The following is a 72,089-nucleotide window of genomic DNA, read 5'->3' as shown; positions in this document are numbered from 1 at the left end:
TTAAACCTAACTAACCTAAGGACATCACACACATCCATGCCCGAGGCAGGATTCGAACCTGCGACCGTAGCAGTCGCACGGTTCCGGACTGCGCGCCTAGAACCGCGAGACCACCGCGGCCGGCTCACCCTCTTTGGAGCACCGCTCCAGATGATTCGGTGAAGACATCATTTGCTAGCATTTCATCGTATCATCCAGTTGCTTAGGCACCCACCAACACGAAACCTTCTGGTACCCTAGAAGGAACCAGGAGTGATTTCGTAAGCAATGCTGTATGACATGCTAAGCTCCCACGAATCGGCCATGATCGGCACACGCCGATCTGCTTTCACCATTGCATCCACGCGGGATATGTTGTCGCCAGTGAGTGACGAACGGTGTTGTCAGTCAGCGACGAACGCGTTCTCCCCAATCGCTCATTTTCATGCAAGACTTCAAGGGATTTTCTAACTCACAACACCATCACCTACATAACGTTATGCAGACAGAAGTGACAACACCAGCAGTCGACCAAAGGTGTAAACGCCCAGAAGATGACCCCTAAGTCGGGTTGAAACCGGTTGGCGGTGTAACAATAATAATAAATGTGATTAAGACTGTTATTCAATTATTGATTAATAGTCCTAATCGCTGCTTCATCTCCACAACCATGTTGTCCAAAAATCTGATGAAATAATTATTTATTGATTACCGGCTCAATCATCCAATCCTCTCCAGAAATCGTAAAATTATTTACAGCGTGGCAACATTCTCACTCAGGCATCAAATAAAATAAAAGCCATCCCGAGTCACTACTGTCAAAAGTCAAACGCATTATAGACTAAACGGGAATACGACCTTAACACTGTTAATTCCTCTTTGACAGCCTCATAGCTGTGTTTCACAATTTTGTGTTAAGTACATTGTGCATCATTTACAACTTCACATGCACTGTTGGATAATATCTTATTAAATTTAGATCCTACTACTAATATCTTTAACTGTAGGCACTCATGTTGATCTACCATGTTTTTCAGTGTTTTCTATCCACTTTCAGTTACAAAAATGGTTCAAATGGCTCTGAGCACTATGGGACTTAACATCTGAGGTCATCAGTCCACTAGAAATTAGAACTACTTAAACCTACTTAACCTAAGAACATCACACACATCCATGCCCGAGAAACGATTCGAACCTGCGACCGTAGTGGTTGCGCGGTTCCATACTGAAGCGCCTAGAACCGCTCGGTCACTTGGGCCGGCTTTTCAATTACGAAGTCTACGTTGTCTTTTCTAAGCCCTTTGAACCCACTTTAAAGAGGCAATGTCGCTACTTAAGATCATGGATGTGTTAGGCTTAAACTGGCGGCTTCGTCCGTTTATTCGAATTTAGATGGTTGAAAAACTGAACGTTCGTCCTTATAAGCGCATACAATGTGACAACAACTTGCGGGAATGCACCCCGATCCCACCTCCTAAAACCGCGGATATTTTGCCACGTGAACACTCCGTAATTTTCAAGACACAAATGAAACGCGAGAGGTATGTGCAAGGAAATTAGAGCCCTCTGTTTGATCTATGTGTACATCACCTTAGCAACACGGCGGAGTTCTTACGAGGATTAGAGAAAATCTTGTAGACAAGCCAACCACAGCTCTGAGTAATCATCTAGCGGATTGGAAAGCCGCTTCAGCTATATTTCTTCTGTTTATTATCTGATCCCAACCGGTTTCCTGGCACTGAAAACCACATCCTCAAATGACACGTAACTGAGTCATAAGAGCTAAGTAGTTCGGAACTTGAAACCGAATGCTTGCTCTAACAGAAAAATTAAAAAACGCTAAATGATGGCATATCAATGAATCTAAATCAACCGGACATAGGGATACCAGTCCTAAGTAGTCGGTGGGACCTCAACTCAGCATACCCGCATTTGCAGAACACGGAACGCGACTGCGTACTGTAAAATTACGCACTATGCGATTGCGGTCCTTGTTTTGGGAAGACGCATGTTCGCTTCCGGGTAGCCTTTTGTTTGACGGCACTTCGGTGACTTGCGCATCGATTATGATGAAGACAATGCGCATATCCAGTCCCGAGTGATGAAAATTCCTGACCCGGCCGGGTCGGGAATCGAACCCGGCGTCCCTTAATCGAGACAGCAACGCTATACACAGGACCACGATTTGCTGACAACATGCACAAACATTACCACTGTCATGAGGTTCAATGAGCAGAGCACTGGATGATTTTGAAGTTCCTTCGGCTTAAACTGCAAGTGTCTCAACAGTTGGAAGACATTGATAAGAAAAACAGACTCGCTGGTTGCACTGACATTAGTGAAAATGATTAAACGAGAACCTTTATTTGTCCAGTAACTACCAATTTCTCATGTAGCAAACTTTTTTTGACAAGATGTGTTAATAAGCAAAAACATCCAGAAATGCACGACGCTTACACGAAAAGAATAAGGCGAATCCAAAATTTGTTGTATTATGTGCTTTTGACATGAGAGTGAGTTTTAGTCCCTATTTTTGTGAGCTTGACGGTGGACATAAAGCGACAGTGAATGCCGTCACAACTGCAAAATGGTAGAGAATTTCCTCGTTCCATAATTGCTGAATGGTATTTGGTTTCAGCAGCTCTGTAACACGTTTCACACGACACGCCAAAATGTAATTGACACCCAGACAATCGTTTTATCCCAAGTAGGCCACGTGAAGTGCCAATCGCGTTCACCAGATTCAACAGTTTCGTATTAAATCCTCCTGCATTATGTGAAGGACACGATCTTTGCAAATTATTTGCAGACAACTGACGAACTGAAGACTGCCATTGACTGTGGTGCACTTCGGCACTGTATGTCAAGGTGTGTTATGGAAGCCCTCCGCGACGCCTACAGCCAGTAATTTATTGAGGCTTACGGGGGGCATTTAGAGGAAGTTATGTTCCGGGCGTAGTGATGAATACTGACATTTGTTATACACCGCAGCATCTGTCAATTTATGTACTCGTGTTTTATGATAGTTTTAAATTACTACTTGGCACCATCGTTCTGGGCACAGAGGGGCCAGCACGGCCAGACTGACTGTCGTCTCATCCTCAGCCAATGACGTCATGAAGATGCCGCATGAAGGAGCGTCAGAACAGCGCAGCAGCTCTCCCAGTCGTTGTCACGTTAGCAGATCGGTGCTGCCACTACTCGGTCAAGAAGCGCCTTAACAGGCATCACGAGTCTGAGTGCATCGCGTTCCAGTTCCCCACCAAAGAAAAATTCGTGGCAGGGGTGGGAATCAAAGTTGGGTGCCTTGCATTATATTATTTCCTGCGTTCGTCATAATTGAAGCCAGTGGTTTAATAATCGTGTATGTGTACTTTTGCCCTAAAATGAGATTATCGTACCACTGCACGATTCAAAATCTGCAAGCATGAGAATTGACCTCAATAACATAGGGAAGGGGCCGGCCGCTGTGGCCGAGTGGTTGTAGGAGCTTCAGTCCGGAACCGCGGTGCTGCTACGGTCGCAGGTTCGAATCATGCCTCGGGCATGGATGTGTGTGATTTCCTTAGGTTAGTTAGGTTTAAATACTTCTAAGTCTAGGGGACTGATGACCTCAGATGTTAAGTCCCACAGTGCTTAGAGCCATTCGAACCATAGGTAAGGGACTTGTCGATGTCGGCTACCTGGTACAAGGATCAGAAATTTTCAGGTCTTGCCTTGTAATTGCACTACACCATAGTTACCTTCTGGCATTTGAAAGTAGTAGAACATAATGCAGGTATTTCTGCAGCGATATCTCTGTACACATAATGCAATGCTTAAACAAAAAAGCCTCTATTTCTTTTATTTAATTTATATAGTACAGCAACTTGGGGTGGAATACGCTTGTCGACAATTCATCGAAGATGTTCCCCGTGGCTGATGTTACAGAGATTTGTTTTTAGATTTCTCGTCCACATAAAAAAGCTGTTTCGGTGTAACATGAACAACGCTAATACTGAGACATTTACTAAATGGCTCTAAGCACTATGGGACTTAACATTTGAGGTCTTCAGTCCGCTGCACTTCGAACTACTTACACCTAACTAACCTAAGGACATCACACACATCCGTGCCCGAGGCAGGATTCGCACCTGCGACCGCAGCAGCAGCGCGGTTCCGGACTGAAGCGCCTGGAACCGCTCGGTCACAGCGGCCGGCGAGACATTTACTATTTCAGAGTAAAAGTTTCTCGAATGATTCACCGAAGACAAGCCTGTAATTCGCTGTAGAACATCATTTGACGCAAATTATCTATTACGAATTCGTCATTCGCGAAACCGAAACAACGTTGACTTTTCCTGAGTAAGAAACCTTATAAAATGCCTCTTCCATTGAAATCTGAGAAATATACAACAAACCAAAGAAAGACGTTCCACAAAGATGGAAATCGGAAGAGATGATGTAAATGTACACACAAAAATATGATTACAGTTTTTGAATATCTATTGACTTATTCAAGAGAAATTTCACAAATTGAGAAAATCAATAACTCAAGGTCCACCTGTGGCCTTTATGCAATCTGTTATTCGTTTTCACATGGATGTCCTCCTCAGGGATATCGTGCGGAATTCTATTCATCTGTGACACAGATTGTCAAAATCACAACTTCATTAGAAGGCCCTGCACATAATGCTCCACACGTTATCACTTGGGGAGAGATCTGCCAACATTGCTGGCCAGGGTAAAGTCAATGGTAGTCGTCACAAGAAGAGCCTTGAGCTTAGCCCCGTGTCTGTCAGCCGCCTTTTAATGGTCCTTGTGGTCAGTGAAGCTCCAGTTGCACGTCGGATCGATGCTGATGATGCATCCGGGGCTCTCAGTGATTCCCTGTCCGTTTTTCGGTCCTCATGTTCTGCTATCTATGTCGACCATATATCTCTTGACGTTGTGTTCAGCCATGGTTCATCCACTCCTGCCAACATCATCGAATAGTGACGTCACATCTATTGAAAAGTCGAGCCCTTCGCCGATTTCTTCAGACGTCTTCTTTGTACCCAACTACACGTCCTCTCCCAAATGCTGAGATCTGCGTATATTATTCACGGGCCTATCTGCGATGCATAGTTACTATCAAACTGAATTCACGGAATGATAATCGCTAAGAATTTATACCCTGGAATCGAGCTGTCCCCTTTACACTATCCATACAGTTGCACGGTGAAAATGCGTTCCTACGTCACATATTCATCAGTCTGCTGTCAAAGTTCACAATTCTACATTTTCCGTTGATACCTATATGAAAATCAGTTTTTTGACCAATTCGCGTAACTCCTTCGTGGTGTGTCGTTTTTCTTTTTGTCTTACAGTGAAGACTTCATGAAGCTTCCTAAGTAGTGTGTGCCAATCTGAGACGTGCCATTTCACAATTTATTGTCTGTGACGTCCAGCTCATTAGAAGCAGAAGGACAGTCAACTTATTACACGTCCACATCTGCGAGTGTTAACACTGCGTTAACGTTATGCTTTAAATTTTCAGACTCCTGTTAATAAGTGACAACCTGTAAAGTGCAAATCATTATTGTTGGTTTAGTTACATGTTAATTCACTTGACACCACATCCAGTTATTAAAAATGTTCAAATGTGTGTGAAATCTTATGGGACTTAAATGCTAAGGTCATCAGTCCCTAAGCTTACACTGAACCTAAATTATCCTAAGGACGAACACACACACACCCATGCCCGAGGGAGGACTCGAACCTCCGCCGGGACCTGCCGCACAGGCCATGACTGCAGCGCCTGAGACTGCTCGGCTAATCCCGCGCGGCCCAGTTTGTAATATTCAATAAATATCTTTTATTCTAAACTGTAATAATCTCTTACCGTGTGCTGGTGGCGTAAATAGAGGTTGGAAAAGTACCATCATAATTATTTTTCCTATTTGTAGACAGTTTTTTATGTGTTTCACTCGATATTGTACAGACATGAATTACCTGATTATTGCACCATTGCCTTCACCTTGTTGTTATTTGTAGTTTATGGATAAAATACACGCCACCCAGTATGAGAGACAATACTCTATCTTTTTTTTTTAGACTGGAAAGGTAGTAACTATGGTGTCACTGCCAGACACCACACTTGCTAGGTGGTCCGTTAGTATTCGTCGGACCCGCGTGTCGCCACTATCAGTGATTGCAGACTGAGCGCCGCCACACGGCAGGTCTAGTCTAGAGATACTCCCTAGCACTCGCCCCAGTTGTACAGCCGACTTTGCTAGCGATGGTTCACTGTCTACATACGCTCTCATTTGCAGAGACGACAGTTTAGCATAGCCTTCAGCTACGTCATTTGCTACGACCTAGCAGGGCGCCATATTCAGTTACTATAATATCTTCAAAAATGTATTCTGAACAGATAATATTGTGACTCATGTACCGTCAAGAGCGACGTTCATCATTAATGAATTAAAGTAAAGTATGAAAGTAATTACGTCCGCTTTCTGAATTCTTATTCCTTGTCACGTTCCAGACCTCACGTAGGTATAGTTCTTCCCTCTTCACGCCAGCCTGCGTGAGCTAAAACGCGTGCATTTCGGCCTCCACTCGTAACACGGTGTTGGCTCTTCTGCTAACACAAAAGTAACATTTAGTACTCTTCCTGGATTACGTTATTTTGACTGCTTTATGTTAGAAGATTATTGTATAAAAATTATTTTTCCATCCACCAGAAGAAAAACGCATTTAGCTAATCTCTTCCTATCTGTAAAACGTAGTCTGCAGACACGCTACTCTTGAGCCAGTTACTCACCGGCCCCTCAGATTGCGAACCCCTCCTTTGTAGGCGCAGCTTCTTCCTCCAAGTGCGGATCAGTCGTCTCCGCGAGGCAGGCAAAACAAAGAGCTCGAGGACGTCTCGCGACGTTAGTTGCGTCGTCTCTTTTTGTGCCTCTGCTGCCTCCCCCTGGACGGGATGTCGCGAGCGAATGGAGTTGCGCGGAAGAGGACGCGTTCCATCTTCCGCGTCGAGGCGCAACCATCCCCCCCCCCCCCCGTCCAACCCACCATTATAGGGGAGCGCAGAGTGGCTGCCGCCGTCTCTTTAACTACGCAATTGTCGGCCTTTGGCAACGCGCGGCGGCGTTGGCTAAATTATATTGTCATCCGCAGACGGCAGACGGAGCTCAAAGGATACGTCACTCCGCTCCGGGATGCGCTCACGGGACGGACTGTCAAAGAGTTCTCCCGCGTAGATGGGTGTTACTATTTCTGCATGCGCTTATCCTGGCCGATAGAGGGGTGCGGGTAGTGGGGACACCATTGTGCAGATAACTATTTGCTGCTGCGTAGGTGGTTACGTCAGTCGAGTACAAAGGCACAGTGATTAGTGCGAAATGGTTTTTCGTTTTTTATGCTGGTACAGGAAGTTGGTGTACGGAGATGGTACAACGCTAGAAAAAATTAGCAAAATACAGGGAAAACCTACAACATATCGACGTTTGGTGCTGCAGTGGCTGTTATTTACTCTCAACGTAAACAAATTTAACCGAAAAGTCTATTTTATTAATTACAAGCCTACCGAATAGTCAGAGGAAAGTCAGACCCATTAAATTATGGGAGTTAGCACAAAAAGAGTGGAGAGCATAGTAATACTAATTCGTAGACTCCTGTGGAAGTGTAGTCCACCCACAGTGGGGTTAGCCTATGACATTTTCACTCAACTACTACTTGAGGATTGCCCCTCAGTTTATAATGCTTAGTGGGCTGGACTGATGTGGAATCCGATAAGATACAAGGAACAGCAGCGCGTTTCGTAACGAGTTATCTTAGTAACCTCTAGAGGATCATGAACATCAAGGAGGAGGGGGGGGGGGGCATGACACTTGACTTGCCATTTCTGATATAAATAAGCTGCTTCGGTTCGAGCCGTTATAACACCCCTCTGCTTCCCGGGATTTGCGAAATTAAAAGTTGACAATGACCGTGAATTATGAATTTTGACCCGCGTCGGGATAAGGCATCCGAATCGGAAGTAAAAAATGATTATTCCGCGGGAAACAGGAGACGTTATAACTTTATCGTTATTGAATGAGTAATTTCATCAACAACGATCGGTAAATGAAATAATGGAAATAATTGGGAAATAAATTTTGCCAGTGGAAATTTTGCCGAAAGAAATGATTAAGTTGTAAAAGCAATTAAAAAATCGGTTGCCAGCTCAACTGATGAGCGACAGTACTGTTAAGTACGTGAATAATTTTGTCAAAAATATACATTAATGGTTAACTTTCAATAAGTATTTTGATAATTATTTTATTCATAATTTGTCAGCTAAGTGCAATGCTGACAACACAGATAATCATCTATCGAGATTTTGAATAATGGACTGTCATTCTGTCTTTAAAATTAGGTACTTTGCTCAGTTTAATCTACTGATAATGAAGTATGTTGCCAATAATTGATTAAATATGTTTTAAATGATAATAATTCATTAATTGGGGGATTGTCAGGTGGAATAAGCTTTATAGTTTCACGAAATATCCTTGAACTAACTTCAGCTGAATATGCATTGAAATAAATCTTAATAATCTAATTTATTACTTCAGTCTATTATTAAGTTACTACGGTTCGCGTAAGCTTACTAAGTGCAACAATTAACTTCGATAACCATTCTCAAATTTACTCTTCACCGGCTATGCAAATAATTTGATAATTAACATATTTCTCTTGATAATGGCGTCACACACTCTGGCCAATAAGGTAAGGATCGGAAGGAACCTACTTGGTTTTATTGTCGGATGGTATGTAACTGCAACACTTCGACTATAAAGTGCTTGTTATTAATTGTTGAACTTCAGAGAAAAGCACAGTCACTGGCAAGCCTTCTACAGTTTTATCCTACGAAAATTACGTAGATCTTACTTCCCTCGTTGTCGGTGGATCGACGGGAGTCCACGGCAGCGACACAATGTGGCAGCGGGCTTTTACTGTAGCGACTTGGGCCCATAGTGCGCTTCACATTTCAGTCCTCGTTTCTTCAGCACTATGCCCATTAATCCATAACAGCTTGCCCGGCCATGCTTCCAGATATGCCGACCATTACTTTACCGCTGTACTTAGATCCACACACTAGCCGTTATATGTAACACAGCTAGGAATAGCAGCACTCGACTGTGCGTCTTACTCCGAGCACGACGCAATGCTACTACTGCCCGCTGGCGCGCTCCCGCGCACAGCGGCACGACAAAACAATCTCTCTGACTTCAACGTTAACTAAATATGCCCTGACTTGCCAGTGTTAAATATTCCATAATTTAAACATAGTATTTACAATACATATTTACACTAGACAATACATAGTATACAAACAGTTTCATGTGTTAAGTAAGCGAAAAATTTCATAGCAAGGACTGCGTTGTAGCGTCACAACGTGTCATGTATCAACTATTGAATTTTGTAGGCGACACATAAGCCTAATATAATACAGTGCGCAGAACTTATCCATTCAGTTTCGGAAGTGTATGAGACTTCAGTAATGCATACAAAGTCTGCACTATAGATTCCAGGAGCGGTGGCGGGAGCCCACTGCCTCACCGAGTGCAGCTACATGACGGAAACTAACAAAAAGTATTTATTGTTATTGTATACTCCTAGTTCCGAGAATCCTACTAACTACTACAAACTAAAACCATCAAACAACCATACAAACCTAGTACCACTACAAATTTCCGTCATTCACAGACGCGTAAGAAAGTGTTCTGGAACTTGTTTCGTGCGTTTAGTGTCACGCCGTAGCTATATGTTTACTGAGAATAACCGTGTTTGTCTTTGTTAAGCAAAGCAGGAGATGGAGAAAGTAAGTTGTGTTACTATTTCACAAGAAGAGGTCATCAGAGACAAGCCTCAGGTCCGGATTGGGGAAGCATCTGCAGCAAATACAGTGGATTCTGACATCAACCAGATGGAGCACTTCTGGGGAAACATCTGGTGTCAGCTACGTGCCCACGACCCACCGGTGCGTAATTTAAGGGGTATTGCGTGACCTGCTCGTAGATGTCTGGTGCAATTTAACCCCGGGAAACTACGAAGGACTGGAAACCATACGAGGCATAAACACAACTGCTTTGCGTTCCATGGATGGACAAAAAGGCTGCTAAATTTTGGGTCGTAGTGTTCAGGCACATCAGTGCAAGTACGATCAGACTTTGTATGACGCCTGTGTAAAAAAGCATCTATAATCTTTCTATTTAGAGTTTAAGATAACATTAACTATCATTTTTCAGATTATTTAGCACTGTATTTTCAGCCGAGTTGCGACATTTCTGTCTCCGTGCAATCTTCCAAATGATTGAATTACAGTCGATCTATCCTTTTCTTCGCATTCTTCTCTCATGCAGCGAGAAGCGATAGCATCAAACCTCCTGTACAAAGCGATACCTCTGTTGTGCTTGAACCAAATATACACAATTCTTTTGATATTTAGTGTCCTGCTTACACTGTTCTTAATTTGTTAACTGACTTTCTGACACAAGCTCCTTCACTTTGAAATCTCTTCACTCTTTCCGGCAACCTCAATGTATGTATGCGGTCAAATCGTTTAATTTATCCTTGCTTCGATTATATCTGTTAGATCCGTGAGACGTTTTGAAACTTTTGAGTATTCTGAAGTTTTACCTACGTCAGGAATATACTATGCGAAAAGATTAAAAAAACGTGGATACTGTAAACATCCTATATCAGGAATAAAGGACCATTATTGGAACATACATTTTTGCAAAAAGAAAGACAGCAGCAAACATAAATATAAATCAAGGAGTAAGACATAGATGTAGTCTTTCTCCGACAATATGTATATATATCACAAATAGCACTGTATAAATTGCAGCTTTACTCAACTCAGTATAGTGTAAATATTTCCACAGACAAAACAATGTTGGTGACCCTCTTAGGAAAAAAGGCTGTAAGAGCCAAAATAATCATCAATAACCAACTAAATGAACAAGTATCTAACTTTAGCTACCATGGATATAATATACGTTCTGACGACAGCGGAGTCACAGAAATTAAATTTTATTAGTTTCCATTTATGTGTCGCACGATAAGAAGGACATTAGAAAACTAGACCCGGGAGGACACCCGGCATGGGTTTCGTAGTATCATGACTGCCCCATTATGCTTTATGGAAGTTAGTCATGGATAAGGAGATCGATAAAAGCCACGTACCGAGAGCGGAAATGAAATTTCTAGGATCTATAAAATGTTGTTCTTAACGGGATCGATTTAGATATGAAGAGATTAAAGAAAAGTTGGAAGTAAATAACGTAAACGAGGAAATAAAAATACATAAAAATCGAAAGACCGTCTAAAAGAGTCCCAAAATTAGCAAGTAGGTACAAGCCAGTCGGAAGAAGTAGTTTCGAAAGGACAAAGAAAAGTAGGCAATAGATTCTATGAAGCCGGATCGGTTCACTAAAACCTAATCGTTGATGGGAAGAAGTAGAAGAACATGATTTCCGTAGTGAATCTAGAAACATACTGAAAAGTTGCTGCACTACATCACAATCTTAATCAGGAGCTATTGTGATTGTGAAGTACTGAGTCTTAGTTAATAACACCTATAACGTCAGCAACATTCCTCGAAACGACATTTAACACTTACAATTGAAACTTTATTTAACACTTATATTTACATTACGTTCGTCTAAGAAGCCTCTTAAAAGAGTTACATACAGTTGCGTCAGAAACATTTTAATCCTGAAGATTTTCTGTCTCTACCACCTGCGACAAACGTGAATTCCTCCAGATAATAATATACAGTTTAAGGTCTTAATCGCGCAGCTCGGCCTTGATACCTTTGTGACGGTCGTGAACTGCTTGAGAACGATGTACGTAAGTGATGCAGTACTGAAAGGCACGTATAGAACTATTATTGATATCACTTTACACCACTAGTTACTCTCTGTTCAGTTAGGCCCCTGTAAGCTTCTTTTAGCGGTATCTGAAATGAGAACTTTATAGTCCTCGGGGTCTAATCTGCCATTTTGAGACGTAATAGAGGTTTTATTTGTCGGTGCTAAGTCACATACCGGAATCTAGTATTACATGAGTACCACTGCATTCCCGGCCTTCAGTATTTGTAGCCAAACACTTCGGTGGTTAACGACTAGCGACGTAATTTGGTACATTTACGATGCCATTTAGCAATGCCTTTATGGACGGAAGAGCACTGATCCACAGATCACGGTATTTCCCATTATCATACATATTCCTAAGTGCAAATAACTTGCAGTCTAGTTAGCGAGTACCCATTCCTCTATCCAGTACAACACTGACTGCGAACGATTCTTTGGTATTCGTTATACATAATGTATCGATGAACCTCCACTTGAGTACTTGACTGAATTGATGATATTTGGTATTTAGTCCCTTGTTTATTGCGAAATTTGTTGTACAAATAGCAGCTGCTGCTGAGACCGAATGGATGGTGCAGCCCAATAACTATCTCGAAACTCAAGCCAAAAATTATTGTAATGCTAACATTCGAGAAGCAGAAATAGGTTCTCGAAACTAAATATCATTAGATATGTACTTTAAAATGAAGACTAAAATCTCCAGTTGTGAGCAGTTTGTTTGCTTTAGACGAACTACAGCAACACATGACGTATAGCTTTCGAAGATTTGTACCTCTTTAATGGTCGTGCGGAGCTGTTACTGTATGAATAAAGCGTATAGGTCTTCATTATTATTTTTCACTTTGGAAGGCTGAGTGCTGCTAAGTCATAAATTAAGAAATAATACTCACAAGGACACCTAACGTTCTTGAGGTGATGTTATCTTGAATATGTTGCAATTTACTTTTCTAAAGTGAAGAGATTATTGTGTGTGTGTTTGTTGGTATTTATGTATGTGTGTGTGTGTGTGTGTGTGTGTGTGTGTGTGTGTGTGTGTGTGTGCGTGTGCCTGTATGTGTGCTTATGTCTATGTGAGCGCACCTGTTTCTGAGAGGCGGTGGCCCAGAAATATAGGCACAGTGAAAAGCGTACACAATGAAACGGCACTGCTAGAAAGTCTACGCGAAGCATTGTATATGTGGGATGGATTTTCGCTGGGTTTGGGTGTAAGTCATAAAAACAGAACATTACAGAGGACACACTCAGACCCAAAGTAAGAGATTTATCATATTTTGATTAAAATTCAGTCTTGATCACGTTATGACTGTTTTAATGAGTAACCGGTTTCGGTTTTTTCTATAAAACCATCATCAGACCCATTGGCTCCCTTGGGTTGGTAGGTGGAGCTCTCCTTGCTGCTGTGCAGTTGACTACACAGCAGCAAGGAGAGCTCCACCTACCAACCCAAGGGAGCCAATGGGTCTGATGATGGTTTTATAGAAAAAAACCGAAACCGGTTACTCATTAAAACAGTCATAACGTGATCAAGACTGAATTTTAATCAAAATATAACAATTAATTGATCACTGTATTCCAAAAATGTTTACCAAAATTGTGAAGAGATTTATCACTGAGAAGGATCATGGGCTTCTAAATTCCATGATACATACAGCCTTATTATCATTTTGCAACGCTTTCACAACCAGCATTTTTAAGACAGATATATATTTCCCTTCCGGAGGGCATGTAGCTGTACTGTATGGTTGAATGATGATGGCTTCCTCATGGGTAAAATATTCCGGAGGTAATATAGTCCGTCATTCGGATTTCTGGGCGGGGACTAGTCAGGAGGACGTTGTTATCAGGAGAAAGAAAACTGGCGTTCTACGATCGGAGCGTGGAATGTCAGATCCCTTAATCGGGCAGGTAGGTTTGAAAATTTAAAAAGGAAATTTGATAGGTTAAAGTTAGATATAGTGGGAATTAGTGACGTTCGGTGGCAGGAGGAACAAGACTTCTGGTCAGGTGAATACAGGGTTATAAATACAAAATCTAATAGGGGTAATGCAGGAGTGGGTTATTACTGAATAGGAAAATAGGAATGCGAATAAGCTACTACAAACAGCATAGTGAACGCATTATTGTGGCCAAGATAGATACGAAGCCCATGCATACCACAGTAATACAAGTTCATATGCCAAATAGTTCTGCAGATGAAGAGTTTGATGAAATGTATGATGAGATAAAACAAATTATTCAGATAGTGAAGGGAGATGGAAATTTAATACTCATGGATGACTGGAACTCGATAGTAGGAAAAGAAAGAGAAGGAAACATAGTAGGTGAATATGGGAAGGGGGGGGAAGAAATGAAAGACGAAGCTGCCTGCTAGAATTTTGCACAGAACATAACTTAATATAGCTAACACTTTGTTCAAGAATCATGAAAGAAGGTTGTATACACAGAAGAAACCTGGAGGTACTAGAAGGTATCAGATAGACTGTATAATGATAAGACAGAGATTCAGGAACCAGGTTTTAAACTGTAAGACATTTCCAGGGACAGATGTGGACTCTGACCACAATCTATTGCTTATGAACTGTAGATTAAAACTGAAGAAATTGCAAAAAGGTGGGAATTCCAGGAGATGGGGCCTAGATAAACTGAAAGAACGAGAGGTTGTAGAAATCTTCAGGGAAAGTATTAGGGAACGATTGACAAGAATGGGGGAAAGAAATACAGTAGTAGAAGAATGAGTAGCTTTGAGAGATGAAATAGTGAAGGCAGCAGAAGATCAAGTAGATAAAAAGACGAGGGCTAATAGAAATCGTTGGGTAACAGAAGAGATATTGAATATAATTGGTGAAAGGAGAAAATACAAAAATTTAGTAACTGCAGCAGCAAAAAGGAATACAAACGTCGCAAAAATGAGATGGACAGAAAGTGCAAAATAGCTTAGCAGGCATGGCCAAATGTAAGGATGTAGAGTCGCATATCACTAGGGATGAGATAGATACTGCCTATAGGAAAATTAAAGAGACCTTTGGAGAAAAGAGACCCACTTGTATGAATATCAAGAGCTCAGATGGAAACCCAGTTCTAAGCAAAGAAGGGAAAGCAGAAAGGTGGAAGGAGTATATAGAGAATCTGTACAACGGCGATGTTCTTGAGGACAATATTATAGAAATGGAAGAGAATGTAGATGAAGACGAAATGGGAGGTATGATACTGCGTGAAGAGTTTGACAATGCACTGAAAGACCTAAGTCGAAACAAGGCCCAAGGAGTAGACAACATTCCATTTGAACTACTGACAGCCTTGGGAGAGCAAGGCCTAACAAAACTCTACTATCTAGTGAGCAAGATGTATGAGACAGGCGAAATACCCTCAGACTTCAAGAAGAATATAATAATTCCAATTCCAAAGAAATCAGGTGTTGACAGATGTGAAAATTACCGACCTATCAGTTTAATAAGCCACTGCTGCAAAATACTAATGCGAATTCTTTACAGAGGAATCGAAAAACTGGTAGAAGTCGACCTCTGGGAAGATCAGTTTGGATTCCGTAGAAATGTTGGAAAACGTGAGGCAATACTGACCCTAGGACTTATCTTAGAAAATAGATTAAGAAAAGGCAAACCTTCGTTTCTAGCATACTCTCTTTCAAATCCTGAAGATGTCAGGTGTAAAATACAGGGACCGAAAGGCTATTTCCAATTTGTACAGAAAGCACATGGCAGATATAAGAGTCGAGGGACATGAAAGGGAAGCAGTGGTTAGGAAGGGAGTGAGACAGGGTTGTAGCCTATCCCCGATGTTATTCAATCTGTATGTTGAGCAAGCAGTAAAGGAAACAAAAGAAAAATTTGGAGAAGGTATTAAAATCCATGGAGAAGAAATAAAAACTTTGAGGTTGGCCGATGACATTGTAATTGTGTCAGAGACAGAGGAAGAGCAGTTGAACGGAATGTACAGTGTCTTGAAAGGAAGATATAAGATGAACATCAACAAAAGCAAAACGAGGATAATGGAATGTAGTCGAATTACATCGTGTGATGCTGAGGGAATTAGATTAGGAAATGAGACGTTTAAAGTAGTAAATGAGTTTTGCTATTTGGGGAGCAAAGTAACTGATGATGGTCGAAGTAGATAAGATATAAAATGTAGACTGGCAATGGCAAGGAAATCGTTTCTGAAGAAGAGAAATTTGTTAACATCGAGTATAGATTTAAGTGTCAGGAAGTCGTTTCTGAAAGTATTTGTATGGAGTGTAGCCATGTATGGAACTGAAACGTGGACTATAAATAGTTTAGACTTGAAGAGAATAGATGCTTTCGAAATGTGGTGCTACAGAAGATTGCTGAAGATTAAATGGGTAGATTACATAACTAATGAGGAGATATTGAACAGAATTGGAGAGAAGAGAAATTTGTGGCAGAACCTGACTAGAAGAAGGGATCGGTTTGTAGTGCATATTCTGAGGCATCAAGGGATCACCAATTTAGTATTGGAGGCAGCGTGGAGGGTAAAAACCGTAGAGGGAGACCAAGAGATGAATACACTAAGCAGATTCAGAAGGATGTAGGTTGCAATAGGTACTGGGAGATGAAGAAGCTTGTACAGGATAGAGTGTCATGGAGACCTGCATCAAACCAATCTCAGGGCTGAAGACCACAAGAACAACATGTATTCGTTTAACCTACGAAAACGGAGCATCACCCTAACGCAATAAGAAAAGTCAAACAATCTAAGTATAGTGGCGAAACAAATAACCAGAGTAGTCTAGTTAAATATACTGCTATGCCAAATATGCATATCACGAACGTCAGTGTTGAGAGGAGACAGAGAGATAAACTTCTGCTGTCATACATTTACCGGACGGCCTGTACGTTTTTGTGCTGTGTGTGTCCATTCACGTTTCCACTTCACTATCACATCGAAAACAGTGGAACTAGCGATGTTTAGGAATGTACAAATCTAGCGTGCAGACGTATGACACAAGTGACCCCATTCGAATTCCGTGAGCTCCGCGGAGCGCCCCATTCCGCTCTCTCACGATGTCAAAATACTACTGAGGTCGCTGATATGGAGCACCCGGCAGTAGTGGCGGCACAATGCACCTAATATGAAAAGCGTATGTTTTGGGTTGTGTCGGGATACTTTTGATGATACAGACATGGGCATTTACTCGAGGCACATTATTTTGTTAAATATTTTTGTTGTGATAAGCCTTCTTTTTTAAGCCCACGGTTTTTATAGACATGATTAATTGACGGTAGGTCCAACGTAAAATAAATACGTTTTGCAACACAAAAGGTTTTCAAGACCTGAAGATACAGCGAAATCTGTCGAAAGCAGTTGCCTGAAATAAAAAAAAAATATTTATGCGATATGGGCTGCTGAATGTTCTAGCACTTCTGGTTGTACCACACTCTTCCCTTTCCGCACAGGTACATGACAAAACTGTTTGATTTGCTCTCTCACTTGATGTATTATTTACAGTTGTAAGTTGAATGCACTAAATGCTGCAAACCGTTAAACCCCATGTATTCATTTTGAAGCATCCTGTATGTAAAATACAATAATGGAACTCGCAGGGTAACTTTGCTGGACGTAAGTTATTGCTTTTTCATTTTGGCAATGGACTTGTCAGGAGATTTTAAATGTGTGTCATTTCCAGACACGGACTGGTTCTGTGAACACCGAAGGATATTGGCCGGTATTCGACCTTTGTCCAGAAGAACAGTGGCAACAGCTAGAAGTGGTTAAATTGTGTGAATGTCGCGACATTCAGGATGGACTCGGCTTAGATCAGGTGTCAACTGGCAATGACTAATAACCATTCCTTACTCTCTTGATAAAAGTATAGAGCGACTTGCCAGCAGAAGACAAAGATCTAGACCCGTAAAATTAATAGAAACTGAAATTAAAATTGTAAATTAATTATAACAGACAACTTTCAGAGGATATTCCTTAAAACTGCAACCAACACCGGGTGGTTAGAATTAAATTGCAGCTACTGACAGACGTCCCATCTAACTCCTTCCGCTACTGCAGACGGTATGTTACTCTCCAATTACTCTTGAAACAAACCTCCCGCGTATCCAGTGTGGGCTAATATTACCATATGGCAGCGAAAGTTGGTAGATATTCTAATGCATTAATGCGCAACTGATTTACGCTTGAAAGAAAAAGTTCTAATTAGGACCACCATGCGCAAATCTGGCGCTGTATAGCACCTCATCGACTTTAGCAGTACTCATATTGAACGAACTGTGTAAGTGGAGATAGTAATAAAATAGGAATTCCGCCTGTCTCACTTGTTTTAAATTTTCTGCCCACGTTCCGTTCCTAAACCAACACATACAGAAACATTTCTGTACGTCTTTCATGCATTAACAGCGCCAGTGCACCTGGTGGTCAACACTGACGCTATTTTTTTCCAGGGTGCTTTGGTTGCGCATTAGCACATTAGAAACTCTATCAAGTTTCGCTGTCGGTGGATATCGGTGAGTAGCTACACTGAAATTGTAACAATTCCGTATTATTCCATCACGTAAGTACCTATGACATTTTGCAGATGTCATTAAAACGTTTTATGGATTAACATTTTTTTAGTTATTTAATACCTGATGCCAGGACAAGGGAAACTCAATTTTGTTATTTAATTGAAAACACCTTTAACAAGAAAAATGGTACCAAATGTATGAAACACATTAAATAAATGTTGTGTGACCTCTTCAATCAGTTACAGATAAATGCACATACAGGCTTGTAGAAGTAATGACTGAAATTATTATGAATTATTAGAGGTTCATAGTCTGACGAGACAAAGCTTCATGGGCAATACCCACTGCGAGATTCAATGTCCTCTGATGGCATTATGGTTATGTGACACAGTAAGGAGAGTGTACTACCTAAGCAGACCAGAGACGTGTGGGGATCACTCTAACGATGGTAAAAGGGATATCCACTGACTTAAGCGAATTTGACAAAGGGGCAATTAATATTGTCCGGCGACTAGGAACGAGCATTTCGGAGAGCTCAGCCGGGCGGTTGTTCGTGAGCTACTGTCGTGAGCATCTCTGGAAAGTGGTTGAGGGATAGCCAAACGAATATGTGACTAGGTGTTGGAAGACCGCGCCTCATCATGGAACTGGGAGGTCGGACGCTTGTCCGTTCTTTAAAAGGGGATAGTTGGTTTCTACACATGATCTGAAAGTCGAGTACAGTGCTTGTGCAAGCACATGGCTTTCGGAGCACACTGTCCAACCTCCATTGGTGAACACGGAGCTCTCCAGCAGAAGAGCCTACATGTTTTCGTGTTGACCCGACGACATCGTCAATCACGCTTTCAGTGTGGCAGAAATCGTCGAGACTGGACATCGGATCAATGAAGAAGTCAGATCGACATCGAGGCGAACAGCTGTACGGCACGTGCACCGCAACACGTACACAGGCCGGTGGGAGCAGTGTTATGCCGTGGAGCAAATTCACGTGGAGTTACTTAGGACCTGCGATAGCAATCGTAGGCCCTATGACAGCTGTAGACCATGTGAACATTATTGTGGACCACCTGCATCTCACCATGTTTTGTGTTTCCTCCGATAATGATGACACCTTCCTGCAGGGTAACTCTCCGTGACACATAGCCACAATGACTTTAGTGGTTTGAAGAGCATGATACTGAACTCAATTTGATGCCTTGGCCACCAGCTTTTCCTGATGTGAAAGCGATGGCGCACATCAGGTATGCTATCATGCGCCATGTCCGCCGCCGCAAATAGTTGATTGTAATATACGGCATTTGCGTGGCCTGTGGTTCGACAGGTGGCGGTGCCACATATCACCGTATACTTACCAAGAATTTGTCGAAGCAATCTCATACAGAAGCAGTGTTTCACTGCTTTCCAACAAGCAATTAATCAGGCGATGATTACATTTAGGCATATCTGTATATAATGTACCTAGAGAGGTGTACTGTGTGGGCTACTTCTGAGGGTTATAAAATTTACACTTAATAGTCGACATTTCTCCCAACTAACAGAGACATTGCTTTCAGATGAATACTACCATTGTTGCTGAAAATTAATGGGAACATAGGTGATGGATTTTTGTTTCCTCTGCGATATTTTACATACAAATTTAGTAATGCTGAAAAGAATTTGGAAATATATTTTTCATATTTCAGCCCTTAACTTTGTTTTGTGCAACACTCCATGCGTCTCACTCTCTCCGCTACTGCACGAATGTCTAAAATGTCACTCTCCAATAACTCTTTATGCAACCCCCCCGCGTATCCGGCTATCCACAGACACTCTAATATTGTATACATGGAACAGGAAGAGAATATTCCGTAGCCTATTATCTGTTATAACGTCATGTGCAGCCAAGGTCTGTGAACAAAAGAAGAAAAGCAAAACTTTAATAAAAGTGTGAAACATTAATGTCAACATAAAGCAATCAGCATACAGTGAGCGAAAAAGCGAGAGGAAATGATTTATTGAAAAGGTGGCCAGTATATTTTCGCTGGGTGAGTGACGTGTTGGTAGCTGCTCTTCGACGGCACACAGAGCTCGTTTCCAAATCTCAGTATCCTTACATCGTTGCTAATGTCATTGAATATGGTTTTGAAATATTCTTTCCGTTCTGCTTCGCTGAACAGTTCCGTGATTAACAGTGAAACGTAAGTTGTTGATGTTCTAAAATAATTTACAACTTTAACAGCTTTGACTAATGTAATCCATCTGCTGAGTTTAAGAACGTATTGTTCATATAGTTTCAGCTTTGCTGCAAGAATAACACAGTTGGCCGTGGTGAACTGCTTAGTTGTTTTAACGGCATTAGGAAGTAAGCCGCAAGAAGAAACGTTTAACAAATACGAACTGTAAGCATTCCCAACTTTTGAATGCTGCTATATTTCTTTTATATTCATCCTTAAACTCTTTCAGTTATTTCAGGTGGCTAATAAATTTAATTGTTCAGTTTCAGGAAAACACAGAATTTAGTGAGAAATCACTTACGTTAGTAATCCTTTCTCGCAGAGAGGTTACAAGGATATAGAAGAATGTTGCATACTGAGATTTATAAATTACAAAATTATAGTCGATTATATTTTCAACCACGATGAGGTGGTGATGTGTCAAAACGAACTAGATAGTTACTTGATGCTCTCCGAACAGTAACAGCTGTAATGAATTGTGTAGCTACATTTAACTCTACAATTTTTTTAAACAATACCAAGTACATATTGCATCATTTCGCTAAAAATTATTGTTCAGTAAGGTGGATAGGGACTACCATCAACATTTTTGTAGGACTGTGGAAATGAATCTAGCCACATAATGTGTCGTGGTGGTGCAAAACTGAAATTAGTGAGGTCCGATTTCTATGCCACACTGTCATATTAATGCTCTTCTGCGGATACGTAATTTACTTACAGAATCTCGTGGCCTATTGTGTGACGTTTGGTTATTGCTTTAATATGTGGAAGAATGTTCTCCAGTTGCTAACAACCATGTAAATTCTATTCTAAGCAGTATTCATACAATCACTGTGGCTTTATCTATCTACAGTGAATGCTGCATCGTTTGCAGTGAAGACGTGTCCCTCGAATCATTCTGCTCGCTGTATACCCAGTTCATGCGATGCCAACTGACAATTACGAATTACCACAGACAGATAATGAAATTACTGAAACTATAATCTGAAACTTAGATCAAATGCGTTGTTATTAAAGTTTAGAAGATTCAAGAAATACACTGAAGGAGACTGCTTCCATATTTGAGTTCTCAGTGATTTCATCGCTTAACGGAAATGTCGCGATGGAACCTCCGAAAAAAGTCACTGTTGATTTTGTTCCCGATTACTCCGTATATCGAGCTTGTGCTACGTTTAAAATGACTCTTTGTCGAGAGGATGCTACACCCAAATCTTATTTCTTCCTTCCTGCGAAAAATATGCTTCCCTCATTCTTACAGGGTCGCCAGAACCAGCTTTTGTACTACGTCATCATCATCGGTGTTCTGCCAAAAGGCAGGTTTTCACATGGTTGTTCTCCAGGCTGTCCGATCTTCTGCCATCCTCTTTAGCTCTATACAATTTCCCCTTCCCTTTATGTCGTCTATCATCATGTATCTCCTTCTCCCACAAACCAATCCTTCCAAAGCATCTGTTTGCAAGCACTCCCTTCTCAATGAATGTCCCAACCAGTTCTTTTTCCTCTCTTTTACAACCTTCAGCAGACATCTTCTCTCACCAACCTTTTCCAGTACTCTTTCGTTACTCCCTCTTCCTATCCAGCTTATTCTCTCCATTCTCCTCCATATCCACATCTCAGATGCTTCTAACCTTTTTTCATCCTCTCGTCTCAGAGTCCATGTTTTTGCCTCATATAGAGCCACACGCCACACAAAACATTTGCCAAGCCATTTCCTTGGATCTTAATCTAATTTGCCACATAAGAGTCTCATCTTTCTGTTGAATGCCTCCTCCGCTATGCCAATTCGATTTTTCGCCTCCTGGTGACATTTCAAGTCTTAAGTTATTGTGCTTCCAAGATATTTAAATGTTCTTACTTGGCTAATGGTAGATTGTCGTACTTTAATATTGGACAGTCTGCGTCTTGTACTGATGACCATAATCTTTGTTTTTGCTGTGTTTATTTTGTTGTACTACAGTCAATGACTTCCAGCTAACTCATAGCGTTCGGTTCTGGTAGACACAAATAGTTCAGAAAGTGACGTAATGATATGATTAAAACACAGAGAAATGCGACATTTGGGTAAGGGTATTGTAAGGCACTTTACATCATATCTGTTATATCTGCACTCCGACCGCGGGACTGCTACGGTCGCAGGTTCGAATCCTGCCTCGGGCATGGGTGTGTGTGATGTCCTTAGGTTAGTTAGGTTTAAGTAGTTCTAAGTTCTAGGGGACTTATGACCTAAGATGTTGAGTCCCATAGTGCTCAGAGCCATTTGCCCCATTTTTTTTGCACTCCGATAACACAGTACCGCTATGCGGATATAACAGAAATCATGTAAACTACCTTACAAGAAAGTGAAACTCTGAACACATGGTCGGATGTCAATGTAACTTCGTGCACGTCCATACCATCGGCGGTTATGTAAATAATTAGAGTCTCAATTTTCTGTGACAGGTAGGTCGGCTACCAGGGTGAATTACTGCTGCTCGTATTTAGTGTCATTACCACGCCTGGTAGGGTACGCAGGGTGATCCGTGCTGATGTTACAAACTTTCAGGGATAAAGGAGAGCGGTATATGTGTCAATTTAATACGGAAACGACATAGTGGAATCCTTCTGATTCCTCTGACAGTGGAAAAATGTACCCATAAGATTGTTGATAAGATTTTAGGGTAGGCAACCTTCAGAGGTTGTGGCATCGACCAAAGCAAGAAAAAAATTTACAGTAAACAAGGGCAAGAAAACGCGTGTCTTAAGAGCTATGAGCACTTGCTCATCTTCACGATAACTAAACACATCTTTTTACTGAAGAAGTGCCCATTGCTCTTAAGGCATGCATTTTAGAGCCCATATTTACTGGACAATACTTTTCTCGTTTTTGTCTACACTATTACGGTTTTATGTTATAGTGTGTAACCGTTAATAATTTGACAATGCAGATTTACTTACACTGATCACGCGAGCCCAATCGTAATAAGAAATTGTTCTAGATAATCGTTTCCGAAGTTGATAACTAATTAGAGGACAGAAGTGTATAACATGTTGTTCTTCCGAACAATATCCCACGCTCTCAACTCCGTTAAATTCTGAATAATATATGTTAAAAACTGTGCAGTCACATACGAGAAAGCACGAAACGAGGAGTGCCACGGAACCTCGGATGGCCAACGGTGACATCAGATGAAATATTAGAAAATAAACGGGCACCAGTGCAGTTGGGCTAAATCTGTCCACTAAATTATCGATAATAAGCATAGCAATATATACATGTTTGTTTAATTAAAGGTGAGGCAGCAGAAGGTCCGCACATACACAAAACAAAAACAAGCTACAAAATTGCAGTAAGAGAATATTAACGCTTGTTTGAACTCGTTAAGAAGAAATAAAAGCATTAATTAGGGGTAATAAATAAATGGCTGTTAACGGAAAAGTTGACTGACGAAAGCTTCCTATTATAGCAAGAATTACATAACCTCACAGTAACGTTTACGTACATGCACAAAACTCATCGAATCTGCAAATGAAGTTCATCGAAATATCCTGTTTTAAGTAATTTTGACGTCAGTAGAATAAATGAAGAATAATTAACCTCCATTATAGTGCACCGGACAAACATTTGCAGAAATAACACTTTAATAAACAGCAAGAAGTGCAATGTGCAAATTTACAAAGTTGTAGCTACAATGTAAATTTTCCAGTAATACTTTAATTAAAACTGCATTACTTTAACTTCAGTTAGGCTCTAACAATGAACATAGCCTCAGATTATTACGGAACTAATAGATACCGTACCGAGGCGTCATTAATGTTACTTTAAACCGTTTTCTAACAAGAAACCAAAACAAGTAGCATTAATCATTTTAGTGCAACATTTTGTAAATCGCTGACACTGTGGTTTTCTATAGCAGGAAGGCTTCAGGACCCTAGTCATGTTGACAATGACATAGGTCAATGATGAGGTAAATGTGCTAACGTTTTAAGGTAAACTAATTATTTTTAAGCAAACATTCACTCAAAAAATGAATACGACTCACAATATTTATATTCTGAACGAAGATGAGCAGACTTAACAGTTTGTCGTGAGACGTAGCGTCTTATATCGCTCCTGTCTATAGCCTGTGTATCGGGAGAATGACTCATGCGTGCACAGTGAGCCGTACGCTGTGAATGAGCAAGGTTCTAGGTGCTTCTGTCCGGAACCGCAGTGCTGCAACGGTCATAGGTTCGAATCCTGCCTCGGTAATGGATGCGTGTGATCTCCTTAGGTTAAGTTAGGTTTAAGTAGTTCTAAGTCTAGGTGACCGATGACCTCATATGTTAAGTCCCATGGTGCATAGAGCTGTTTGAACCATTTTGTGCACAGTGACAGATGGTCTGAAGAGGGTTCATTCGAGTACATGGCTCTAGTTTTCATCTGCTAGGGGACAGTAGCGGACAGGACTAAACAGAAAGAACTATAATGTACGAGTAGTTAAGGGTTTTGACCACCAGGCTCCAGGAGGGTACAGAGACAGTCAAGAAACAGGTCAATAGATTATTTTTCTGAATTGGCTGGCTGGCTCTGAGCACTATGGGACTCAACATCTTAGGTCATAAGTCCCCTAGAACTTAGAACTACTTAAACCTAACTAACCTAAGGACATCACACACACCCATGCCCGAGGCAGGATTCGAACCTGCGACCGTAGCAGTCCAGCGGTTCCAGACTGCAGCGCCAGAATTTCTGAATTGTTCTGTTTATTTCTTGTAGGCTTTTTGTTTATTTATGTTTGTAGAGTTTTGTACAAGGGTGAGTCAAGTGAAAACCTTAAATATTTTTTAAATATTATTTATTGTGCAGAACTGGTACAAATCTGTATCACTTTTCAACATAATCTCCCCCACGCTCAATGCAAGTCCTCCAGCGGTTACAAAGTGCAGAAATTCCTTTAGAAAAAAATTCTTTTGGTAGTCCGCGCAACCACTCATGCACCGCGTGGCGTACCTCTTCATCGGAACGGAGCTTCTTTCCTCCCATTGCATCTTTGAGTGGTCCAAACATATGGAAATCACTTGCGGCAAGGTCTGGTGTGTATGGTGGACGAGGAAGACACTCAAAATGTAGGTCTGTGATTGTTACAGCTGTTGTACGGGCATTGTGGGCCCTTGCATTGTCTTGTTGCAAAAGTACACCTGCTGACAGCAATCCACGTCGCTTTGATTTGATTGGAGGCCGCAGATGATTTTTTAGGACATCTGTTATGGTGCACTCGTGACAGTGGTCCCTCTAGGCATGTAATGCTCCAAAATGTCGCCTTTTTTGTCCCAAAAGAGAGTCAGCATAACCTTCCCTGCTGATGGTCCTGTTCGAAGCTTCTTTGGTTTTGGTGATGAGGAATGGCGCCATTCCTTGCTCGCTCTCTTCGTTTCCGGTTGGTAGAAGTGAAAGCAGGTTTCGTCCGCAGTAAAGATTTTTGCAAGGTAGCCATCACCTTCTCATTCAAGCGCCGAAGAAGTTCCTCAAAAACATCAACACGTCGTTCTCTCATTTCAGGAGTCAGTTGCCGTTGCACCCATCTTGCACACACTTTGTGAAACTGGAGCACATCATGCACAGTATGGTGTGCTGACCCATGACTACTCTGTAAACATGCTGCAATGTCATTGAGTGTGACTCTGTGGTTTTCCTTCACTAAGGCTTCAACTGCTGCAACGTTCTGTGGAGTCACAGCTCGTTGTGCCTGACCTGGATGAGGACCATCTTCCACTGAAGTCACACCATTTGCGAACTTCCTACTCCATTCGTAGTCTTGCTGCTGTGACAAACATGCATCACCGTACTGAACCTTCATTCGTCGATGAATTTAAATAGGTTTCACACCTTCACTACGCAAAAACCGAATAATAGAACACTTTTCTTCCTGGTGCAAGTCGCAAGTGAGGCGGACATCTTTATACTGGAACTGGGACGGTATGTGTGCATCTGCACTATGCTGCTACCTAAGGCCATTCTGCACGCTGTTCGTAGCACGCTTACCAATTTACAGGATAACGGCGCGAAATTTCGATTTGTTATTAAAAATTTAAGGTTTTCATTTGACTAACCCTCGTGTATGCTTTTAGTAGTGTGAATGATGCGTGAATGTGGTCTAAAGTAAATATGTATATCATTGTTCTACTGATAAACGCTGTACGAACTAACGTGAGAAATTTTAAGACAGTGTGAATGCAGGCGACGACAAGTTTTATGTCATAATAAATTAAGTAAGTTTATGGTAAAAGGAAAGCCAATTCGAGTGCAAATAAAAATAGTTAATAACATAAAGTATAAATAAAATATCAGAATGTTAAATATTTATTTCGGGAAAAAGTACAGTTCGTAATTGGATTAATTTGTTGATTGGTTAGTCATGAAAAGCGCAGACTAACGTGGGAGAACAACGTTTTTCTATTGACCTTAAAGAAAACTGACCAATCAGAACGGAGTATTCTTCTCGCCTTTCAATGGTACCGTATGACCTCCGAAGGAAATTATGATTTGCCTATTTTAGTTGTGCTACACGTTGCAAAAGTTTTTTAAAGTGAAGGCATATTTATTCTGGTGTGTTTTTTTTAGAAAGTATGGATCTTTTAAGTAATTTTGTGTATGAGAAAAAGACAGTAATTCCGCGTGGCATAGTTAGCAGCTCGGTTACTTAAAACTTGAGTACATTAGACAACGATAAACTTATAAGTATGGCAAGCATTTTTATTTAATAACAATTCGTAGTCAGTAGCTGTTCAGATTCCGGGAAATACATTACAATAAACCTGCTAACGTGAATGAAAGGGTTTGTGCCTGGCTGTGTTAAGATTAACACGGGTTTGGCAGTGAACGTGTACGTTATCAAGATTCAAAATATACCGAAGTTTTGCCAGTCTTCCCACCTTTCATTCAAAATTAAGACCCTTTCCTGATTCTTGGAATAGTTACGATGTATGCCGCCTGGTACGAGTTTCTGCACGATAGTTTCCTGCTCGGCTGTCCTACCGGTGATCTACTGCAACGAGTTCACAGCTAGTTGCACGTAATGGACGAAACAAACCGCGTCACCTCAGTCGGAGCTGTTGAAACGGTGTCTTTGGTGTCTGCGCAGTGTTTCCTTTACTCTATACATTCCAGACACATTTCGATTAGCAATGGCAAATTTTGGGGCAGGATCTTCATATTCCTGGAGCCTCCTTGTGCATCTGCTCTCACATTTCACGCCAGTTGCGTCTCGCAGTTGTTGATCTGGTCTCACATGGACCCATGTTTGCATTTACGAGTTCACACAATCACGTGTCTCATAATGGGGTCTCACGCAATCACTCTGACGTCACACAATAGCGTCCAGAGACCGCGCTAGCATTTTCGTTTATCCATTGACAAACGATACCAAATTTAACAACATTGCCTATCGATTCCCAATCGACACTGACCGATTACGAAATACATTATATTACAAAGCTAATTTACACTGGTTTAAAAACGTTTGCACTAATTACAAAAAAATAACATATCCTCATTGGTATTTCAAAATTTACAGAAAAAATAATCATTATTTACAAAAGAAAGACTGCAAAATGTTGATAGCGTATCAGCATTGACATTTTACAAGTGGCTCGATGTTAGGCTGTACAGCAACATGACAGCAATCATATTAGTCGTGAAGGTTCTGGTCGATCATCACAAAGGAGTATCGCTGCACCATACACAAAGCACATCTTAACCCCTATCTGCGCCTGCCATGCGTCAACATTTAATGGACACCCTGCAACATTCTGAGTCACCCAACATCATTGGTTGGAGACTCGCACCAATCGGACTAGGGAATTGTCGTCCCATGTGTAGGCTGCCGCTAACACAGCAACGCCAAAGAGTATTATTGGAACGATACCGTGATTGAGAAGCATGGAGTCCTCACGAATGTTTTCACACAGCTTTCAGTGAAGAGTTGTGGTTCTGCACTACACTGGAGGACCATCATTGGCCAATATGGCAGCAATCTGGAAAGAAGTCTCATTCTTCCAACATTTTGGAGAACTGCAGTGCTGTTACTCCTGATGCCATGGTTTGTGGAACTATTGGGTATTACTTTAGGTCTCAGGTGGCAGTGACTGTGGGACATGTGACAAAACACATCGGTACTTGGCGAACATCCTACGTCCCCATGTGTCTTACCTCTGATGTGATAACTTCGTGGTACCATTTTTCAGCAGTACAATGCTCGCCCACACAGGACACATGTCTTGACGAACTGTCTGCGTGATGTTGACGTTTTCCTGTGGTCGTCACCTCCGTCCCAGTGCCAGTATACAGCATATAAAGGACCAGTTACGAGAGCTGTTGGCTAACGTGACTCTGGAGGGGATGCCATTGCTACTTGACACACTGTGGTCCCGGTCACCTACGGTGGACTGGATGGCCCAGCGGAGACCTCTCCAATTGTCAGGATGCTAGGAAATGGCTGTAGAAGCGTCAGAAACGCCAAAGAAACATTATTAACTCATAACAGCTTTATTCCTGCGAGTAGAATGTGGCTTGGTGATATCAACGACCTTCCCCGAGTCCTCGCTGACTCGTAGCGATGACACCAGATCCGGGCCGCACCGTCTTGCTAGCGCAGCGCCGCGTGCTGTGACGTAGCGGAGGAATGTCGTTACTTCGGCCGCGCGTTGATGGCGGCGCCCGGCTGGCCGGCCGGCTCGCGGCGGACAGCAGCCTGCTGCGCGTAGAGGCTCCGGGTTCGAGTCCCCGGCTCTGTCGGCACCAGTTCTCGTAGTGCGGAGTGTACTCTATCACACCCCATCTTCTTTCCTGCTCCTCCTGGTGGCTCGTCCGCGGTGGACGGACGGAACGGGCTTCAGTCCCCAAGCGTCGTCGGCTCAACCGGTTGTGACGGCGGATGCGCAGGGCCTAGGCCCCGCACGATCTTGGCGACGGCTCACTGATGTGGTCAGCATTGGCTGCGAGTGAGTCTGCCGCGATGTCTGCTAACCCTAGGTTGATGATTGACAGCGGCAGCAGAGAGGACCAGAGCTGGTACTGTCCCCTCACGTCTGCTGCTGGATGGGCCACCCTTACTGCAACATCTCCTTAATAAAGATTAACACGGCGATCATCGAGCTGAGCGCTACACAGCAACCCAGTACACATCTAACTGCAAGTCTATCTGCGAGTGCGAGTTTCTTGTTGCCATCAAAGCTGGCGTATTTAAAGGAAGCACGAGCGACGTCCTGACGTCATGCTCGTTTGAATGGCCGCATTCGTTCCACTTATACTGCTGATCCATCTGTCGTACTCGTCCCTTAGGTGTTCTTGCGACAGAGTTACGTGTTGTTGCGGCAGACTTACGTGAAGTTGTGAAATGCAGTACAGCTGACGCTATACCTCTGCCTTGCACTCTACGAAAGTCTCCGTCTAACACAAACCCGCGTGCTAAGCAACTCTCTCTCGCCTGTTGTATGTAACCAGGCCATTGCCTCTGCGTGACGACACATTCCATACAAGTGCTATCCTCTTAGCTCTTGGCTAACCTACTGCCTCTGGCTCTCGGCATAGGCTACGAAACTTTGACAATATTCCACGTTTCCAACTCTTTACTATTCCGCGACACTACAACCCTTCTCAACTGAATCAGTGCGTGTTTCGAGGCCAGAGAGTGTACAACGTCCTCTTAGTAAGCGGGTACATACTCCAAAGTTCTCTGTAAATTTGACTGAACACTGCAATCACTGAAATAATATCAAATACACTCAAATTCATGAAGTTCCATATCTTGTAGCTCCTCTCTTTATGGCTGCATCAGTGTGTACGCCTGGCGGTGTAGCTTCTGGACTTTCTGACAGTGCTAATTGTGCCTGCTGTTTCATTCGTCTGTCTTCATCAAATCACTGAAACTCAAGACATGCTCTTCAACGAGGAAATAGGGAAGAATATACTATAGCATATGAACTTCTAATTTTGGAAATACGACTCTGTAACTATTGCAGTTTTAACGTATACTGTTTCGAACAAATGCTTAGCTTCATGCAAATAATTCCTCATACATGAGTCTTGTAGATTTGGTTTTCATATCTGTCTGTTTCATGGTTCTGTATCTATAATAACTTTCGCTTCTGTAGTATTTACATTCGTTGTCCATAAAACATTGACTATATTTAAAAGTATAGGTTTACTCGGAAACGGCCATGATTGGTTTGTATTGTAGACACATAATAGTAACTTGAAAATGCGTATTATTCGATTTTGGTCATTCCAGTTGGGATACCTCCTTGGGAGAAGGGATAAAAACAGTGCTGGAACAAAAGTTACGAGGATGGTGACCGCTTAGTAGGCGAAACATGAGGTAGTGCCATGCGGTGTCTAAGACACTGTGCTAATGATCAACAGCAGTATTGAATTAAGAATGAGCTCGAATATTGCGATTACGGTTCCTCATCAACAGTAGAACGTTTCAAAAATTGTAGCGGACCGGTACTAGAACCCAGATTTCCCGCTTCTCACAAGCTGTCACTTCAACGACTTCGGGTACACGAGCACCCTTCCAGGAGCGGCTTTAATCTCCGTTTTCCTGGTATCTACTCTCTCTTGTGCTCGCACTTACTATCGTGTTTTACCCAAAGGTTGAGACACGGTATTCTCTCGTCATTGCCTTGCTATGGCATGTAATACTGAAGTGCAGTATCTAATGCACGGTATTGCCAAACGACCCCAGTATTCTTTAAAAATGAACTCCCAAGCTGCGATTACGGTTCCACATCAACTGTAAGCTATTTTAGGACAAACGAAAATTTGTACTATAGCGGCACTCGAACCCAAATTTTCTGCTTGTCACCGCTAGTCACTTTAACACCTTTGGATGTCGGATCACAGTTTCCAGAGTGGACCATGTCTCCATTTGTCCTGTCGTGTATTCTGACTTGTGCTCTCACTATGCTATCATAATTGTCTTACACGGTGAGCTACTACGTTTCGCCGGCCGCGGTGGTCTCGCGGTTCTAGGCACGCAGTCCGGAACCGTGCGACTGCTACGGTCGCAGGTTCGAATCCCTTCTCGGGCATGGATGTGTGTGATGTCCTTAGGTTAGTCAGGTTTAAGTAGTTCTAAATTCTAGGGCACTGATGACCACAGCAGTTGAGTCCCATAGTGCTCAGACCCATTTTTTTACTACGTTTCCTCATCATTCTTGCTATGGCATGCAATACTGAAGTGAATAGGAAATACCAACAGAAACAGAGATTTTGGCCGCTTTCGGAAGTTTGCTCCGATAGGCGAAGTTGTTACGGCCGCCACCCGTCACAAGTAAGAAATCTGAGTTCGAGTCCTGTACTAGGACAAATTTTCATTTGTCCTGAATTATTCTACAACTGATGCAGAAGAATTATCGTAATTTGCCATTTCATTCCTTAAATATGAGGTAGTACGATAGAGAGATACTCGACCTGGATGTCCTGGTAGTTCACGAGAACATGACCAGAGAGAGAAATCAATGGAATTGTTACAATAGTGACACCATGGCCAGACTTCTGATCGGGTGGCCTCCTAAGTTCGGTAAGTTATTGCTGTCCACCTTCAGGGACCTACAGACTACATCGCTGTAGTTTCTGCTGGGCTCCATTCGGTGTTGACGTAAGCTACCTGTAGCGCTGACTGCCTCGGGGCTCGGAGTCAGTGTCGCGTGCAACAGGCCGGGCCACTGCAGGTGCGCGGCGGGCTCGGCGCCTGCCAGCCGCAACCCGCGCAGCATCACCTGCCACTGGCAGCGGCCGCCACGTGGCCCCAAGTCCTCGTGCTCGCTGCTTAGCCGCCGTGGCCGTCTTCCGCCTTCCAGGCCTATCACATCATTAACGTAAAAGACGACATCCTCGTGGCTGTAAGCCATTAACTGAAATTGGACTCTCCAGAGGAGACGATCTATACTTCTACATCTACAATTCCATCAATACTGTTCTAACCACTGTGGTGGGCATAGCAAGGAGTACTTCTCGTTGTACGACGTTTTAGTGTTTGTTCCTGATTCGTTCTCTTACGGAGCGCAGGATTATTGACTCTTTAAAGACCTCTGTTGGCCCTGTAGTCAGATACACATCCTCTCCTAAGGAATCCCTTTAATCGTCTTGTAGTTTTTTATTGTACAGTGTGCCATTTATCTTGGTCAACCTTTCGTCCGCAAGCAGATTAAAAGAAAATGTAACATTAAATGTTGTTTAGCTAGCAAGGCTATATCGACCATCAATATTGCCTTTCTTGTAACTTCATCGTTACGAAGGTATGAACTGCAGTATATCTTTTTAAACAAGCACCTCTTACTTTTTTATTTGGTAATTCAATTCCACTCTTCAAGAAATATTCAGAAACGTACCATTCACCTAAACCTACTGTTATTAATAACGCAACACAAAACTAACTTTGACTCTCCTGTAGCACACAGTACAGGTAATATGGATAATGTATCTCGGCCACTTATTGGATAGAGATGTTTAGCATTCCTGTCGTCTCTTCCTTGGTGTATACTGTACTCACAAATTCTTCAACTAAAATACAGTGGGCTGAATGACCAGTGTATGTTTGCCCCGTATTTCCACTTTCCTGGTATACGGAACGGTACTACTACCGTCTGTTCAAAACCATTCTATGAAATTTGAGCCTGATCTGTAGCAGGAAAGGGTGTTCATGTTTTTCCAGCTCTCGTGTTTCTGCCATCCTGTAGTGTGATCATGAAGGGTAACAGCATATACGTTGCATGAATAAAGCGACAGAGAGTTCCTCTAATTCCCCCCCGTCCCCCGTTCGGAAACATCATTGCAGAGCAGTTTAAAATTTATCTGTTAGAGTTTGCGACACCAGTTCAGCTCAGTGTGCCTCGCAGCTATTACAGGGCTTGAGGGCAGCCATCCCACCTAAGGGGTGTCGAAGGGGCTGCTTGGCGCAGAGCAGCTGCGAGGCACCACTGAGCTGAATGAGTGTCGAAGTCTCTGATAGGTACGTTTTCAACATGCTCAGCAAAGTGGCGTGGGTATCATAGAGGATGTTGCCGAACTGGGTTATCTCAGAGGAAATCTTTGCCTTTTTATTCATACACATGTCAGTATTCCACACCACGAGATGAAGCCTCAGGAGAGCGCGGAACAGACTGGTTGAAGCATCATTAACGCCTTTAGTGCTTTAAATCAGATTCATATTTGTTTGAATGGTTTTGAATGGTCGCTAGTTATTCCACCCTGTATACGAGACGAAACATTGTGGTCACACTGCACTCCGAAAGCGTCAGATCACATTGAGTGGGGTCGCAGACCAGTGACGTCCTTCAAATAGATCTGAATCATCCAGCCCGAGGGAGGGCCAGGGGATTGTCAGCAGTGTCACACGTTGTCAAGACCGTTGTCCTGACGCGTCGTTTATGTCATCCCTAAGATCTTACCGTGTCGATTCTGAGAAGTTCTGTGTCTGAAAGAAGGTGGGAAATGAGGGTAAGAGGGGGTGTGACGACCTTCTCATAATGTGACACATCCACGATGGCGTTTGATAGAGTTACGCTGAAATTTGGTATCAGTGTAACATAATTAACCAATCTCACACCTCATATGAACTTCTGAGCTGTGGCCTTTTATTCGCGTTTGTCGACACCTTGTTGTTTGAAGCATCGCCGAGGCCGAGAGTCACGTCATAGGACGGCGCGCTTTTTCACCATTTGAGAGGATGGTTGTAAGCACCTTTTAACCAAATTTCAAACTTATGAGCCGCAATGGGACTCAGTTAAAGCGTTTCAAGAAAGTGATGTTTTTCTGCGCGGTTTATGGTAGTTATCAAGCGTGAATACTTGAAACCAAAAGTGTTATAATAAATATTTTTAAAGAATGTATTAACGGACCAGCAAGAATATCTATGTGCGAATAATAACAACAAACGTGAACACTAATGTTCGGGGCTATGCCTTGAACATAAGTCAGGTATGTAAGACATACGAAGCATGGCATATCATTATCGTTAAGTTACATCTTGATGTATTATTGTGTAAAATATCCAAAATTTGTCTAATATTTCAATATACGTCACTAACATCATCCTCGGAGGAAGATTAATCGATATGATCTCTGTGGTGTCACCGTCAGACACCACACTTGTTGGTGGTAGCTTTTAAATCGGCCACGGTCGGTTAGCATACGTCGGACCCGCGTGTCGCCACTATCAGTGATTGCAGACCGAGCGCCGCCACACGGCATGTCTAGTCTACAGACTCCCTAGCACTCGCCCCAGTTGTACAGCCGACTTTGCTAGCGATGGTTCACTGTCTACATACGCTCTCATTTGCAGAGACGACAGTTTAGCATTGCCTTCAGCTACGTCATTTGCTACGAAAAAGGCGCCATATTCAGTTACTATAATTACTATCTTCAAGAACGTATTCTGAACAGATAATATTGTGAATCATGTACCGTCAAGAGCGACGTTCATCATTAATGGATTAAAGTTAAGTATCAAACTAATTACGTCCGCTTTCTGAATTCTCATTCCTTGTTATGTTCCAGACCTCACGTCAATATTGTTCTTCCCTCCACACGCCAGCCTGCGTGAGCCAAATCGCGTGCATTTCGGCCTCCACTCGTAACACGGTGTTGGCTCTTCTGCAAACACAAAAATCTCTGATTTCAGTATCCATACTGAGCCAGTTTTTCTCATCTTCGGACACTCATATTATTGATAGTTTCAAGACATATATTTACGAACCTTACATCTATAGGACCAGACCAGGTATAAGAGGCTAAAACCTTTTCAGAGCAATTAAAGAGTATAACCTAATTTATTTATAACCTAGAGCATCCTTGAGACTTCACTAACATCCTCTGACGTCAGATAAATGAGCCATTAGCACGCATTTCTAGAGCGTCTACTCTTATGGTTACTATATCTGCAATACAAATGAAAATAACGTCAGATGACCAACATTCTCCCTTTTCTTACTGCAATTTTCATCGTTATCAATTTGAAACTTTATTTAATGTTTCAAAAAGAGATATCATACTGGCAAAGAAATTTTAGCTTATTTAATATTCTGTAATATTTTTATAAGGATGTGTGTAATAAAATTACAAAAATAATACTTTAGATCAGAAACATACACTCAACATCAAGGAGTTTTCAATTTAAAAGTTTACAGTGCTATATTGACTTTGACAGACGATATACTAAATTCTATAAATCGGAAATTACTGTCATTGGGATTCTTTCCAAACTCGAATAACACCAGTTACTGTGTGAACTATGATATTATCAAGCTAAATAGACACGGAAAATATGCAACTTGCTCAGAGACTTGATAATTTTATTTGCAGATAATGCGACAGGTAGTTCTTCGTTACCGAATTATGTGATAAGAAATAATTCAGACCAAGTGAAACGTATGCCACAGAAATGGTGCCCAAACGGTTGCATCAGTACACAGTGTACCGCCTCTGGCAGCTATCAGGCGAGTATGCCCGTATGCAAACGATAATATAGGTCGCAGTCCGCGAGAGGCAGTCACCGTGCACTTCGTGCTGCAGCTCGTCAACGGTTCTTGCAGGCTCTGCAAAAAGGTTAACTTCCCGCTTGATCGCGTCCCATACGTGATCGTTCCGTGAGATATCTGGTGACCTTCCTGCACATGGTATATTTTCTACACCACGAGCAGCACGTTTCGATGTAAGCAGGATTGTGTGGATGTGCACTGTCTCGCTGAAAAATCGTCAGGATAACAACCTTCAAGTGTAGTTGGCGCTTTATTCTGAAAAATCACATAATTTGACCGGGAGTTGTCATTCATTCCACGCCTCCTCTCGCTTAGCGTGAAGCTTGGGGTGGGACGTGTGTGTCGTGGGCGAATTCATTCCGGAACAGGCCGCTCACCAGTTCTATGCCGAACACGTGTACGTCCATTATCGCGTCACTGAAGACAACAGAACGCCATTATTACTTTTGGGTCGACTCCTTCACGACACCAAAGAAGCTGCGTCGCGGTATTATTGCTGGCTTGGCCAGAGGCAGAGTTGATCTTAGTCCTGCTGGAAGCAGTCGTTTCCCACTGGTCCTTGGCGGTGGATTTATCCTCTGGATGACGTTCTGTCGGTCACCTCTGCTCGAACGAAACGTCGATATTGACGTGTGTCTGTATCACGTGGACATCCAGAACCGGGTCTATAAAGTGCGGATTTATCCAGTTTTCAAATGACTGGAGACTAGACAGTCATCGGCTCCGAGACCAGTTAGAACACAATGGCCTCTCACTAATATTCACTTGTCTCTAGTACCGGGTGATCAAAAAGTCAGTATAAATTTGAAAACTGAATAAATCACGGAATAATATAGATAGAGAGATACAAATTGACACACATGCTTGGAATGACATGGCGTTTTATTAGCACCAAAAAAATACAAACGTTAAAAAAATTTCTGACAGATGGCGCTTCATCTGATCAGAATAGCAATAATTAGCATAACAAAGTAAGACAAACCAAAGATGATGTTTTTTACAGGAAATGCTCAATATGTACACCATCATTCCTCAATAATAGCTGTAGTCGAGGAATAATGTTGTGAACATCACTATAAAGCATGTCCGGAGTTATGGTGAGGCATTTGCGTCAGATGTTGTCTTTCAGCATCCCTAGAGATGTCGGTCGATCACGATACACTTGCGACTTCAAGTAACCCCAAAGCCAATAATCGCACGGACTGAGGTCTGGGGACCTGGGAGGCCAAGCATGACGAAAGTGGCGGCTGAGCACACGAAAATCACCAAACGACGCGCGCAAGTGATCTTTCACACGTCTAGCAATACTTTTTTTGTTTCTAATAAAACCCCATGTCGTTCCAAGCATGTGTGTCAACTTTTACCTCTCTATCTACATTATTCCGTGGTCTATTGAGTTTTCAAATTTATACTGACTTTTTGATCACCTGGTATAAGGTCGTGACAGAAAACTAGAGACCGAATAATTTACTGTAAGTCCGAACCACGCCAATGGTTTGTCGCATTTCATATAAATAACGTATATACAGATTTAATAATATATTAGCGCATCGTAATTACTACCAATTACACTTTGGTGAATCTAAAAACGCTAGTTGATTCCACAGTAAACTTCTTGTTTCCAACTACTGATAACTAGAATGTAGAAAATCTACGTCTATTCGTATATTACGAAAAGTTTGACTGAGGTATTCAGTCCCGGAGTGGGGAGAAGTCTATCCCGCAGGAAAAATATATTTCTACATTTTTCAGTTAACGTTTATTGACTGTAATGAGTTCTAAGAAAATAAAAGTGCAAAAGTGTAATGTAGTGTACCTATTTAAACCAGATAATACAAATAGGTTGAGAAAACGCTTTACGCTACTTTATGATAATAACCAACGAGTTTGTCTGCGAGTGGCAAGATTTCGCGTTCGAGATCCGATGTGGCAGGCAGATTTAATCTTCAAGACATCATGTGTTTAGTAGTACAGTTGCATATACTATTGCAGAGGTGTATTCTAACCGTGTATCAGCAGTCGAGAATCCCTATTACGTCAGTGGACAGCGTGCACTAGAAACGTCGTCTACTGTCGTCGTATAAAATTCACTTTCCACAGGAATCAGTACCAGGTGATGTTTTGAAATACTTGCAGTTTTCAGGCACATTTGTTCTCGACGGAACAAGGTGAATGTTTCCAGAGGAAAAAAAGGAAAGGCTGTATTTACGACTAATCATTTCAGAAAATCGACATGCATTACCGGTAATGAAAGTGTAAAATTTTCTCTCTGTTTTTTCGTAGTGGTTTCCGCTGTTAAACTATAGTTAGCTTCAGTTTTCTTGTTCATCTTATCTTGTGAAAACGTCTTCATCTCCGCTCTGTTATGTTGTTAGTGTTAATGCATTTATCATCATCACACTTCTTTCTGTCACTTTTTTGGACCAGATGCTCTAAGCGTCGATCCCTGTTAGGATGTCGATCAAGGCTAATTATTAAACAGGAACTTCAGTGAGATACTCTTCGGTGTCGTACATTTGTTTGTCGGGTTCTGTTTACGGTGCGGAAGATTCTGTTGAACAGTCGTGTGTCGTCCATTGGTGCTATATGACCACAAAATTTCTTTTCCATAAACGGACCCAATTCGTATTTAGAACATCATGGAACTAGGGTTTAAATACTTTCCTTGTTATGTTGTATTATTTTATACATCTCAAATCTAATTTTAATCAAACAAACATTATCGCTATTGCCATTACTTAGTCACTTTGATTCTCATCTCGTGAGATTGTACCACTCAATCCAGCACCTCTTACAACATTGATTTACCAGCTGCATAACAACTCTTCAGCCACTTTTCGATCAATCGTTGTGTTCCCTGATCTATTACATATAGAATTTAATAGATAAAGCATAATGTAGATTACATATATTGGTAAACGCAACCGACAGATGTTCAAATGGTTCAAATGGCTCTGAGCACTATGGGACTTAACATCTATGGTCATCAGTCCCCAAGAACTTAGAACTACTTAAACCTAACTAACCTAAGGACAGCACACAACACCCAGTCATCACAAGGCAGAGAAAATCCCTGACCGCGCCGGGAATCGAACCCGGGAACCCGGGCGCGGGAGGCGAGAACGCTACCGCACGACCACGAGCACCGACAGAAGTAAAATGTTCGGAGGATGATACGTATCAAAGTCATTAGCTGCTGCGAATCATCTAGGTTCTATTTACCGTTGACAGCTACTACCCAGTCAAAAAAAAAAAAAAAAAATGGTTCAAATGGCTCTGAGCACTATGGGACTTAACATCTGCGGTCATCAGTCCCCTAGAACTTAGAACTACTTAAACCTAACTAACCTAAGGACATCACACACATCCATGCCCGAGGCAGGATTCGAACCTGCGACCGTAGCAGTCGCGCGGCTCCGGACTGCGCGCCTAGAACCGCGAGACCACCGCGGCCGGCCTACCCAGTCCACTTCAGATCTGAAGGTGAATAATAATACGTCTAAGTCAGCCATTACAAACGATATAAGTAATATAGATTTATTTTGGGCAGAAAATTAGGAAACAAGATTTTTTTTCTTGCGACACATTGCTGTCGTGCTTTACACATGAAATTGAAGAGAAAGTTCCATAGGTTCTCAGTTATTATCTATGGATGACGAAACAGGGCTTCCGACTTATGCCTCAACGTGTTATTGGTGCGAATTGCAGTGTGAGGTCTTGCATCATCGTGTTAGAATATCGTATTTCTTGGTCTGTTAATGAAGTAAACAGTGTGTACCACTCTTGCCCCATACTGAGGAGTACTCAGCAATTCTTCATCAGTTGGCAAGTCAGCTTTATTGCAATATCCAGCAGTTTCCCTGCAGGAGTTTCAGAAGTTGGATACCTATGTGCGTCGAGAATCGCTGCTCCTTTTGACCTTCCAGCAAACTGCGCACATGAACGTTAGTGTCGATCTGACAGCCACAAAGATAATCGAGACTAATCGCTGAACACACAGAATGACAGTGTTAAACTGCGCTCTGGATCTACACCACGATAACTCTGTGTGTAGTACGGTGTTAGCGGTGAACGACGCGTGGCAGCTCAAGAATTCAACCTGGTATATGGTGCCGGTTGTGTTTTTGTGTTTGACAGCATGGAGTGATCTGACGGTGAACTAGCGATCTTAATTTTTATTTCTGGCTAAAAATAGCCAAAACCATGACAGAAATATCTTTAATCAGTGATTCATATTGTTCTTTTAACACGTCCCCTGACGATGAATCGTACCCCAAAAGTACAATAAAAACATCGTTGTAAATTAAAGTAGGAGGAATCTCTGCCCTGAAAACTAGTGAAGCAATGTCTTTAATCGAACGCAATGCAAATAAGAAGCACAGAATGGCCTTGTGGAGACAAACCTCCAATATTTAGTCGTCCGAGATATATTTCTTAATCTATTACCTGAAGCATGTGTAAATGTCTGGGGGCTTGAAGTAAAAGACTGTATTCGAGTCGCTGGATTCATTAACAGTTACTTTTACATGAAGGAAATTTTAATTGCGTAAAAATCAATGTTCTTAAATTCTGCTGACCCTTACGAAACGAAGACTTGACGGTAATCTAAAGTGATCACGATGGTGGAGGCCGCTATGGCAACAGGGGAAAAAGGGAAAGGATTTCATAATCATTTGAATGATGCAGCATGCTGCAACCGAGATAAGGGTTGCTGAGGTCAAATATCGAAAGATAAAGCTGCTACTATTCACTCACAGAGATTCGCGAGGCTGTTGAACTTACGGTTTCGTTAACCGATTTGCACGGGACAAGAGCAGGGCGAGAAGAAATGAAAATCAGTTACAATCATTGAGACAAGAGAACGAACATACTGTTCAATCTAAAACAGAGATGTGTGGAGAATTTAGATTACACCAGAACACGCTCCGATCACAACCTAACTAGCAGTACGCCAGCAAGAAGTTGTACTGGGTCTCACCATCAATGCCTCGTGGCGCAACTGCACACTATGTCCCCACCAGTAAGCAGTACCTCCGAAACGTCTGACTGTAGAACGTCCCGTCTCCACGTGACCCCGTTCGCTCCTAAGTACCTCCGAGAGGACACACTTTTTCGCGAACGTTCAGTCCAATCGCCAGCCTAGTTTCCGGAAGCGACACGACGGACCAATTGGTCCGCGTCAAAAAATGCGCCCTAAGGATCCCTTGTTCGCTCCCGTTAACTGCCGGATTGTCTCGAAAAATCTCGAAGCATCTACCGCGAACTTCTTGTAGCCAATGGAAATACTCGTCCTCGAATTCGGCGGGAAATATCGTTCCTGCTACGTGCTCTAATTCACTTACGCCAAGACACAGATGGATGGGGGTTCTCTGCCACCGTTTCCCTCTCTGTTCGTCGATTCTACCCCCTGTGCATTCCAACGGTTCAGCCCTCTGTTCCAAAGCTCGGAGAGAGCTGAAAATTCGCCTTAGCCCAGAGCCAAATAAATAAAATGTATTTAATGCGAAACAGGAAGTGTTCATGAAATAGAGCTGCTGATCGTAAACGGAAAGTCAGTGTTAAATAAAACACATACTCTACGGATCAGTTCCTACAGGCACTGGTCCGAGTAGATTATCATAAAGCTGGCATATAAAATGATATAATATCGTACCTAGTTGCTGGATTTACTCTAATGAAACATGTACTCAAATAAACATACACCTTTCACTGCTTCCAGCAAGCAGGTGCTGACAGTTCGAGCCTTCACGCACGGCTACGTTCATGGTGTCCTGAGTGTTGCTATTGGACGTAACGATGTTGGCACACCTCTGTCCTATTGCGTCAGCAAGGCCGCAGAAGTTGTCACCATGTTGGCGATCCATGTGATCTAGACGACCTCACACTACATGGATACCTGCTTTGATGAAAAGAAGGCCATTTCCTATAGAAAAGAGTGGGACGTGGCTGTACGTTCCTGCACGGCTGAGCAAACAATCGGCGCTGCTCGCACAGGACCACTAAGATCCTATAAAACGCGTCCTGTGGCGGTTCTGAACTCACCTGTTTCACATTCGCATGACAGTCACGGGTCCCAACCAACGTTACCAGCAAAACCGCTGTCTCCATGGCCGACGATTCTGCTCCAATGGAATCCTGTCACGTGCAGATAGACGTCCCTCCAGAAGACACGAGGTTTAATATAATCGTCTCACAAAGAAGCTACGCTCAAGTTCTGTGTCTGAATTTAAAACTCGCTGTGTGATATTTGCTCAGATAAAAAGTCCAGAAGTTCTTAGGAACCGGCTTTGTGCAATTGCGTTGAACTACTAATCACTTGCATAGCAACACATGTAGTACAAGTTATGCCGGTCTGACTTGTGTTCTGTGCTGTCTTCGTTATGTTGTAGTTTTATTGACAACCAGAGTGGAACGGTTTTCGTAGAAATCGGCAAGGGACATTGGAACCGTGGCGTATGGAACGTATCTTCGATTATGCAGTGGCCACTCGCACCGGACTCGGCGACACAGGGAAATTCACAGAGGCACGTGCGCGGCACTCGACTGTGACACAGCGGGCTGGGACACGGCCAAACGGATTAGGAAAGAGCGCGCGCTGATCAAAGTGGCGTTCGCTACGCCAGCTACGGTACAACAAACACTGTTTGAGGTATTAGCCGGTCCAGAATGCTGCAGTCGGAGAACGAGCGCCAATTAAAACATGCGCCACCGGCCGCTGCCGCCGGATCTCACGGCGCGCTCCGAAACGTCGGGAATAACAAAGCTTGCTTTGAGCTGGGACGGAGATTTCACGACAGCGACAGCGAACAGTGTGCGACAGCACGGTGCTAATTAGATCGAGAGCTTTAGAGGGATTTACCGTTACCAAACTGGTAGTATCGTCTCAAGATGCTCCCAGCTTATTCTTTTTTGCCCTTAGAACACCATGGTTGGGCGACACTGACACAGCTGATCTTTCCGTGTAGACGTCATACGTAAACTCTGCTTAATATCGGCACAAATGCAACCTTCACTACCTGTAATACTCTTCTTGTGTTTGCAGCAAGTGTTGTCTACCAGATATTACTATGGAGCCGGCGCGATGATACAGCGTGTATGTGTATAAATGCTGATGTTTTACATGTGGTACCTACATATGTACATATATAATTGTGTTAATTGTGTTTCTCTCTGTGTCGAAGAGTCTACCCACAAATATGCCAGAAACATTACGAAATTATGTTTCCTGCATGGAATTGCTGCACCACTAATGGAGTGTGCCTGTCAGTGTCCACTAGTGTAGACAGACTTCTGCGTCCACGGGTCCGCACGTCAACACCTGCTTCCAGGGGAAAATAAGCAACAATGGCTTGCTCTTGTCACATATACTTGGAGGACACTGACAATCTAAATACATACGACTTGTAATGTCCCGCCGGCCGGTGTGGCCGTGCGGTTCTAAGCGCTTCAGTTTGGAACCGCGTGACCGCTACGGTCGCAGGTTCGAATCCTGCCTCGGGCATGGATGTGTGTGATGTCCTTAGGTTAGTTAGGTTTAAGTACTTCTAAGTTCTAGGGGACTGATGACCTCAGATGTTGAGTCCCATAGTGCTCAGAGCCATTTGAACCATTTTGTAATGGCCACAATAATTAATTTGCAAATGACGTAAGAACTGATGTAAGGTTTTTCTGTACATTAGCCTTGTCACCAGTAGATATATGTGCATTTATACACGTCGCACCGTGTACATCCCAGTAGAAATTAATGAGATTATGCTCCAAGTGCCCCCCCCCCACCCCCCAAAAAAAAAAAAACGCTGCCGATCTTGAACCCAAATTTAAGAAATACACTATGTCATCAAAAGCATCCGGACACTCCCCAAAACATACGTTTTTGATATTAGGTGCATTGTGCTGCCACCTACTGCCAGGTACTCCGAATCAGCGACATCAGTATTCATTAAATATCGTGAGAGAGACGAATGGGGCGCTCCACGAAACTCACGGACTTCGAACTGGTCAAGTGATTGGGTGTCACTTGTGGCATACGTCTGTACGCGAGATTTCCACATTCTTAAACATCCCTAGATACACTATTTCCGATGTGATAGTGAAGTGGTAACGTGAAGGGACACGTACAGCTCAAAAGCGTACCGACCGACCTCGTCTGTTGACTGATAGAGAACGTCGACAGTTGAAGAGGGTCATAATGTGTAACAGGCAGACATCTATCCAGACTGTACACAGGATGCTTCCCACTGTTGAAGAGCAATTCTGGGATGGCGATTGCATCTTTCAACACGATAGAGCACCTGTTCATAATGCACGTCCTGTAGCGCAGTGGTAAGACGACAATAACATCCCTGTAACGTACTGGCCTGCACACAGTCCTGACCTGACACATATAGAACACTTTTGGGATGTTTTGGAACGCCGACTTCGTGCCCGGCCTCACCGACCGACGTTTTTACCTGTCGTCAGTGCAGCATTCTGTGAAGAATGGGCTATCATTCCAGAAGGAACCATCCAGCATCTGACTGAACGTAAAGGTAAAGTACTATAACATTTAAAATCGCACTCATCCCTCATAATCACCCTGACTCTCTTCTATCCTACTCATATCGACAAGGGTGTTCACAATACCACTGAAACTGTAAATTATTGTAACTTTGGTCAAATATTACTAAACCTTTTCGAAACATGGTTAAGAAGAATTGTTTTTTTGGTATTGAGTCAGAAGACTTGACGGGTAATAGTAATAGACAGCCAAACAGTTGCAATAAGTGGTGGTTATCCGTTAACCTTTACCGTGGTTTCAACGGATTTAAACCCATACTCCTGAAAAGGACAAGAAACAAACTACACATTAACAATCTGAGAGTAAAGCTGTTTGCACTTCAAATGTGTCGGCCATGGTCTGTACGTCCTTGTCTAAAAGTTAAGGCCCCTAGAAACAAGGGCTAGTCACACCAGTAAAGCCAATCTTATTCGTTGAGACCATGTAAAGTTTAACTGAAAACACCATTTATTGCTACTGCTTGGCTGTCTATTACAACTGCTATTCTGTAACCATTGCTGAAGTTCAGCCACGTTCAAAAATATCAGAACACTTGTAACACTTAAATATATTTTATTTCTGTGTGTAATTTAGCCCAACTTTACCTCCCTCTCTATAAAATACGCAATTACCAAAAACCTATGTCCCCACAAACTGTTATCCAACTTAAACTCATATGCTAAACTTTAACGAAACAGAACCTAATATCAAAAGAGGTGTAACCGATCTGAATGCAACTTTTCTTTAAATTAAATACACAGCTGAGGTGAAAAAATTATCTGGCCCTAACCAAAATTTCCACTTACCACACGTCTTGACAATATTGTTGCCGGATTTTCGAAAGCACATCGAATAGCAAGCAGGCAGCGGATAATCTAGATTTCTATTTCTAAATATATATTCGAAATGTTGCATGTGGTATGCATAATGACAAATAGTGGCATGGGGAGAGTAACTATTCCCATCAAATGATATGCCAAGACGACGACTTTAAAATGAAGTACATATTCAGATTGACAGAGCAACACTGCGTGATCTTCACACACAGCGTAGGCCTGAATAATATTATCTTGAACAAAGTAAACACTGTTTCAAGGAGGGTACAATGTTAACAGAGAATTTCAATAAAAATCAAACAGCTTAATCAATTAAAATGTTAATGCTTGACTCAGGCATGTGGGGTGGTCTTTCTTCAGCTCAGCTCTGACCAAGTGAACAAAGTGTAATAGCCCTCAATAATCATTGAGCAAGTGAACAAAGTTAACTAGCTCCCAATAATCATTTCTGCAAGTTAGGCGCATAGTGTTACAGTCTTACCTCCAACTTCTTCTTTTCAAAAAATGTAAATAAAAAAATAAAACATATATAACATAATTTAAAACTTATATTCCTTTGACCTTTCAAAATATACATCATATTTATCCTCGCTGGCCCTTACAATAAATATTTCTTCGTGTAACAGATACAATCACATGTCAACACAGCACTATTGAATACGGCCATTACCTACCAACAGTTCAACTAAGAGTGTCTCTCTCCGCACACAGACAGAGACTGTGAAACAACACGACCAATGATTGTTCAACAGTAACGTAACTTTCTCTCAGTCTCTCTCTCTGACGTGCACATCGATGACATACAAAAACCAAATGACATAGCTACCTTACGTATCCACCTACCCTCAGAATAATTTTGTACTAGGGTCATTTCAGATAGGAATGTGTCAAGGAAAAACTTCTAAACATTATGGACAGGAACATACAAAACAAGTTACAAATACAAAGAGAAAAATATTTTTACAAGAAAGTGTGTTAAAGAACTATAAGTAAATTATTTATAGAAAATTCAAGAACCTGCGAATGATTGATCAATACAATTCACCACTAGTAGGTTATTAATTTCTGTTTTGATGTCTATGAGAGCGTTCTGCACAGCGCTGTTTTGAAGTTTATATGTCACACTTTGTACTGAAGTAGTATTGGTGATCTACACTGTTTTTGTTGCACACAGGGAGTAGGACTGTGTGTCTGTCACACAAGGCCTACATTTCTGATGCACAGTCACATACGGCACTAGTAATTTGCATGATGAAAGTAGGTAGAAGAGTGACTGTATTACAAACGACCAAACTTTCTTTGGCTTGCTGCAATAATGTCACTGTTGTGGGAAGTCTTGTGGAAGAAGACTCAGGGAGACTGAACACGGTCCTCAGCTGACAACCCCACACAAGCAGAAACAGTGAAATGTCATAGTATCTGCTTGAAGCAGACTGTAGACCCGCCGATCACTCCAAAGCCATGTTGTTGTATCGAAGAATTTCTTATGAAAGAAAGTTGCTGCTTTTATAAGTGAAGTATTCCAACATCAGACGGAATGTTTTCGTGTGTAATCAGTAGACATTTCCTCTGTCCTAGAAAGTCTCAAGCACTTCTGGTGAATGATGAGTTAATTACAATTTGTTATATTTACAATATACAATTACCTATATTAAGACAAGAGTAATAAGATTTTACATCAGGGTATATACGGAATGCACATGCAGTGTAACCGTAAAACAGAGATCTATGTCTATAAAAAACTTAGAAGTATTTCATAATGGTTTTACAGTAATGAATTACGGAAACATCAGACAAGTACATTATTTGAATAAGTGTACAGCAATAGCCATGATAATAAATGCTCATAATATCTGTACAGCACGAACCTACAGAAGGTTCTAAATCTATTTAAAGAAATATGTTTATGTGTGGACATCAGTGACATACACCAAAGTGTAGAGAGTATGGTAGAAAGAAACAAATTTGTTTGTTGAAGCAATTGAGTTCATCTGATTTTACTCTTCTTACAATCGCTAGTCTTTGAAACAAACAAATCGACCTTCTAACATATTTTTCTTATTTCCACTCACTAATGTCTTATGAAAAATTATTCCCCGAAGTAACTCACCACTTGGTAGAAAAGTAGTGATTGCAGAATAGCGAGCGGCAAGAATTTTACATGGTCCAGTCACATTAAGGTGACCAACGCCGATGCTCGACGTCAACTTACAATAACCACTAACAGACGGCAGATGGCAGAACTAGTATTGGAGGGTATATAAATGACTCGAGTGGATGCGGGAAAGAGTGCAGTCGTTGTTGTAATGTGGAAACGGAGCGATTTATTTACATCCGAAAGAAGCATGATCATTGCCTTTCAGGGCATGGGTGGAAGAATTTCCAGTACTGCTGAGCTCGTAATCTGTTCGCGTGCCGCCGTGATTGAAGTATAATATGCGTGGCAAAACGGCGCTATACAAAGCCGGGCTGAGGCAACTGAAGTGAACCACTGGCCATAGATGACAGGAGTGAGCGACGGCTCGGAGAATTCTACCAGCGAAAAGACGTGCAAATGTTGAGCAACTGTCTGCCCCGGTGAACCAAGGCCTACCAACAGTGTCTCCTCAATGGCCGTTCAGTGAAAGATGCTACAAATGTGCCTCCACAGCAGGCCCCTGGTTCATGCACCCATGCTGGGTGTTTTACATCGGCGAAGAATGCTGGAATCTGCACGCCAGTATCGCAATTGAACGTCCTCCAAGTGGCGGCAGTTGACTTTCCAAATGAATGACGTTTTATGTCCCATCGGACAGATGGAAGTTGGCGCGCGCAGCCCTGCTAAAATCGTTAGAAGGGTCCAGGGCAGAGGAGCCAGCGTTATGTTCTGGGGAATGATATTTTTTGGCATACTCTTTGTGTTCTAATCAATTTTAACAGCACAATGGATCAACTCTAGTATGCATCTATCAGTGTCGACCATGCCCTCCGCTATGTGTAGTTAGTTTCTCCCTCGACACGATGGCATCTACCAGCAGTACAATGCAACGTGTCACACAGCTCGTTGTGTACATGCGTGGTTAGAAGAGCACCAAGACGAGTTTACCGCAGTCCCATCGTCACTAAACTCTCTGCTCAGTCGAGATTCCGTGTGACCACCTCTGTCAGCCTGTTCGCACCATGGATCCTCAAACAAAATCCTAGCACGACCCTAGAGTCAGCATGGCTCCACATTCTTGTCGGTATCTTCCACAAGTGACTGACACTTCTTGGACGTGTCACTGCAGTGTGCTCTCCAGAAGGTGGTTATTCAGGCTTTTGGCAGGTGGTCACATTAATATGAATGAGCCATGTATGTGATTGTAAGTACCTCTTCAAGGAGTTGGACAGTTTGGTGGCAGCTTCGTAATATGCCGGGTGTGTCTCCCAAAAGTCGTCAGGGGCATTTCCTCTGGCGTCTCAGTAGATATTTCCAGTTTCATTTAAACAATGTATATAAGTTTCAGTCCAGACAAATACTGCCCGTCACGTCTTTCAAGCTAGTGTCAACGTAAAGCGACGGTTTGTGTACCGTAAAAACAAGGAAACTATCTTCAGTAAAACCAGAGAAGATGTGCCTAACTACTCTTTTGAAACACTTCCTGTGTACATTCAGTAATTAAAACGTGATAATTAAACCATCGCTATTTTGGATGAATAATGATTTCCATGTCTGCAGTACTACAGTAAAGAACGACTTTTATTGTTCATTATTGAAGGTGTCATTGGCTCAAAAAGAAAAAAATATCGTTATGCATCAACAAAATTGTTTGGCCTTTACCAAAAAAACAACAATATGTGACAGGTAGTAAAGTACTTTTGTAAGTGTAACCTGAAATCGTTTCCTCCTGCAATTACCACTAATCATAGACAAATTTTTAACTGAAAATTAGTAATATGTACAAAACAAAAAATTTAAATATGGTTGCAATAGTAGATGTGACAAAATAATAATAAATGATGACGGACTTAGACCAATGTACCACTCAGGGACTTGTAAATGGCCAGCCTCTAACCATTCACTGAAACCAATCATGTACGCAAGTTCATTATAAAAGACGAAATGAAGAAAACCAACTACCTTTGTAAGAACAGGATGAATGAGTCATCCGATGTGCGATTATCTAGACAACCGTTAGCTTCCGGTGAGATGCATCATAGTCTTGCTTACTGACCATGCAGAATAGAAATGATGGGCGTACCGCTTTTTTTTAATTTTCCGAACGTACATATCCAATCAGTTCATAGTGTTATATATATTTCCTGATTAAGCTGAAATGTTGTGGCAGCCATGAATAGGCTATAAAGCATACGAACTCAAACGTATTTATCCTCCATCTGCAAACATGGACTTGAGTGTTCACAGAAAAGTGTGCTTCTGTTCTTGCATTCCGTGAGCGTAGGCCGTGGCACTGTAAAAACATGGACAGGAAAACAAGCCGAATCTCTCCGCCACTTCACACAGAATACGCAAGCGCTGCGCCGAGGGTGTGACGTGATGGAAGCACTATCCGGAGAGCCGTGTTTTCTCGCGACCGTGCGCGTCCGCTGGAATATGCGGGGCACTCCTGCACAGGGCGGCTGCAGAACAGCAGAACCAGGCAGCAGAAGGCCCTGTGAAAGTAGGTGCACACCCAGGAGGCTCACAGTATAGGAGGTTGCCTTTCAACTGAGTTCCAAGTTCTTAGCTCAGTAGCAATCATTAAGCGAATTGTTAAGCGTCCAAATAATCATCGATACCTAGTACATCGAAGTTGTAAAAGAGAAAAAAGAATCCCAACCATCCACCTACACATACACACACACACACACACACACACACACACACACACACACACACACACACACACACACATACATGAACAAATATCGTAGATCTAATGAATGAGAGGTCGATCTATTACAGTTAGCGATTTAAGACGGTCTTTCGGTACACCAATTCGAGATCGTTGTACCGTTTAGCCGAATCTGCAATTAAACTTCATAGCGATAGCAATCAGGAGTAAAGTCAATTATATATTTATGAAGATGGTACCTGTTCTTTCAGACATGTCAGAAAGAACAGATACCATCTTCATTTTAAGGTTCACCGGCCAATTGTCAATTTATTCTGTGCGGATGCACAAACAGTGCCCGAACTCTTACGCGAATCGGCAAAAAGGCTGCGAGTAATGAGTATAACGGGCAGGGTCACAATGAATATAGTGCGGGACGATGAGTTGGGAATGTGGATCTCACAGGAGGGGTGCCAGAGATAAGTCCATGCAGTCGCACTATCCTCTGTGTCCTCGGTGGCTCAGATGGATAGAGCGTCTGCCATGTAAGCAGGAGATTCCGAGTTCGAGTTCCGGTCGGGGCACACATTTTCAACTGTTCCCGTTGGCTTATATCAACGCCTGTCTGCAGCTAGGGGTATTCATTTCATTGTAAAGTTAATTAACTGCAACACTTTTCTCACTTACCTTAGGATTCTCAATTATGTTGTAACAGCATATTAAAGTATTTTATTCGATACCTATTTGTAAGAATTATTTGGTGTACATCATGCCTCGCACAAATCAAAGTATAAAATCATATCTTTTATCAATCTTAGACAAACATTTCCACAGCCAATCAAAGAGTAATATTACATTTTACGAAAACATAGCTAAATATGGATACACTTATAAAAGCGAATGATTAGGAGAAATTAAATTTTTTCGTTTACTTATAGGCAGCTACAGTCGACTTAATTACTACGTAGGTTGCAGAACAGTTCATTGTTACGCTGCGTCATCAGTACAAAAGTTGCTATGTAAATGAGCAATATTTGTGTGCAGTGTATCGATGGATTGAACTGAGCTACATTAACTGATCCCAGAATGTGTAAATACGAATACATATGTTGCACTGTCGCCTTAGCCACGCAGATCATTTTCAACCGTCTCGATGAGTAGTGCGTAAAGCAGTAATCTGTCATCACTCAGCAGGTTAGATGTCTCCTAAATAAAGTCTTTGTAACTATTCGCAAATAAGCTTATCCATTTCTCTGTGAAATATATGGTCTGTTGATGCCGATAATGTGTTGAGCAGAGGGTCATGCGGCTGATCCAGTTATGAAACTTTGACATAAATTATCTCTGCATAATCTCCAGTATGTAATACTTAGCTCCTAGGCTTCAGCTCTCCTGTGCGCGAAAAATGAAAAGTCACCTGTTGTGTAGTTATTACTGAAATATCAATATATATTGCAGTACAAAACCATTTAAAAATCTCAATTGTTACATAATACACATTACACAAAGCATAACTACACTTGGCGATGTATTAATTAATACCAGTACCATCTTATTTCTGCTAACGAAAAACACAATAGTTTTGTGTCCATAACCACTCTGTGTGGCTGTTCATCCAAATACGTCACAAAGTTGTTGTTCACAATGGTGGGGGCTCGACTCTTATTGCTGCTCCTGTTTCTGATGACGTGGCACAGACCTGGACACAGAAGACTTTGTCGGTTACTTAGGTACTAGGCAATACAACTGCCACAACTCATGTTAGCACTCCGATATTTACGATTGGTGTTTATAAAGGTTTAATTACAACCTAGGGATTTCAGTGGAACTTAGAGCTAATCCTTCTCTATAAATTTAATCTCCCCAACGACGAATGACTTTGCACAAAGCTTCATTCCATAACGTGAGCATTTTGTTTGTTCAAGAAATGTTACAACTCAATAATCGGATTTCTGAAAATGCCATTGAGAAACGAAGACTCGCAATGTAGCACATCTGGAGAGCATTGCGAGGTAGCTTGTGTGTGGGTTTCCCGCATAAAATGAGCTGTGTTGCTTCTCGTGGAGAAAATACACTCCTGGAAATGGAAAAAAAGAACACATTGACACCGGTGTGTCAGACCCACCATACTTGCTCCGGACACTGCGAGAGGGCTGTACAAGCAATGATCACACGCACGGCACAGCGGACACACCAGGAACCGCGGTGTTGGCCGTCGAATGGCGCTAGCTGCGCAGCATTTGTGCACCGCCGCCGTCAGTGTCAGCCAGTTTGCCGTGGCATACGGAGCTCCATCGCAGTCTTTAACACTGGTAGCATGCCGCGACAGCGTGGACGTGAACCGTATGTGCAGTTGACGGACTTTGAGCGAGGGCGTATAGTGGGCATGCGGGAGGCCGGGTGGACGTACCGCCGAATTGCTCAACACGTGGGGCGTGAGGTCTCCACAGTGCATCGATGTTGTCGCCAGTGGTCGGCGGAAGGTGCACGTGCCCGTCGACCTGGGATCGGACCGCAGCGACGCACGGATGCACGCCAAGACCGTAGGATCCTACGCAGTGCCGTAGGGGACCGCACCGCCACTTCCCAGCAAATTAGGGACACTGTTGCTCCTGGGGTATCGGCGAGGACCATTCGCAACCGTCTCCATGAAGCTGGGCTACGGTCCCGCACACCGTTAGGCCGTCTTCCGCTCACGCCCCAACATCGTGCAGCCCGCCTCCAGTGGTGTCGCGACAGGTGTGAATGGAGGGACGAATGGTGACGTGTCGTCTTCAGCGATGAGAGTCGCTTCTGCCTTGGTGCCAATGATGGTCGTATGCGTGTTTGGCGCCGTGCAGGTGAGCGCCACAATCAGGACTGCATACGACCGAGGCACACAGGGCCAACACCCGGCATCATGGTGTGGGGAGCGATCTCCTACACTGGCCGTACACCACTGGTGATCGTCGAGGGGACACTGAATAGTGCACGGTACATCCAAACCGTCATCGAACCCATCGTTCTACCATTCCTAGACCGGCAAGGGAACTTGCTGTTCCAACAGGACAATGCACGTCCGCATGTGTCCCGTGCCACCCAACGTGCTCTAGAAGGTGTAAGTCAACTACCCTGGCCAGCAAGATCTCCGGATCTGTCCCCCATTGAGCATGTTTGGGACTGGATGAAGCGTCGTCTCACGCGGTCTGCACGTCCAGCACGAAAGCTGGTCCAACTGAGGCGCCAGGTGGAAATGGCATGGCAAGCCGTTCCACAGGACTACATCCAGCATCTCTACGATCGTCTCCATGGGAGAATAGCAGCCTGCATTGCTGCGAAAGGTGGATATACACTGTACTAGTGCCGACATTGTGCATGCTCTGTTGCCTGTGTCTATGTGCCTGTGGTTCTGTCAGTGTGATCATGTGATGTATCTGACCCCAGGAATGTGTCAATAAAGTTTCCCCTTCCTGGGACAATGAATTCACGGTGTTCTTATTTCAGTTTCCAGGAGTGTACATCTCCTTGAACATATTATATCAGCAAATTGACAGCCATCCTTAACTTGGTTGGGATGTTTCGTCAGTAAGCTCCTGTGATAGTTTGTCCAATACGACAATAACCTGATGGGCCACGTAACAGCGGTCCCAAAACATGATCGGCATCACAGTGTTGAAAGATATCAATGCACATGCTTCCACTGCTTGCTTTGTTCATTTCTTTCGGGGTCAAGAGATACACCCACTACTCGTTCATGGTGGTTGAAGGCGTCACCCCGATTGTTCTTACAAAGCTGAAGAATTCCCGCCGGTGAATCTGTTCTGTGGAATTTTTAAATGCGTGTGAGGAGTCGTTTCCTACTCATCTGCATTAACGTACAGTTTTCTACATTTGAAACAAGCTGCTATTCCTAAAATCAACTAGAAATATTGCCTAAGATATCTTGCATCCTACGAAGGACAGACTCAGCTTATACGAAAGTTGAAACAACCTTCGGTGAAAACAAGAGCAAAGGTAGTCACATCAAGCGCCCACTGAAGACCTGTATGAGGATGAGCATTTGTCTGATGCTTGATTGAAGAAGAAGCTGGAGTCGATAAGGAATGCATAGGGGATCCATTATTACAGTCAGAATTTAAAAGGGCTCTCGTAAACTTGATATGAAATAAACGGAAAAGACAGATAATAATCTGTATGAATGCATGCTCTCGGGGCGATACCCATCAGTAAAATACTCTCGGCTTTTTGGAAATTTATAGTGAGGTCTCATGGGACAAAACTGCTGAGTTCATCGGTCCCTAAGCTTACACACTACTTAATCTAACTTAAACTAACTTATGCTGAGGACAACACACACACCTATGCCCGAGGGAGGACTTGAACCTCCGACGGGGGAAGCCGCGCGAACCGTGATAAGACGCCTTACACCAAGCGGCTACCCAGCACGGCTATCTCGGGTGTCAAGCCGTGTCTAGTAGTTGACTGATGACGAGATTTTGGCCGAGATCCCCTCTGCCATTGCCAAGTGGTAGACAGTCGCCTGAAGGCCGCTGCCGTGGAAATATAGCGAGGCCGATGCCAGTGACGTCACTGGTGTCTAGAAACCCGAGGGTATTTTATTAGTAGATAACATTACATAGGAATTTCTGAAATAAATGGAGGAAATGACAACCAAATGACTATTCTTGTTGGTGTGTAGAATCTGGAAGACTAGCGACGACCGAGCGAGGTGGCGCAGTGGTTAGACACTGGACTCGCATTCGGGAGGACGACGGTTCAATCCCGCGTCCGGCCATCCTGATTTAGGTTTTCCGTGATTTCCCTAAATCGCTCCAGGCAAATGCCGGGATGGTTCCTTTGAAAGGGCACGGCCGACTTCCTTCCCCGTCCTTCCCTAATCCGATGAGACCGATGGCCTCGCTGTCTGGTCTTCTTCCCCGAAAACAACCAACCAACCAACTAGCGACGTACCAATAGCCTTTCGGACAAATTTTATCCAACTATTCCGAAGACGGCAAGTGTAGAGAGGTGTGGAAACTATCGCACAATCTGATAACACCTCGTGTACCCAAATTGTAGACGTAAATAATATACAGAAGAATGGAGAAGAAAACTGAGGATCTGTTAAGTGACGATCAGTTTGACTTCAGAAAAGTGAAACGCACCAGAAAGGCAGTCTGACTGTGCGCTTGATAATGGAAGCAAGACAACAGAAAAAATAAGATACGCTCATAGAACTGTCGATCTAGAAGAAGCGGTAGACAATGTGAAGAGGTATAAGATGTTCTGAATACTGAGAAAAATAGGAGTAAGCTACAGAAAAACACGGATGGTATACAGTGTGTACAAGAACTAATACCAAAGAACAAGACTGGGAAACCAAGAATGAAGTGCGCGGGTTAGTACGCAAGTGAGGCACGCTCCACCTACTCAATCTGTATATCGAAAAAGCAATGACAAAAATAAAAGAATGTTTCAAAGAGTAGGACCAGAGTGCGGGCTGAAAGTATACCAGTGACGAGACGCCGATGACACTGCCGTCTTCAGTGACAGTGAAGAGGAATCGGAGGATGCTTTGAGTGGAATGAACATCCTAGTAAATACAGAATACACACTGAGAGTAAACTGGGAAAACAGGAAAGTAATTGGAAGTAGGAAAAACGATAATAGCCAGAAAATTAACATCAAAACTGGTGATTACGAAGTAGACGATGTTAAGGAATTCTGTTACCTTGGAAGCAAAATAACTAACGGCAGACGATGCAAGGAGGACGTCCGAAGGTGACTAACACAGTCAATAGAGGGCATACCTGACTAAGAGCAGTCTGCTAGAATCAAACATAGACCTTAATGTGCGGAAGAAATTTCTGAGAATATACCTTTTCAGTACAGTGTCGTGCGGTAGTTAATCATAAACATTGGATAAACTGGGACAGAAGATAATCGAAGTCTTCTGTAGAAGAATTTCGAAAATCAAGTGCACTGATAACGTAAGGAATGAGGAGGCGAAGAGACGAACATAGAAAACCACAGGAAAGATGAAGGAACAAGATAATGGGACATGTACTGAGACATCATGGAATAATTTCCATGATACTTGACAGAGCTGTGGAGGGTAGAAACTGTAGAGGAAAACAAGAGCTGGGAATACATCCAGCAAACAATTGAGGACACCGGTTGCAACAGCGACTCTGAGATGAAAGGTTTGCCACAGGGGAAGAATTCGTGTCGTGACGCATAAAACGAGTCAGGAGACTGATGACTCAAAAAAGTAAAAAATAAATTCTGACCAGATCATCCCCCACTGTTTCTGTTTGCTTTGACGTGGAAACGGAGACGTGTACTGTCACTGTACTGAAATTTAATTAAGAGTCTCCTACTGTGACCCAACGGTAGACCAGAGCGTCATCAGGAAACAGTTACAGATGGCTGCTCACCCTGTTTGCCAGGTCATTTACGTATCTGGGGAGTAAGAGCTGTCCTATCCCACTCTCCTGCGGTACTCCTGACGATGTCCTCGTCTCTGACTAAAACCCGCGGTCATGGGCAACGTACTGGCTTCTATTGCTTAAGAAGTCCTGTAGCCACTCAAATATCTGCGACCCTTGTGTACTAGCAACAGTCCCTCTAATTGTCTCGTGATTTGTAGTTCATCACAGAGAGATGGTCTGCAACTTCCGTCTTCAACATTCGGACTTGTCTGATCACAATGTAATTGTACATCTCCATTAACTCGAAAGCGGTTGATGCAGAGTCGCCCCACTTCAAATAAAGAAAGCGAATGAACACACGAAGCTCTACTTTAACAGTTGGCTACACCATTGTGCCTTTGCTCCTCTAGCGACATCCTACGGCCCTGCGGCGTGCGGATTTCAGTGTGTACCAGCACTAGCGACATGTCCCTGCAAACATGCAAAAACGAAATTAAGTAACCTTTTTTTAAAAAAACTATGCACTCCGCGTACATGCGACGCCATGTTGCAACATCTTCACTCGTCATTACAGGCGAAAACATGATGCTGTGAGTTAGTAGTAGCAGCCAGACATTCCACGCGGGCTTTGGGATGGAACATGTACTCTTGAAGTACACATAGTGAGTGCTCTTTCCTCTAACAGTGCGTCTTGCATAGATATGTCACTTACGCAGAAGATGTCGTATGGTCATATAACAGTTTATAGTACTCACCTTGACTGCCCCGTAGAGCGGCACAAATACAATATGTGATCAAAAATATGTGGACACCTGGCTGAAAATGACTTACAAGTTCGTGGCGCCCTCTATCGGTAATGCTCGAATTCAATATGGTGTTGGCCCACCCTTAGCCTTGACTACTGTTTCTACACTCGCAGGCATAGGTTCAATCAGGTGCTGGATGGTTTCTCCCGCAATGGCAGCCCATTCTTCACGGAGTGCTGCACTGAGGACAGGTATCGATGTCAGTCGGTGAGGCCTGGCACGAAGTCGGAGTCCCAAAAGGTGTTCTGTACGATTCAGGTCCGGATTCTGTGCAGGCCAGTCTATTACAGGCATGTTATTGTCGTATTGCCACTCCGCCACAGGCAGTGCATTATGTACAGGTGCTCCATCGTGTTGAAAGGTGCAATCGCCATCCCCGAATAGCTCTTCAACAGTGGGAAGCAAGAAGTTGCTTAAGCCGTCAATGTAGGCCTGTGCTGTGATATTGCCACGCAAAACAACAACGGATGCAAGCCCCTTCCATGAAAAACAAGACCACACCATAACATCACCGCCTCCGAATTTTACTGTTAGTTCTACCCACGCTGGCAGATGACGTACACCGGACCTTCGCCATAGTCTCACCCTGACATCAAATCACCACATTGGGTACCGTGATTCGTCACTCCACACAACGTTTTTCCATTGTTCAATCGTCCAATATTTACGTTCCTTACACCAAGCTAGGCGTCGTTTGGCATTTACCGGCGTGATGTGTGGCTTATGAACAGCCGTTGACCATGAAATCAAAGTTATTTCACCTCCCACGTTACTGTCATAGTACTTGCAGAGTATCCTAATGGAGTTTCGAATTCCTGTGTGATGGTCTGGATAGGCGTCAGCCTGTTATACATTACGACCCTCCTCAACTGTCGGCGGTCTCTATCTGTCAACAGACGAGGTCGGCCTGTACGCTTTTGTGCTGTACATACCCCTTCACGTTTCCACTTCAGTATCACATCGGTAATAGTGACCTAGGGATGTTTAGGAGTGTGGAAATCTCGCATATAGACGCATGACACAAGTGATACCCAGTCACCTGACCACGTTCGAAGCAAGTGGGTTCTGCGGAGCACTCTATTTGCCCTGTCACGATGTCTAATGAATACGTAGGTCGCTGATATGGAGTTTCTGGCAGTAGGTGGCAGCACAATGCACCTAATATGAGAAACATACGTTTTTGGGGGTGTCCGGATACATTTGATCACGTAGTGTAATTAATTGATTGCTTGGACATTGGCAATGAGTGTTCAAACTATTTTTAGAAATGCCAGTACACTTTTTATTTATCACGAGAAATATCTTTGAGGAATATGTGCCACTTAATTCACAATAGCTTTGCATAATAATCACTCACAATTAAATTCGTACAATCAAAAGTGTTTTTTTGTCAATACGCCTTATCTCCCGTATTTGTTAATCAAAATGAACGATTGAGATATCATTTTCCAGATTTTATTCATCACTAATAACGAAAACTACACAGTTTTCGTTAAATAAAACTTTGTATTGAAGACATTTTTATGATGCCAGTTTATAACGAGACATCTATTGACCATACGTTTAAGTAACATCACGACTGCTGTTTACATTCCTTACGTAAGCGTAGTCTATCACGGATTTTCGTCATACATGTCGATGTCAAGAATTTAGTAGGCGCAATCTATGGACACCTTAATTTTACTATTGTATAGAACAGCAGTTGGTCTTATTTACTTTCTTTAAACAAGTGTTTTGTACCGCTCAAATAAACTGTTTCACATTAACGTCCATTATAACAAATAAGTATCTTTTACGTTTGTAACTTTCTTTACTCAACTTCATTTCGTCATTACCTTACAGCGTTTCAAACGTTACTTTTCTCCTAGCCGGCCGGTGTAGCCGTGCGGTTCCAGGCGACTCTGTCTGGAACTGCGTGACCGCTACGGTCGCAGGTTCGAATCCTGCCTCGGGCATGGATGTGTGTGATGTCCTTAGGTTAGTTAGGTTTAAGTAGTTCTAAGTTCTAGGGGACTGATGACCACAGATGTTAAGTCCCATAGTGCTCAGAGCCATTTTGAACATTTCTCCTACACTCAGTAGTTACTACAGTTTTATTACCACCATACTCAATGTCATAGAAAACAATGAAGGAAATGCTTTGCAGTTCTATTCAACAGTGATTCTTTTCCCAAAAAACGATGATTGTACAACAATTTACGAATATGTTCCAGTTCGTTAGCTGGGGAGACAGTGGTTTACCTCATTGGTGTTCTGTCCAGCTTGAAGAAATAGCCGGCCGAAGTGGCCGTGCGGTTAAAGGCGCTGCAGTCTGGAACCGCAAGACCGCTACGGTCGCAGGTTCGAATCCTGCCTCGGGCATGGATGTTTGTGATGTCCTTAGGTTAGTTAGGTTTAACTAGTTCTAAGTTCTAGGGGACTAATGACCTCAGCAGTTGAGTCCCATAGTGCTCAGAGCCATTTGAACCATTTTTTTTGAAGAAATAAACGACCTTCATTTGTACCCCGTAGAGTTTTTTAACTCTTTAAATCCGTCCGATTTACCGCCTCATCAATTGATTTAAAAGAAAATGCTAATTTGAAATCTTAACGCTAATATGACAATTAATGCTGTAAGATTAGGGGTAACTCACTTTGGCGAGTGCATCATCGTTGCTAATTTAATGAACCCCGATAAAACTGTGTTAACATTCCGCTTTAACCTCCGACATTCTAATCCAACCATTCCTTTCCAAATGACGAGAAAACAGTTCGCAATAAAAGTAGCAATGCAAATTGGACAGCGGGATTAGTAAAAATCACAGCCTGAAGTGTCCTCTACACAAGACTACCGTTGAACACCGTGTCATGCTTTTGTACACATTTACACCATCTCTGAACCAGACATCAAATCCATTTCGGAAAAATTCGGGGATTTTCGTATTCACCCATGACTTTAAAACTGTTTAAGCCCCTCCGTGAGAAAAGTATACTGGAGTGCTGCAACGGACATCAGCCACGTCCGGCGTTGGGAGAAGTAGTTTGGTAACTGAGAAATGGACACTGCAGAGAAACAGCACAACGCCGTGCCGACATCTCCCACAGATGTCAGTCAATGAAGACTCAGGACAAAGACACGTTAGAGTTCACAATCGACAACGAAACCTTTGTCACTTCACTTAAAAAACTTAAAGAGGAAATAATTCAGAGGAGAGAGAGAAAGAGACACTGGAAGACCTCTCTGTAGGAGAAGACTTGTCTGATGATGTGATAGAAGAAGGAACAAGAGCGGACAAAGAAGAGATAGGGAATCCAGTATTGGAACCATAATTTAAAAGAGCTTTGGACGACTTAAGAGCAAACAAGGCAAAAGGGATCGATAACATTCCTCTGGAATTTCTAAAGTCATTGGAGGACGTAGCAGCAAAACGACAACTCACGTTGCGGTGTGGTGGAAAAATGTCAACCACACGATAACCAAGATAGCAAGAGCCGACAAGTGCGATAATTATCGCACAATCAGCTTAACAGTTCATGCATCGAAGTTGGTCACAAAGATAACATACAGACGATTGGAAAAGGAAATTTAGAATTTTTCAGATGATGATCTGTTTGGCTTTAGATAAAGGTAAATTCACCAGAGAGGCGTTTCTGACGTTGTGATTAATAATGGAAGCAATACTGAAGAAAAATCGGGACGTGTCCGTGGTATTCGCCGACAGGGAAAAAGCGTTCGACAGTGAAAATCAGTACAAGATGTTCGTAATTCTGAGAAAAATAGGGGTAAACTACGGTGACAATGGGTAACATATAATACGTACAAGAACCAGGAGGGAAAATTCAGACTGGAAGACCAAGGAAGAACTGTTTGCATTAAAAAGGGTGCAATACAGGGACTCAATCTTTTGCTCCTACTGTTATATATCGAAGGAGTGACGGAAATAAAAATGAGGCTCAAGAGTGAGATTAAAATTCAGGTTGGAAAATGTCAATATCTTTCGCTGTTGCCATTGTTATCCTCGGTCAAAGCAAAGAGGAATTACAGGCTCTACTGAGCGGAATGAACAGTCTATTGAGTGCAGAATATAGACTGAAAATAAATGAAAAAACACGAAGGTAATGAGAAGTGACAGAAAAACGGACAGGTTATCAGAATTGGGGATCGCGAAGTAGATGAAGTTATGGAATTCTGCAACCTAGGCAGATAAGTTAACAAACGAAGAACGGAACAAGGAGGACATAGAAAGCAGCTGTTATCATAGAGCTTAATTTTGAGGATAAATTTTCTGTGAATGCACTTTTGGAGCACAGCGCTGTATGGTAGTGAACGATGGACTCCGGGAAACCGAAACAGAACTGAATCAAGGCATCTGAGAGCAGTGATACAGAATAATGTAGAAAATTAGGTGGAATTATAAGATCAGGAACGTAGTGGTTCTCCGCAGACTCGGCGAGGAAAGGAATATAAGCAAAACACAGACAAGAAGAAGGGACAGGATGATAGGACGTCTGTGAAGACATCAGAGGATAACTTTCATGGTAGTAATGAGCGCGTTCGAGGGTAAAAATTGTAGCGGAAGACAGGGATAGAAATACATCCAACAAATAATAAAGGCTGCAATTCCTAATCCGAAAGAAGAAGTTAGGCACAGGAGAGGAATTGGTGGCGGGAAGCACCAGACCAGTCAGAAGAATAATAACTAAAAAAATAAAAGCGCTCACAGATGTTTCACAACCCAAGTGACTGCTAAATTGGCCTGCTGAAAGTGTCTCAATCGGCGTACAGTCCTGCTCTCTGCCTGTTTGGACCAGTGAAAGACATCCTGCGTGTCACAAATTCCATGACTTAATTAAAACAGTTTTAAAATCATAGATCAAGACAGAAAACCCCGATTCCTTCCAAAAATGGTTTTCTGTCTGGCCTCGGTTGAAAGATGGTACAGATGTGTACAGATGCATTGTTGGACAGTAGTGTTGTGCAGAGGAAAGTTCAGATTTGATGTCGTTGTTATGTGTAATTTTTAAATTTTTTATGACGCATGGTGTATTACGTTCTGATCTAGCCGCGTACAAAGATACGAATTTCATCCATCTGCAACCCATTTTAATTGTGACACATACATCGAGTAGAGAACAGCATAAGAGGACATTTTACGCTGTGAAAGGGGAGTAGTGGTATGTTTGCACACGTTTTAATATTTCATGTAGACGCTATACCAGTGTGCGCTATAGTTCATTAGATCTTTGTTTTAAGATAATTGTTAGTAAGATATTTTTCTTTTATGTTGTCTTTAACCGATCCTCACGTGTGTAACGCCGAAAACAGTTGTGATAATAAAGAGCATACGCGATATAAGGCTGAAAATAATCTCTGCGGCCCTCGGAAGCCAGAGATTTACCAGACGAGTTTGCAGACTGGTCAGGCACGCAGATAAATGGGGAACGCTGGGGGTGGACCACAGTCCGTTCATCCGCTGCGCATTATTCCCGCCGCGGTGGACGCCGCGACGTGCGCCAGATCTCATCGGCGATTTGCGCCGCCAGCAGCAGCACCGCTGCCACCGCCGCCTCCACCACAGCCGCCCCCAATCGGTTCCGGCGGCCGCGCCGTTGCGGCTTTGGCCCCCGGAGCGCTAGCACTCCCCATTTCGTTTGTTCCGCCGGCGGTCGAGGCTTGCAGATGGAGTTCCCACACCACAGCCCGCCACCACTTCCACCCCCTCCTCCTCCCTCCCTCCCCTTCTTCAGGCAGATAAGGAGCGATTCCCAGCAGTAGTAGCAGCAGCAGGTTCTACCGCCCCGACCGACCTGCCCGAGTAATGGACAAAGTTGCCCGACCAAACGCTGCAACCCCCACCCGCCACACACGTGCGTGTTGCGTGCTGCTGCTGCCGCCTCCTCCAGCCGAGTAGAGACGGCCAGACTGAAAATGGAGGTCGCGCGCGGGGTTGGAGGTGTAGGGAGGCGGCTGGGATTGCGAGGGGGAGCCCTTCCGCCGATTCTGTTGGTCCGGCCCGCCCTGCGGGGGAAGAGAAACTTAAATGGGTTAAAACTGTTTTACGGAATATACGGCTCTCGTTGGGGAGAAATTTAGAGTCGCCAGGCTCGACGGCCAAACTCGTTGGCGACTCGAGTGCGCGATTACCAGATATTGCCACAGAGCACCGTTAGAGCGCACAGTTATTTCTATTTGTTGACCGAACGGGCGCCAACTAGGACAGGTTCACTGCTGCGATGAGTTTTAGAATTTTTCGCCTCTCGCCTTTCGCTGCTTCACGCGGTCTGCCTATCCGCTGGCAATTTATTGTCGTCGATGTCTTCTTCCCGTTACGGACAAGGTGGCAGACCTCCCTGTAATAAATTGCATCACGGCAAACTGAGGTGCAGCGTTCATAGCAAAACGTACTTGAGATGAAGCCAAATTCACGGCCTCGGTCGCCACAGCGTGATTCTTCGCGTGCTAACAGTAGAAAACTGTCTCTATAAGAAAATTTCATCCTGAGCATATTATCGATAGAAAATACGCATACAAAAAGGCAATTTTGCAACATTGCAATGACATGTACAACAAGTCGACCGCTGACTTCCAGCAACCAATCGCTCCCAACTTCACCCCCCTTTCCACCTTCTCCCCTTTCCCCCTTTTCACTTTCCCCTTCCTTATTTTCACTGCCCTGCCTCATTTGCATGGATCTTAATCCTACCTAACATACCCTTTCCTCCCTTCCGCCATTTTCCATGCCCGAGCCTACATCAACCACGCACTATTTATTTCTTGCTTACTTTGTTTAAATCTATAGCATAATATTTCAAACCTTTTTCATTAATATGTTGTTATTTAAAGGTAGTTTTAAGATTTTTTATAGTAATATTTACTGCATCCTTAAGTAAGTCATATTCTGAATACTACTTATATGTCTTGAGGAGACCGCTACGGTCGCAGGTTCGAATCCTGCCTCGGGCATGGATGTGTGTGATGTCCTTAGGGTAGTTAGGTTTAAGTAGTTCTATGTTCTAAGGGGCTGATGACCTCAGAAGTTAAGTCTCATAGTGCTCAGAGCCATATGAACCATTTTGTCTTGAGGAAAAATCGGAATATTGACACAATAGATCAAAGGACGCTAGAGCAAGGTCGTACGTATATTCAATGTGATATACATTTCGCTCTCTCAGAAAGGGCAAAGAAGCACTTCAAGCATGTAACTATTCCGAAGACAGGATTTGAAAGAGCGAAGAAAATCCTCCTACAATGTATTTCAGGTATTCAACAAAGTCATCTTGCGTTTGTAGAAGCGGATTTCACGAGGCCGAAAAGTGGTCCCTCATCAATATCTCTGCTTCAGCCTATGCGTCAAGATGAGTTTGAAATAAAATCTGAGAAACTGAAAAATGTGTAACAGATGAAGGACCAAACAACTCCAATTTAGCATGAGTTCGATAACAATATAGCCGATTCACAGACAGCAGTTAGCAAGAGTCTAAAAAAGGTAGCGGAGAAAGAAGAGGACGTGGTCAAAGAAGGGGACAAGAAAGACTGAAAAAATAACTACACAATGATACAGCAACACAATGGCCAGGAAAGATACTCTTCAAGAAATACAACTGGAGGGGGTGACTTCGACTGTATAGACAATGACGGTCAGGGGTGACTGTGACTAATCTCCGTGTGTGTTGAAGCACACCAATATATTTTCGATTTTAAAATTTAATTTTGCTTGCTGTTTACCTACTGCTTTTCAACTTGTTATATTAAGTTCTCTTTAGTAGCCCTTGTTTTATGTTGTAAATGCTTACTGTACCAAAACATCATCAAAATAAAGCACAGTAAATAAAATGATTTTGGACTTGGACCTGTTTTACGCCAAAAACTTTTAATTTGCAAAGATTATAAGTATTTTTAATAAATTACAAAAAATAGTGAAGGGACAAGACAATCTGTAACCACACCTACAACTGCACAACTGCACTGAGACTAACTGCCCATTAGGAAAAATAACTGTAGCTTTGATAGTAACTCAAGTATTTTATAAATAGCCATTTACCTCTGGCACTTATTTACTCATTTCAATTCAGCGAGAACTTGTGCCACTTGTACTCTCAGTCCCTGAACTGTTTTGTTCCGCTTTCTATTCCAGTATTATCACAGTAAATTGTTAATGTTAGCTTGATATCATTGACAATAAATTATACTGTTCTTACGATTAGTGGTCAAAGTGCCAGCTGTGTCTGGACGCATAGCGTCACGTACTTGGATCATATGATCTATATGTAATGTTTTTTTTTTTTAATTTTACCTTTATTATGCCATTGGAATAGCTGATTACATTGTATTATATCCATGTACACTGATACAGCACTTTTAACTGTTTAATTTTATTTAACTTATTGTCACAGTATACATAAGACAGCGATACCATGTTTACCCTGCTGCCGCCTAGTGGCAATTTTGTCTTCCTATCCCGGTTTTATGGGAACTCGTTTAGTTGTCTGTCAGCTCACGTTACGTACAACTGGTAACGATGTGGTCCTTGTGGTAGCTTTGCATTTGGGTAAGTAGCAATGGATTGAGTTTGCGCTTTTGTTTAACGCTGTTTAGTTATTACCGGCTAAAAAGTTACTGAAATGTATTTTTGTACACCAATATCTTTATTGTATTTTTGTTTTCGATTTCAGAATATGGAAATAATTTCGAAACGCTTCATACGTAATTTGTGATCAATAAAGTCATTCTTCACCTGTGGTATGACTGTTTATGCTACCTAGCCAGCTTAACTACAGATCTATGCATGTTTCCTATAATGGTCACTAGGCTCTTACGTCACTTTGTGTCACACCTTTATTACGACAAGTACTTTCATCATTACTGTGTAACTATACTGCTCAGTTAGGGCAGCGGGTAGAGTTTTGCGTTGGAATATTCGAGTACCTGAGTTAAATTCAAGATCTGTAGGACTTTTTTTTTTTACTTTTTCCAATTTTAGACTATCTGATATTGAATCTGGCTTCTTTATCACTGGACAACAATTACAGAGCATCTTGTGCAATTGTTTAATACCTATACAGCTATGAGAGCACCATCATTTCCATCAGAGCACTTTTAAAGACGTTATTTGTTTTACATGTTTACTTTGTTCTGTTCCACGCACTACACACCTGCACGCTTTCCGCCTCACTGATAAGTGTTCTTTCCCTGTTTCCCTCTTTTTAAGTTGTACCCCTTTCCCACCCTACCACCACCTCTAACCCCCAACGTAAAAAGAAAACGACTCTAGTAATTCCATTCTTCGTTTTTCTCAGCTTCTTATATACTAGGTATATCCAACGCAACCATGCAGATTACATTCTCATATCGTCTCAGTTTACTGTTTAACACTATTTTCAGTCCAGTTTCCTTTATTCCTATTGCCGTTAGTTCCGTTGATGCCTACCAACTATTACGCTATCGACTACAAATTTGAACTGATCACTACTCTCCTTTAACATTACTGACGTATCTGACAAATAATTATTACGTTCAACATTAAAGAAACTATAGAAATGCCGTGTGGCTACCGCCTGCCGTCGGGTAGATCGTCCGCATGGTGCAAGTCTTTCTAGATGAACCACTTTGGCCACTTGCGTGTCCATGTGGGTGAAGTGATGACGATAAGGGTAAACAAACACCCAGTCCCTGAGCGGAGAAAATCTCCGACCCAGCCGGGACTCGAACCCGGGCCGATGGGTACGATAGTCCGTCGTGCTGGCCACTCAGCTACCAGGGTCGGACAAAGAAACTATAAATATAGGATACGTGCAGGTTAAGAAAGAGGGTATTGTATAGTTCTATTGGACAGATTTTTTTTTTAAAAAAAAGTTAGATGTAGAACGGGAAACGAACACGTGAAGTCGAGTACTCTAACAGAAAACTGTATCCACAGCACTAACTGGACAGCGCAGCTACACAGTACAGATCAAGAATCTTGTCGCATATTTGATTACCGTGCTGCCACACTGCATTCCTGTGACATCCAATTTCAACCGATAGTATACACGGGACGAAATTTTGATTACGAAAGTTTTACGCTACTCCTACGGAAGAAATTCGCAAACTGTATTGAGAAGTATTCGCTTGGCCTGTGTGATAGACAGTATGTGTCACGATATAGGATTCTTGGTGGCATAATTGGTAGAGTCGAGCGTGAACCAGCGGTGGTACACACTGGCGAAAACATGTTAAAAAATAGAGTGGTTATTATTGAACCTTCGCTACTCGACATACTATAGTCGGAAGACTGTTCACCGTATGGGTATTCAACCGTATAGGAATGATGTGCACTACCAGATATGCATTGTTAGTGGTGTTAGTGCCACGACTTGCCGTTAGCTGCCGATACTGGTACAGAACTCGGACCTCAAGGAAAAGGGACATTCAGCGAGGACGGCACGTGTTATTGTGATCTGCTTCGTCAATATGTGACCTCTGCTCTACGGGGGAGAGGTGCTTTAAGCTCAACTGCTCTGATGTACGATGGAGCTCCACCTCACAATGCTCGTGAGGTCACTCGGTTACTGCATAAGACTTTTGCCGGAATTCGAAACATTTGCCGATGTTTCCTAACCGCTTGGCCACAAGATCACCAAATTTAAAGCCGTGTGATTTCTGACTGTGGTGTTACCTGAAGGACAAAGTTTATCAACGATATACTGACATACGTTGTAGGCTAAAGATGAGCATAGCGAAGGATGTAGCCAACATCCGATCTGATACCTTTCGAGCATCTGCAGAACGATCCCTAGTGCGGTTTCGGGCTGTCATGGATAGATATGGACGTCACGATGAGCAACCATTGTAGCCTGTAACGTAAACACAGTGTTTCACTCTCATGGCGAAATGAAAATGTGTTTCTTTCAATGGCGTATTCAGTATTTCTCATCTGTATGTCCTTAGATATGTTTCCACAAAGTTTCAGTGCGCTACGATAACTCGTTTTGAATTTTGGCCCTCTCAAGTAGCTAACGCACAATTTATCACCTAAATGTCAAATTCTACGACACCTTTAGCATATTTTGTATTTTTAAACGTAGTTTCATTACCTTCTATGAATTTCGCCGTACCCTCAAGCCTCCAGCCTCCAGCCATCTTGAAAGTACCATCTCCAGAGTTTGTTACTTACGATTTTTTGCCGGAAACATTGACGATACACTCTGTGTCAACCTTGTTCCTTCTCCTTTTGAAGATGGCTAGCGGCTAGCACGCATTAGGAAAATTATATATTACTTGTCGTTCACGCTAACATATAATAACATAAATCGTCCCTGTCCTAGTCTTTTCATTTTATATTAGAGCATCTTTTGATGTCATTTAAATATATCGTTTTCGAATTTCCACTTATTGGTTGTCCTTCTGATTTCCCTTCCTGTGGAGCAGAGTACGTATAATGCGTCACATAAATCCATTACCCAACTATCACATCTCTTTCAAAACGACCAAAAGGTGACAAGAGTTAAACAGGATACATTTCAAGTAAGCTGTTGTCGGCTTTTTGTGATCACAAGTTTTCTGACATTAATAAGTGTTGTCCATGTCTAAAAGTCAGTTTCACATATTGGCATTCAAAGGTGGCAAGCGGTCACATCAGAATTTCACCAGGGAAAGTTCAGGGGAAGCATTTAAAGATGACTCTTCAGACACCACATGCTTTCAGAATGTAGGGCCACGAAGAAAAATGGGGATTAGCGAAATGAATAGGTATTCTTGCTCAGGGGCTGCTGCCTGGCTGGCATGATTGTTTCCCATGTGAAAAGCAAGTCTTTAAAGCTAACTTCTCGAGACGTATACTGTCTGAACTGTGATATGTAATGTTAGTATGTTATGAACAGTAATTTGATTTTAAGTGGCGATATGGTAAAACTAGAAACACTGTTTTACAGAGGACTAGCTGAAAAACCTGGCGTTGCCCAGGTATTGAGTTATTTATTTCAGTCTTCTATTAGATCGTCTCCTTCTTCCTCCTCTCTATATCCTGTCTACTCCTTCCCCCTCTCTCTGTTCTTCCCCACTATCCCTCGCTCTCCAACTCTTCCATCGTCTCTCTGTCCATCTGCTACTCCCTTATGTGTCTATCTCTTCATCTCCTCCATCCACCTCCTACTCGCCCCCACTTCTGTGCATACCCTCTCTTTCTCTCCACTCCTCCCCCCCCCCCCTCTCTCTCTGTCCATCTCGTGCTTCCTCTCTCTCGCATATATCCTCCTTTCACCACCCTTTGTCCATTATCTCCTTCCCACTTTCTCGATCCGCCTCCTACCTCCACCCTCTGTCTTCTCGTCCCTTCCTCTCTGGCAACCTCCTCCTGCCCCGCTTCCCAGTACGTTACTCCGCTACCACCCTCCACCCTCCTCCTGCCAGGTAAGTGACTTTTTGTGGTCCATTCCCCCTCCCCCCCCTGAATTCCTTTCCAGGTAGTAAGTAATATATGTGTACAAGTATGGCTGAAATCGATCCAGTAGCTTAGTACGGTATGTTGAACGGATGCATGTGTGACGTACTTTGCACATACGTATGCCTGATTCTCTTTGGCATATGCCTTCGTAGAAGTTACATTTATCTGTCTGGCTTGATCTTAGGCCCCAAAACACATTGACAAAATCTTTAGCTCACTGCATTGCTCATTTAAAAGATGAGGTTAACATACTTAACAGCACAAGTGAGTGACAGATAGCAGTTCATGCGTTTAACAGTACTGGATGGAAGTCAACTGAATGCAAGAAATGAATTCCAACAAGCCGTTTTCGAATTTTTTTACGTCACCCTTTCTCATTCATACCCACATTCGTAGTAGTAGCGACGACTCTTACTCTCTCAGTACATTGCTCCACATGTTTCTGTGTTATGCTCCAAAGTCACCTTAATTTCACTATTACCGCTGTGGGATGTAGGTGGATCTTAACCCCACAGTGTTTCTTTCCAAAGTAGACAATAAACAACCAGTTGCTTAAGGAATCGAATTCCCAAGAATGAAACAGCTTCAAATTTCTGATTAATTAACAAACGAAGTAAACGCGTTAAACATTTGACGTGAAGCATGTATGCGAAGAGAACTTAAGGATATGTCTGAAATTACGTTTAAACGTTGTTAAGAGTAGCTAAGTGCCCTCATTATCAAACACTGAATGATTATACTCGGGATAATGTGCGCTCCGCTACAAGGAAAGCTAGCTTTTCGTGCAGTTTAATGTACATAAGGTCAAATCTCCCGAATCTTTCAGCCGCGCCGGCTCTTATCGATAGTGCTTGTGACTATGCCAATGTTCTTTGGCTGATACCCAACAACGGGTTCCTGCGCCGCTCAGTAGAGTCCATGAGCGGCGATTTCCGAGCTTTTAACAGGCATATCGGACTCGCAGAGAGAGTCTCTGCCTGGCAGTCAAGAAGCAGGGTTCCAGTAGCGGAGAAGGTGAGTGAATCCCCTCCAAAGCAGCGCATCGCCGGCCACACGACGCCGGCACAGTATGTACTCGAGCGTGCGGACGTCTGTACATCAGCCGAAGGGATCGTGGGGCCGCTGGGAGCGACCGAAGGAAGATTGCTTTTCCAGTTATCACTTGAGACAACCCATGTTGTACCAACAAGAAGTTAACTTTGTGAGCACGTTTGAGAATATTTCCTGTTAATGTACCCTTGCGCAGCGGAGCCGCCGTAAACATATTACATGCAGTCCGATTTAGTGCTACTTGCCTGAACTTCAGTCCCTATTGGTCTGCAGTGGGTTCCTTACTTAGTATTTGATCTGAGCGCCCTCAGCCTTGGAAACAACTGATTATTTATAGTTTGGTGGTTCATCTGCTTCCACTAGTTAATTTATTCCTGTTGTCGCAGGTTGGAATTAGATGTTTTTGCCCTAGGTTTAAGCTGGGTATTGATTAGTTTCAATACCGAGGTTTATGGGGACAATAGATATGAGTACTAGGCCTACAGCTAGTGTAGACATCCTCAGTGAGTGTGTCCGGTTTAAAGATTTATATTATGTGAGTATCGTAACTTGTCTTACTCGATTCTGAACTGTGTCCTTAAAGCTCTGTGATTACGTATCCGTAATCATCGCTTTATTACGAGGGCAGCCTGAGAAATTTCCGACATAAACATGAAGTTAGATGTATTTGTGAAACGATGTTTAGGAATTTGTTTGGACATGCCTAGAAAGGTGCCCACATAAATTTCAGCCATTTGGGACGTGCAGTTATTGTCCGGAGAAAACCGATTATCTAGGTGTCACTAGCTATTTGTTTCTGAAAGGGAATACGTTTACGCAAATTCAACACTAATCGGATGCTGTTTTCGGGGACTGTGCGCCGTCATTTCTGACTGTGAACTTTTGGGCAGCTGAATTTAAAAGTGGCCGTAGCAGCCTGGGTGACGACGAATGTTCGGGACGGCGAAAATCTGCAACCACTGAAGATGACATTGCTCAAGTTCATCAAATGGAGTCAGAGAACTTTCGAATTAAAGTGAGAGAGATAGCAGAGGCAATGAGCATATCTAAAGAACGCATATGTTACATATCGACTGCAAATTTAGGGATGAGAAACCAGACCGTATACTGGGTGCTACGATTGCTCAATCTGTGACGTCGCACGCTTCAGGGATTGTCACGGCCAAAACCCACAGACTGAGGTTTCAGCTT

Source organism: Schistocerca nitens, chromosome 8, assembly GCF_023898315.1.
Source record: "Schistocerca nitens isolate TAMUIC-IGC-003100 chromosome 8, iqSchNite1.1, whole genome shotgun sequence".
NCBI classification, from domain to species: Eukaryota; Metazoa; Arthropoda; class Insecta; order Orthoptera; family Acrididae; genus Schistocerca; species Schistocerca nitens.
This window is presented reverse-complemented; position numbering follows the sequence as displayed.